This window comes from Dipteris shenzhenensis, chromosome 13 (assembly GCF_047967505.1).
Source record: "Dipteris shenzhenensis isolate YYH24624 ecotype China chromosome 13, Dip_SZ_1.0, whole genome shotgun sequence".
Lineage (NCBI taxonomy): Eukaryota > Viridiplantae > Streptophyta > Polypodiopsida > Gleicheniales > Dipteridaceae > Dipteris > Dipteris shenzhenensis.
In genome coordinates this window covers 51,355,431-51,423,027 of record NC_141608.1, presented here as the reverse complement: position 1 = coordinate 51,423,027, position 67,597 = coordinate 51,355,431, and the positions used below count along the sequence as shown (strand labels likewise).

Here is a 67,597-nt window from a genome sequence, read left to right as displayed (position 1 = left end):
CAATATATAGTGTGCCACTAGACTCTAGAAAGTCATAATGTCTATGGGATATCTCCCAATATAACACGTGGCATGTCTAGGACTCACTACTAGTATACTCATTTTTTACTCACTTTGGCTTCATATTCCAACAATAACAAGCACCAAATTACAAAAGAGAGAGAATTCTGAATTGCAAGTTACCATGATAAAAGATATACTCCCAAGCATGCAATGGGGTATATTTGAGGGGTTAATTTTCAAATCAATATGGTACACATGACAGGAATAAAAACTTGGCATAGCCCAATATAAGAGTAGATTTAATAGATAGGGATGGTCTTACAAAATGATTACATTGCACATTGGCAAATATCTTATTGCCAAGCATGAAAAGTAATTAGTCCGAGAAACTATGTGAGGATTGAAAACTTTTGGATTGCTACTAAAAAGCATGAATGGGGGAAAGGAGATTCGGCATTGACATTGAAGGTGACGGAAAGCATGGTCATCATATTGTTGCCAACATGCAAAATTAAATTGATTTTCTTCATGAATAAATCAATTGTAGAGCTATTGCAAAGCAATGAAGCATATCCAATTGGTTCAATTATTGTTAGAGGATGCCAGGAAACATGAATATGAGAAATTCACAGGCTATTATCTAAATACTGATGTGAGATTCTTCCTTTTTCTCTTTTCTATTTTTCTTTATTTACTTGCACAGTTAATGTTTTATGGAGATATGAGCATGTGAAAAATGAGATGTTAAATGCACTAAATGATGATCAATTTATTCTCTACGTGATAAAATATGCCACGACGAGAAAGCTTACTAAGTAAGAAGTAGTTACAGTTTGCGATCTTCTCGATAGCTGCTCTGGAACTGATGCACCCACTATTTAGAGATCACTGAGGCGTACCAATATTATTAGGGGCAGGGTGACAACACTTAATTTGTAAGTGAAAAGCATATTATAGTATTTTGCCTTGTGCTTGGTAACATTTGATAAGTTTTGGATGTTCATATATATTGAATTTGCAAATTTCTTTGACTATGGTGTGTGGCCTATTTCTTGCAGGTTTGTCATGAGCTAACTTCATGCAAACTACTCATCCATTTTCTACTGCATGTTTAGTTTGCAAAACATTAACGACGGTGTAAAGAATAGGCAACAATACCTATAGCTCCACACATTGTGACCATGAAGTGGAGCCAAAGAATGCCAACTATATGGTTGCAACAATCAAATTAGGAAATGGTACCAAGGTTCAAGCAAATGCAAAAGACCCTTGGATATCTCTATTTTTGGGGATAAACACTTCAGTTGAGGACTATTTCAACAAGAATGAAAGGGAGCTTCGGTGCTAAATAAGTTCTGTGCCTGTTGATGGTGGGGGATTCAGGTTGATGTCTGGGAATTTGTTGATGGCCTATACACCACTGGTGAATTTTGAAGATGATGGCATAGCACAGAATATTGGCATTGAAGAACACTCTAGCTCTAAGGCTTTTTCTTGGTTGGCAATGAAAATTTTGGGGTGGCACTTTATGTTGTTGGGGAAGCTATTGTTTATGCAATTCCCAAAAAAAAAAAACTAGTTTGTGAAAGAAACTATATATTGCCAAAGAAATAAAAGCTATTTTGCAAATCCCTATATTACAAGAAAAGTCATTTTGCCAACCCAACCCAACCCAAAAAGCTATTTTCCAATTCGATGCAAAAGCTCAACAAAAACTGTATGTCGAGAAAAATGAAAAAAACTTTGAAAATCTATATGCAATGAAAAAAACCATGGTTTAACTAATCCAAGAAATAATCTCTTAAAACTGTAATTTTTTAAATCAAATATATATTACAAATGTATACACAATGAAAGAAGTTATTCATACGCTATTCTTCAAGAGACCATGTGTTGCGAAAAGAAAAGAAACTTTGCAAATCTATTATTTGGCTAATCTATGAAACTGCAATTTGTAGAGCAATGTCTTGTGTTGTATGCGTTCAAGGACTCATAGTTTTGTGTTTTTTTATGCTGGGTTGATTCTTTGTGCTATGGCTTCTGATAGGGACAATCTTAATGGAAGCTTGGGATTTGCATGCATAATGTGATGATCGAAATATAATAAAATTGTTTGAATGAGAGAGAGAAGGGGGCAAAAAAAAATAGAAGCTTAGAGTCAAAGTGTTTCTCGTTGTGGCTACAAGCAAAACGATTGATGATGTGTTGCAAAAATAGCAGCTATGCCGTGTGGTTGACTATGAATATGCAACGAGGGTGGCTGCAGCAGACAAAAAATTCATAGCATGTTTACACAATAATAACGAGTAGGTTGTCTAGAAATTTGTATGTCTATCTTTAGAATTTATACGTGCATTGCATGGGGTTCAGTCTTTGCAAAGAGTACCTTGAGAAAATGGCTATTCTAGCACTGCATGGTGATCTTTGGGGCAATCAATTTGCTATTTTGTGGATTTTGAATTTCTTCAAGAGCCTATATACATATCATCTTTATTTAAACATGCAATGTGGGCAAAAATATACCTCCATAAATATCAAACACACATTGGTTTTCCACAAACCTGGCAAACAAGCAATGAGGATTTCTATTCAATTTTGGATAGAACCTTTCCGCCGTGCAATACATTACTAATTTACCACCAACAAATACCCAAGCAAAAGTAGTTGCTAACTTTGTGAAAGTCCTCCTTTATTGGATTGAGAAACTCATCATAGCTCTTTGTCAAAAAGGGCATGAGTGCAAGAACTGGGCAAAGACCAATACACCACTAATCTCTCCCTATGTTTGGATAATCTCTCCCTATGATATCCAAACACATCCTACTTTGGTCTAGTCTCTGCAAAATGCTAAATATTGCTAGTAGCCCCTGTCACGGGCTATCAGACTCATAAGGAAAGTAAACAAGGCTTGCTGGATGTAGTATATTATTGTTGGTTTGACTCATCAAAGTAATCTATTTTTGACAATAGTCTTTTGAGTCATATAGCCTCACATGCACCTGTAGTGAGTGCCCTATATTCTACTTCAGTCAAAGACAAAGAAATAGTTGGTTGTTTGTTTTGACAACCATGATATAGCACCTTGACTAAGGAAAAATGCATATCCCTGTGTCGATCTCCTGGTCTCATGATCTCCGGCATAGTCATTGTCACAGTATCCATGCAACCGTGGATGACTTCCTCTATATTCTATTCCAAACCGTCTTGTACCTCTTATGTATCTCAAGACTCTTTTGGCTGCATTCCAGCGAGACTGTTTTGGATTTGCCATAAACTATGCTAGTGAGCTTACTGCATAACAAATATCTGGCCGAGTGATAGTCAGATATCTAAGAGATCCGATGAGCTGCCTGTAGTACCTGTCATTGACTGTAGGCTTTTCTGAGTCTTTAGTAAGTTTCAAACTCTATTCCATGGGAGTGGCTGCAATCTTATAATCTGCCATATGAAACTTTTTTAGGAGACTCTCAACATACTTGAGCTAACTCATAAATGTGCTATTTGAATCTCTCCAGAACTCAATTCCAAGACAATAGTGCATAAGTCCAAGATCTTTCATGTCAAACTCTGCAGATAAGTCTTGCTTCAATTTTCTGATGAAGCTATTTCTCTTTTCTTGGTTCAACATAACGTCGTCTAGATAACCATTGAGAAATGCATTCTTGACATTGAGCTGGTACACATTCCATTTGCTGAGTGTCGCCAGTGATATCAAGAACCATATGGAATCCATCTTTGCTACTGGAGCATAAGTCTCATCATAATCCTGACCATATTGCTGTGCAAATCCTTTTGCGACTAGTCTGGCTTTGTATCTTTGAATACTTCCATCTGGATTGTACTTCACTTTGTATAGCCATTTGTTTGCTATGGCCTTCTTTCCTAGTGGAAGGTTGCATAATTCCCAAGTATTATTCTTATACAAAGCATTCATTTCTTCATTCATAGTAGTTTGTCATTCTAGCTTGTCTATTGTATCTTCAAAGTGCACTGGCTTTTCTGTAGTCATGATGGCAGTCATAAGAGCATAGTTGGTGGTTTCAACCTGAATTGCTTTGCCTTTCTGAGCATATGTCAATTTGGTTGGAGGTCTGCTTTACCTAGTAGACCGTCTAAGTGGCTATGGCTCTGCTTGGGGTGTTTCTGGCAATTCTTGCTCTTCTTCATCAACCTGTTCTGTAGATGACTATGAAATCGGTGCGTTTATCTCATGTGTGTTTGAGGTTTTCCATTCTGATTCCCCATCAAAGATTACATCTTTAGAGATAATGACCTTGCGGTTGATGGGATCATATAGTTTGTATGCTTTGCTTTCTTCACTATAGCCAACCATGATGCATTTGCGTGACTTTGCATCCAATTCCTGTGATGATCATCATGTATGTGGGCATATGCTATGCAACCAAATATGTGGAGATGCCCAATGTGTGGCTTGTGTCTAGTGAATGCTTCATAAGGTGTCATACCTTGTATCGGTTCGGTAGGAAGCTGATTAAGCAAGTAGTTTGCAGTGGCTATTGCTTCTGCCCAATACTGATTCGGAAGATGCTTTTCACTAAGCATTGCTCTAGCATTGTCTGCTAAAGTACCATTCTTCCTTTTAACTCTTGCATTCTGCTGAGGAGTATCTGCACATGTGAATTATCTTCGAATGCCCTAACTTTTGCAAAAGTTCATGAATGCTGAAGACATGTATTCGCCTCCTCTATCTAATCTCATGACTTTGATCTTTCTGCCTGTCTGGTTTTCTACCATGGCTTTGAATTCTTGAAATCTGGAAAAGACTTTAGATTTCTTTTTCAAAAAGTAGACCCAACAATATTTCTTGTAGTCGTCGACGATGAAAGTCAAGTAGTAAAGTGAACTGTTGATGCTACGGGTCTGGGCATAGCCCCATACATCCGTATCTATCAAATCAAGAATACGTCGTGCACAAGAGGTGCTTCTGCGTTGGTTCGCTTTTGTTTGCCAAAGCAGCATGCTTCGCAAACTTTTCCAAGAAACTATAGCTTAGGAATCTCGATTGCCATGTTCAGATTCCTAAGATCTAACAAGTACTTGAAATTGACATGACCATATCTCTTGTGCCATTTTGCAAATAGAGACATATGTTGTGGTTGAGCTGGCATGGCATGCTTTTCTAGTACTGTAGCTAGCATTCTGTACAATCATCCTTCCTTGACACCTTTTGCTACTAAGCTGACATCTTCTGTATTTATCTCTGATAGTGTATTCATCTCCATCGAAGATGAATTGGTAGTTGTGTTCCATCATTTGACCTATTGATAAAAGGTTCTTGCTAAGCTTCGGAACATAGAGCACATCTTTCACCAATCCTTTCGTAATAGTGAAATTGTTCATAGGGATAACACCTATCCCTTGAACTGGATTCGGTGTATTATCTGCTGTGTAGATGACATTTTTCTGACCTTCTAATGGTTTCATCTCTGTGAACCATTCCAGATGATTTGTCATGTGAGATGATGCACCACTGTCGATATACCAAGGATCCTATTTTGCTTGGTCGACTCGGTAGTTGAAATCCTCTTTTGGATTGAAATCAGTGTCTAGGTACACTGTATCAGTTTGTTGCATTTTCTCATTTGTAAGAAACATATTCCCATGTTCATTTGCAAAATGAATGTGACTAGAATGTCCACCACGATGATTTCCTCTACTGTGAAAATTGCCTCGATTGCTACTGGACCGACCACCTTGGTCGTACTACTTCTTGTGGCAATCTCTTTCATAGTGTCCAAACTTATGATAGTAGTTGCACTGAATGTTTGACATGTTGGTGGATGCATTCCCTCGTCCTTGAAATCTTCCTCAATTGGAATGATTTCCTCTTTGTTGATTCTGATGTTGCTGAGGATGATGCTGATGCTAACTGTGTTGATGATGACCTTATTGTTGTTGATGACCACTTTTTTGGAATGATCTACCTCTGCCTCTGCTTCTGTCTAAAGCTATGAATGCATGATCATTAGAATGACCTTTGTGTGCTTGAATGGCTTGCGTCCTGAGTTCTTCACCAAGTAAGACTCTGATTGAAGTTCTTCCAGTGTCGAAATTTGCAGTTGAATGGCAATACTCTGGACTAGATTCTTATATCGCTCTCCTAGTCCATTCAGGATGACTTGAACCATTTCTGCTGGATTCATGGTCTCTCCTGCTGTCTGCGAGTTGATTGTTGTAGTCTTTTATCCGGAGTACATAAGCATGACCGGTTTTGCTGCTGTTGCGGAAACTCTGGTTGATTTGGTTTCTCAGTGTGAGAATCCTGGAATTGTTCTTGGACTCGTAGAGAGCTGCGAACATAACTCATGCTTCTTTCGATGTCTTGATTGTGTTGAGCTGTCCTAGCATGACATCTTGCACATTTTGCTTGATCAGATGATATGCATACTTGCCTTTCTTATCCCATTCTGCCTGTGCTTGGGCAACGGTAGGATCTGCTATGGGTGCGAAAACTATTTGTGTAGCTATAGATCCCGTAGTAGATCCCGTTGCTGGTGCCATGACAATAGGTGGAGTAGAGATACTACTGGCTAGATCATCCAATGGTCTAGGTGTAGATCCATCGACATACTCCCATTTATCTTGACGTACAAGAATGGTCTCCATTCGGTATTTCCATGTGCCGTAATTGGAGTTGTCTAGCTTAGCAGATGCCTCTAGATTGAGGTTGCTAGTTGTAGACATGGTGCAGGAAATGTACTCAACCTGTCGTGAAAATCACTGTGTGAATCAACTGCAAAACACTAACTATAGCAAGTGAAATCTGAACTATCGATGAAGATAGAACTGCAATAGATAAAATCCGATCTGTATCACAAGACTTGTGGCAAATGATGCCAAGAATAGTAAGAGGCTTTACAAGATTGAAATGATGTGCACAATGCCGTGAAATAGCCTATTCCAATGATGGCATGTGTGTGTGAAATCAAATCATGTGCTATCTGCCCACTGAACAATCGGCAATGCCTCTGAACTCTCTAAAGTCTGCTCACTGAACTGATGAGCGTAAGGTTTTAGGTAATGTGATGATGTGAAACCGTATGTGAGCGTATGGTTTGACTCCGAGTAGGTACTAGTCGAGAATTTCGAGCATGGCTTAGATTGGCAACTTGGGGAGATTCAAAGCATCCCCTCTATGGCGATCCAATCTACTCTGATCTAGATCTATACCAACCATTGATCGATGAAAGAACATCAAATAATTTATTTTCTTTTGTTCTTTTTAAGTGCTGGGTCAGATGCGTGGATGTAGAGATTGATGTGCGTGTAGGAAGTGGATTTGTTCGGCAAAGCTCAAAAGTGAGTGATACTTGTGCCGCCAAAATGTACGCGTGATGTGACGAGCGCGTAGAGCACAAAAAATCAATCGATTTTCCTTCTTGGAGCACCCTCAAATTCTTCTTGGATCAAGAGATACAACTTGATCTAGGTGGAGGGACAAAAGGAGTGCAAATGTGCTCAATGATGATGTGGCAGTCAGGGGGTCACATGGAGTGACTGTGCCTATGAAGCCCTGTGTTGAGGTGGCAGGTCTGGTCACATGAAGTGCCTGTGGAGCACTGTGTGTGCCTGCAGAGGTCAATGCAGACTATGCTACTGATGTGGCACTGGCCGACCTAGCCATGATCAGACTGACTAACCCACGGTCAACTTGAGCAAAGGTCAGTTGATGATGTGGCTGTGTTGATGTGGTAGCTGGTGTGGCAGATGATATGGAGGCCACATGTCAAGGTGATGTGGCAGCTGTGCTGATGTGGCAGTCGGTGATGGCATGGCAGGACATGGCAGGCTGACATGGCACTGGGGATAGGTCATTGATGTGGCACTTAGGGTGATGTGGCAGATAAGGTCTGCCATGTGGCAGACTGTGAACCAAACCTTAGTGTGTGGTGAGCTTTGATAAGCTGCTCGATGGTAAGACACAAAGCTATAAAGAGCAAGAAACTCATCGAAAGGCAAAAGAGAACGTAGTGAGGAATCGCTCGATAGATTCTAGACAACACAAAACGTTGAGCATCATAGTGGCAACTTTAGGGTAGTACCTTATGCCATAGCCTTGTTTCTCTTCTAGTTGGACACATATAAATTTGCGTTGTTTTATTTGTTGGCATTGAGGATTTCCAAATTGAGATTCAAGAATAGAAACCCTGTTTTATTTGTTTGGCATTGAGGATTTCCAAAATGTATGATTCAAGATTCAAATAGGCTTTTAAGAGCATTACATTTTCAGGACAAAGTTACGTGTGAATTTAGAAGTCTCCATGAAAGAAATGTCATATGGAGAGGATTCTCATGAACGGTATCTACCAACCCCGTGACCCGTGACACTGTCAAACATGCTGTACTTGGTAGGATTGGGTTTGGGCGATGAGTTGGATATTACTCTTCGAGGCCTCCAGGTGGTTCGTGCCTGCCATAGTGTATACCTTGAAGCTTATACCTCTCTCCTCTCTTTTGGTCACGACACGTCAGCGATCTCCACTATGGTACATTACTGGTAGTCTTCGGATTTTGAAATAAATTGTTTTGAGCTCTTACACTCAGATTTTATCTAGATCGTTTTAAAATTTTAGAAAGCGTTATTGTAGTCTCTCACCCTGAATATAACGGAAAGGTGGGTGGAAGAAAGCGAGAGAGGGGGAGAGGGCATGGCAAGCAAAACCCGCGTTGATTCTGGGCAGTCTCTTACTGTAGAAAGAATTACATTAGTTCTCCGCCCCATTTGTTATGATATGCAAGACTACATTCGAAGAATAAGAGACCAGCATCAATTGTCAAGCTTCTACAATATGGTCAGACCCACACCATCATACAGTTTCAATTGGTGTGAAAATGCTCTACCTTCTTAAAACCTACACTCCTCGTTATTAGCATGTGTCAATCGTGAGCACTATTTGTCCCAAAGGCGTTATTTTTGGATGTGCTGGAAGGACAGAAAACACTACATAGGTTAATCCGGTTTTTTAATGTTGATATAATACGGTTGTTTTAAGTAAAGGATGAGATCATGGTCCATGGTCCCAAATAAGTCTCACTTAAGTTTGGAAAGCTCTATTATTTCAGCCTATCCAGTACCAAGTTAATACATTATAAATTCACTGTTTAAAGCCAAAAAATTTTGGCATTACACACTAATATGTGGGTCAGCTCTCGCCTCTCTGGAATGTCCTAGCTTACAAGTCTGCAGTTACTTTGCAACGATACAGAATATACAATCAAGAAAGGAATCTAGATATTTCCTGCCTTTTTAATGGATATAGATGCTTCTGCTATGTTGTGTGCTGACATGTCTTGCACCATTCACATCCTCGTGGTCAAGTGTAATCATCATGCACATCAAATTTTACAAAGTAAGCATTATTCCTGACAATAGCTTCTCCCTCTCCCCCTTGCCCTGCCCCACCCAAAAAAGGACCATCTATTAGAAGCTTTGAGAAAAAAAAAAATCAGCAATCTGTGAGTGGAAAAAGGTGCTAGCTGTCTTGCAGCCCACCTCTTAGGGTTTCAGCTCGCTGCCTAGAGTACCCGAGAAGAGGGCACTCACAGCTAGGGGCAAGGGAGATACAACCAATAGATACCTCGATCCATGAGAATATCGTAGTTACCTGTAGGCCAAGCGATGTAGAAACTCACACGTTCAGCAGTCTTCCTGGAGTCCTCTGTAACTCTCTCCCAAAAGGCACCCAGAGTATAGATGATATCATGCCAAATATTGATGAGGGTGGCCGTTGGCCGGGTTTGCTGCCCCCCATATCAGGAGCACGTTGGGCCATACCAAAGATGCCATGCTATCTCCGAAATGCTGTGCTTTAGTCGGGGAGGCCTCAAGGATGTCTTGACTAGTGACCTTCTTGCCGTCAATCAGATAGGCCAACGAAGTCACCTCAATGGAGAAGCATGCCTCCTTTGTTAGCCAAGCCACCATCCCCCAGGTGAATACTCCATGGATCCTCTGCACCTTGGCTAGGATCCTAAGAGAGCCCCACTAGTTCCTTTGGGCTTGATGGGAAGCTCCACATGCAGTGTGCTATTGTCTCTAGATCACGTGCCCATCAACAATGATCGGTCCCATCTCTCCACGTTTGCACCAACCATGGACCAATGGGTAGGACCCCCTGGGCCGATAGCCAAAAGAAATGGGAACTTGGGTGAAGGTTAGTCCAAAGCCATGACCAAAATTTCATAGTGACCTCCTTGGGGATTTGCTGCTCTACCCAATGGTACTCGTTGGATGGGCTCTTGGCTAAGGCCTCCAATTGTAGTTGTTTGCTGATCCGAGTGGTATAGGAAAAGAACTCTAATTCCGTGACTCCCCCACCTTGGATGGCCAAAACCACTTCTCGGGTCCCACTGAATCTATTAGAGGAGATGGCCTTTCCAAAACCTCAAGCACCAGTTAAAGAACTCATCCTTGTGGTGTCAGGGGTCAATGGCTGAGCTCTTTCCCCATCTCACAACCGCTTTGATCCTCTGCCACTCCAAGGAGGCCAAGGCACCACCTTTCCATCTTTGCTCCCCCCTATAGTGTTTATATTACAAGACTTTTCATTCCTTCGGGCATATTTGAATAGCACATAACCATCAGAGACCACAAGCTCCCATTGGGATCCATAATATATGTAATAGGCTCTTGGTTGGGTGTGAGAGTTCCAGAAAGGTTGATGGACTTTGGATATAATGTGCATATGCCCAGGGAACTCGTGGTACAATCTTCCAGCTCATCAATGTGAAGACTCGGCCACTAGATGAGGGAGGTATCATGTATGTTCATGCCTGTGCTTCATTTGTGGATATGACAAATCTTGGACAATAATATCCTTACAATAAGGCCTTTGTACTGCATCAAGAATTGTGTTTGGCAAAGTCCAAGTTCACAGTCGACATCAACTGCATTGATGTTCATAAAGGAAAGTGCTTGAGTTGATGATGCTTGGAGGCTATTGATCGGTCCCCTTTGAATCTATAGTAAGGGATTTTCAACTTCATGTGAGAAAAGTATCTGCATCAATTTAGGACGCAAAGAGATCTGGTGGTCCAATACCACAAAATTGGAGGCTGAGGTCATGAAGAAGGGGCACGAGTTTTTATATCTGTATGTGATTGCCTCAATTGTCTTTCTACTTAGTGCCCAACCTATGTGAGAAAAGTATCTGCATCAATTTACGAGGCGAAGAGATCTGGAGGTCCAATACCACAAAATTGGAGGATGAGGTCATGAAGAAGGGGCATGAGTTTTTATATCTGTATGTGAATGCCTCAATTGTCTTTCTACTTAGTGCCCAACACCTATTAACTACAAGTTATTGTCTCTAATGCAGAACGTGGAGAATTTCAAAGTGCAAGGTTCAATTCAAAATTTGAAGGACCTAACGTTTTACTTTTGTTAAAATAGTGACAAGTGCTCCTTCTACAATTTCCCAATTTTTGGTGTATGTGCTCAATGGTGGATTTTCCTTATTAGATAACGGAGCTGCTGTTGACTTATTGCTGAAAACCACCATATGTGACTGACGCGTGTCTGTATTTCAATTATATACAGGAGAAGCTATATGGGCGCCCTGTCATTGTGGCTGATAGGGAAATGGTTGAACAGCGTGCGGAGCAAATATTAGAAGAGGCTAAATCCTTGGATGTCGCCTTTCTTGTTGTTGGAGATCCCTTTGGGTAGGTTGTTATATCCTGCCACTGTGACACATTAATGTCTCTGCATTTTTCATGAATGATATATGCACCCACAATATACTCTGACAAAACATGTGTGCGTGCGTGTGTGATGCATGCACGCCCAGAGAGAGAGAGAGAGAGAGAGAGAGAGAGAGAGAGAGAGGTGGTTGTATATAATGTGCGTGTGGTTGTATATGATGTGCGTGGGTGTATATGAATAACACAAGCACACGTGCACACGCATGTGCGTGCACACAAACATAAATATAAACGAGCAAACAAATAAATAAGCAAATATATGCATGTATGTATATAGATACATACATACATACATGCACATGCACGTACACGTACATTTTACACATACACATAAAAATACGTATGCATTCATACGTCTATATCTATGTGTCTCTATGTATGTATGTGTGTGGTTGCGTATGTGTTCCCCCCCCCCCCCCCCCCCCCCTCTCTCTCTCTCTCTCTCTCTCATGGGTCATTTTTTGGCCCCCTGAGGACGTTAGTAGACTCTACTTCTACTTCTACTTCTACTTCTCTCTCTCTTTGGGCTGTTTACAGAGATGGGAAAGCACTTATTAGAGACTTCCAATCCAAACACAAAGACACTCAGTCTTAAACTGATGTAATGAAGGCCATTTTTATCATAGTACTAGAGTGCTATAATAACCTCGAGCTGAGATGCCATGTGCACTCCTCAACCCTCTGGTGTATTCAGATGTTGTAAGTCATCTTTTTTTGGTGTGTGCTTTGTCACATAGACCCGTGAGGTCTCCCGAGGACGTTAATATATCTTTAAAGCTTTCTTTTCTTTCGTTTCCACTCTCTTTCTAAGCAGGCACACGCATGCACACGCATGCACACGCACATATACATGTCTTCATGCCCTTATCTATACAAATGTGTGTGCATGCATAATGTATTCGTGCATATATATATAAACACTTGTAAGAGAGAGAGAGAGAGAGAGAGAGAGAGAGAGATTTGTGTGTTCATACGTATATATCTGTGTCTCTATGTATATATGTATATGTTGTGTGTGTGTGTGTTCTCCTCCCATCCCCCCCCCCTCCCCCTCCTCCTCTCTCTCTCTCTCTCTATATATATATATATATATATATGCAGGCGCACGCATGTACACGTACATATACATGTATTTATGCCCTTATCTATATAAATGTGTCTGCATGCATAATATATTTGTGCATATATACATACGTATATACACTCGTAAGAAAGAAAGAAAGAAAGAAAGTGTATTATTGTCCACTAAAGGCCAAAATGGGCCCATGGGACATCAAGAACTCTGCATACAAGATAGCACAAAATCAACGTGCCAAAAAGAAGAGGCATCATCGAATATCATCTAAGTGCTACGCAATACAATGCAAGTGAAAGTACATAATGTCAAATCTGAGCCTAAATACAAAGTAAACTAGATGCAAGGAAACCGCCCTTGGGTGCAAAATGGGGGGATGAGTACAATATGCCAATGCAAAGATACAAGTCCAGGTGTCACGGAGTCTGAGAACTAAAATAATACTGGAAATCCTGTCCATCGACTCTGCCTCCTGCTATGAGAGTACAAATCTGAGCAAAGGTGAGGTGAGCGGTTGGTGAAGCGAGATCTCCATGAGTAAGTCTCCTCCGAAAAGCTGCCATCATCCTGGATCGTCTGGAGATGAAGCGACGAGTACGTCCCCTATGTAACAAGATCCTGCGGCGTCTACAAACCATCTCATATGTACATCCACAGGGTGGAGGCATGTGTCCTGTGTGAGCTCTGACCTCCTCGTGCTCCTCCTGATCTCTGTCCTCTGGTATAGCGTGTGCCTGAGCTCTATCAGGCTGGGCTCTATCAGGCTGGGCTCTATCACGCTCCGGTCTGTGCTGATGGTCTCTGAGGTAGTCTCGTCGAAGCATAGTGGCCTCCCTGACATAAAGAGCTAGGCAATGCTGATCCTCGTAGTCCATCACTCGTGAGAGAGGTCCAAAGCCATCTGTGAAGAGACAGTGGAATCTACCTCTGAGCTCATAATATAGCGGGCATCTGCAAATGAAGTGCTCCTCTGACTCCACCTCTCCCATGGTGCAACAAGGGCAGATCCTGGTCTCTCGGCCTGGTCGCCGTCCATCCTCCATGTGTCGCATCCTACCAGCCTCTATCTCGAGCTGATGCGAAGAGACTCTAAGCTGGCCAAGGGCAATCCTCAGTGAGTGGGACATGTGGATACCTGTATAGCCTGGTGGAATGACAAATCCATCCTCTGAGATCCGAAGGAAGTGGTCACGATATGTGGCCATCTTCGTCGGAAGCTGCGTGGGATAAATCCAAGTGCGATACGTATGAAGCTGCAGCAAGTGTGCTCTCGTGACCTGGCTAAGCTCGTGGCGAGTCAACTCGAGATGAGGGGCATCTATGCTGTATCGGAAGGGAGGCAGTCTATCCATGTCTAGTCCAAGAGATGTGAGCCACCTAGTGAGTCTGAAGTACCAGCAGTATCGGGCCCCAGATCGTGCCAACTCCATAGAAGATGCAAGTGCTAACCATGGCAACCGAGCTTTGCCTGCTGCTGAGTCTCCAAACTCCCTAACCCTGTGCAAATACATGACCGACTGAAACGCTGCATCCAATGCAAGGGGAGTAGCTCCAAACTCTGCTAGCATGATCTCGTGCGGAACTGTAGCCTTGGCCCTAATGAGCCGAGAGAACATGATGATCTGTAACCTCTCTACTCGTCTCCAATCTGCAGCGCCGAGGTCTCCTGCCCAGAAAGGAGTTGCATACATTGCAGCTGGTCTCACCAATGTATCAAAAAGCAAGGATTTCGTATCGGGATGCTGAAAGTGGGACTGAAAACACTGACGCTCAAGATGAGCCAACGAAGCATACCCTTTACTAATCCTATCTCGTGCTGCATATGTCATGGTGAAAACCGGTCCCCTGAAAACTGCCCCCAAATAAGTGTACTCTCTAACAAGCTCAATGGGCTGTCCGTCATAAGTGAAGCAAAACTCATCCGTGTTGTAAATACGATCAGAGGTGTTGAAAACCATAACCTTGGTCTTGTCAAGGTTTACGGTCAACCCCCTGTCCTGACAAAACCTGTGGAGTGCCTCAATATGTGCCTGGAGACCCTGAGCAGTAGAGGAAATGAGAACCACATTGTCCGCATACAGGAGGATAGGAATGGAGGATCCTGAGAGAGTAGAGCCCACACCGCCTGTCATCTGTATAAACATCTCTAGCTCATCAATATATAATCCAAAGAGAGTAGGAGAGAGCGGGCAACCCTGCTTCACCCCAATCGTGCTGCATACCTCCTCTGAGAGCCCCTCACGTGTCCGAACCCGACCAGTGACCCTCTCATACAAAGCCATGATAGCCCACTGTATCTCTCCACTGAAGCCCATCTGGCGAATCCTCTGAAACAATCTGAATCGCGGAACTGTGTCAAATGCCTTCCTGAAGTCCACGAAGCAACAATAAAGCCGTTGCCTTCGTGACTTCGCCTCCTCTACCAGTGCCCTGAGTGTGAGGATGTGGTCAAGTGTCGAATGATCCCTGCGAAATCCAGCCTGCCCTCTGGCTCTGAGTCCTGTCGTCTCGGCATGGTCATTTATACAGCTTTCCAAAACTGATGCATAGATCTTGGCCATAACGTGGCCAATCATGATGGTCCTGTGATTCGACGGCTCCATAGGGTCCCCCGACTTGTGGATAGGTACTATGGTATTGCCTAACCAGGACTGTGGTAGGCCTGTACAAACAGACTCATTGAAGAGACGGGAAAGAACAAAATCTAAGGCATCAATCCCATGGATTACATACTCCGCTTGCAATCCATCATGATCCTTAGCTCTCCCGTTCTTCAATCGGTGGACTGCTGCACGGACACTCTCTGGTGTGAAGAGACTAGATGAAGCTGGCCTAGGGGAATGGGATAAATCGATGGCTGGCTGATCTGGAACATCGTATAGAGCTGAAGTGTATGCAGACCAGACACGTGGATCTGTGAGGGGGCTCTGAGACTTCGATTTTCTCCAGAATTCCTTGGAGTCACAGCTGAAAAGCAAGCTTCTCAGCTCCTCCTCGTTCCGGGCTAGAAATTGGCGTTTCTTGCGCCTAACCAACCACTTGTAGTCTCTCTTGGTTTCGGCAAGGAGGGGAGACTTCTCCTTGGTCTCAAGGTGAAGTTTCCTGCGGAGTTCCTTACACTCCTCGTCATACCAACCGTTGCAAGGAACAAGACCAACCGGTGGGGGACTAGACGAATGACATGTGGTAGGGAACGACATGTGAGCGGCAGAAACGAGTGAAGTATGTACAAGTTCCCACCGGTCCTGCATGGATGGTAGAGCATCTAATAGATGAGGACGGAGTAGGCGGCTGAGGTTCTGGCTATATACATCATTGAACTGGTGGTCGAAATGAACCTCGTAATAGAGAGAGAGAGAGAGAGAGAGAGAGAGAGAGAGAGGATGCCTGCGTGTGGATATGTATAGAGCTCTGTGTGTGTGTGTGTGCCATCATCCATGTGATGGTTGTAATAATTACATTTGTGACTGCTTTTTTTTGCATGGGACAGCCCCTATACATCAACAAGTTGAATAGTCTCAGAACCATTCTAGCATACATCTGTTGCTGGAAATTTATTTAAGAAGGTTAAATCCTCTTTATTTTTGTGTTGTTGAATGAGTGATAGCAGGACATAATAGTAGTCTGTAATGACAAGTTGGTATTCTGATTGGAGGGGCTTTGGATTGGAACTGACCAGTTTTGACGTCAATCTTTCCCAGCGCAACAACACACTCTGACCTAGTTGTTCGGGCTTGGAACATGGGAGTGAAAGTCCAAGTAATCCACAATGCTTCTGTTATGAATGCTGTTGGCGCTTGTGGATTACAATTATACCGTTTCGGGGAATCTATCTCAATTCCCTTTTTCACAGATAGTTGGAGACCTGATAGTTTCTATGACAGAATAAAATCTAATCGGGCACTTGGTATTCATACCTTATGCCTTCTTGGTATGTTAAATGTCTGTATCCCAAGAAGTTTGATTCCCAGTTTCCTTCATGCTTTTGAGCTGGCACTTTGTATGATTGAGATTAACTGCTTGTTTTGCCCCTGGTGATCTTTGCAGATATCAGAGTAAAGGAGCCATCATTTGAATCTCTGTGCAGGTGAGCATCATCAGGTCTAAGGTATTCAATTTTGCTAGCATGGTTTGCCTGATAGATGTATGACGGTTATTGCCATGCTTTAATGTGAAAGTTGTGTTAAGGAGATTCATATTTTTTCTTCTCATTTTAAACTTTTTGTCTTAAGATTTTAGGAGACCTGGAAAAATAGGTTGTGATTTGTCTCAAGCTGAGTTTGTCTAAACACAGCATCATTACAGTTGAAGTCTAGACATTTATAATTCTTCACACAATGCATTATGAGATTGACAGTGCAAAGCATGTTCGATGGGCTTGTATGCAGCTTAGGCCATATGGTCCAGGGTTTGCAGATGGGCTTGTAGTGAAGGCTAGAAGTGTGCAAGCCTACATGCTGTCCTCATGGCAACCCTTGTGATGGGCTAGATCCTCCCAGGTCTCCCCATATGACATGCATACTTCATGCCCACATGGCGTGCTCTCATTCCCCAATCCTATGAAGGCTTCGTGTCCTTGTGCTCTCCTCATTTGGGAGCTTATAGTGGATCAATGACAACAATGAACCATCTACTCCAACCATACTTTTATATAGTAGATAACCATCTACCCATCTTATGCTTTGCCCACTTTTTGTCCTTGCTCCAATTGCTTCACAAATCAAAAGTACTACTACTCCTTCGAAAGTGGCAATAGTTCGTTGGCATTAGTGTTGAAAACTATATGATGATCAATGGATGAAATTTTGAGTAGAGATGATCATGTTTACATTAAACCTTCAAGGACTCGAGGAACTCATTATGAAACTGAGTGAAACTCAGCTCATTAATCATAGGCATCTGACTCAATGTATCGGCTACCAAACTATACTGTTCTTTACAATATTGCAATTGAACTGAAAGCATGGATAATGGCAGAAAGTTCTACAAACCCCCCTCCATGGTATGGGCTGAAGTATCCCGGACATGGCTAGGATACCTGAATATCTAATGTCATGGTTGCACATGTTCATCCTATAGGGATATAGCAACCTATGACTGTACAGAGGACAACAGATCAAGTCACAAAAGGTACTAAGTTTAAAGCTTGCCGAAAAGCTTCAAACTTAGGTCGAGCTAGAGCCTTCGTAAAAAGATCTGCCAAGTTGTCGTCAGTGGGAACATAACTTCTTGTAAAGATAGGCAACCCTCGCCTCATTCCGCCCCTGATATTAGGATGCAAGCTGATCCCATGCTTGCTTTGCTATCTTGCAAGACCGGGTATAATGGATAATGACCCTTTGAAAGAGCAATAAAGGCATGTGCTTTGGCATCACGACCATGCCATTGAATTTGCTCCTGTGTAGGAGGCAAAGTACTTGTAGTAGAAGATGCAGCTGCTCCAGAAGTAGCATTAGACCCATCACTTGATGAGCCTGAAGCAGTACTTGTAGCACCAGAAGCTTCATTGCATATAGGTTTGACCTTAGAGCCTAAGACAATGTGCCACAAATTCTTGGGAACCAATACATATGCCCACATGGGGTAATTTGTGCCATCAAGCTTTGTCCTTGGCCCCAAGCATCCCAAACAAATCATCTTTGCTGCTAGTCATGGTGCTGAAATTCAAGGCAAATGCACCAACTGGCAAGGCAAATGAGAGGAAGGCAACCTCTCAAAATCAAGTGGCAAAATTCTGCTCAAGCTTCAAAGCTTGTCACTGCAAAAGGCTGCTGCTGTCTCAAAGTGTACTTGTTGCAAAAATTCCCCAAAATGCAACACGAGGCCTACCAAGGCAACACGGGGCCTTTCCAAAATGCAAAATGAAGCAGAAATTGGAAAGAACCAATGTGACAAAGGCTTACCCAATGGTGTAGCTCGAAAATATATTGGGGAAAAGGCTCTAGATATGAGCAGAGAGTGTCACCCTTGATAGAGAGATGAAAAAGACAGCAAATGGCAATTAGGGATGCCAAGAGAGGGCTGGAAATGAGATTTACAGCAAGAGTAAGTGTTCCCACAAGGAGGAGAGCACTTGGAGATGAGAGAAGAGTGATCCAATGGAGGGAAGCTCATAGCTCGAGGCGAAAGGTTACCAAATGAGAAGGAATGGGCTCAAGGAGAGGCCTCCGAATCACTGCAGCAAGCTCCAAAAGTCTTCAAACACCGGCACGCAGCATGAGACAGCAAGAAACAGCTCCGAATCGCTGGAAAAAGTTTCAGACAAGTTGGCGCAAACCTCGAGACAGGCCAAGACAGCTGCAAATGCTTCGAATGACGGCTGTAAAGCATTAAATGCTGGTGCATCAGGTCTGTACAGCTCCCTGACAGTTCCGTACAGTCATAAATGCGATGTACAGAATCCATACAACATTAATTGCAACACTGACAGGTCCGTACAGGTCTAGAAATGAGGGCGCTTATTTCCGTACAGCATTAAATGCTGTTATGACAGGCCCGTACAGTCCGTACGGCTGTACGGATCCACACGTGTGAGGAAAATACAGAAGAAAATGCTCCGAATGTGCCTCCCTTCGCTGTAGCTACTCCAAAATGCAGTCTTCTCGCGTCAAAATCAGGGTTTTCGTGACAAAAGTGCTTGGAGAGGCCACATATGCTCACGGGTGTGTAGAAAACCAGCAGACCAGCAAGAGTGAGGGCTCCAGAGGCTGCCAAACAGCTTGGAAAAGCTGTCAATGGCTGAGGGAATGGATTCCCAACCTGCTCTGATGCCACTGTAGGCTAGGGCATGCAATGGAAGCTCAAAAATGAAGAGGAGAAGATAAATTGCTGCAAAACTGGGAGTGGAGGCTCCAACATAATGAAACCCTAGGGCTAAGTGCCCTAACTGGACTAAGTGTCCGAATTGTCCTAAGTGGTATGTGTACTAACTGTATCAACTGACCTGACTGACTGTAACTAGGTCTACGAGGCACATACCAAGGAATGAGTGGCACTTATGGATAACCCATAGAATGGCCTACAGATCTATGAACACGGAGTTTGGGATCCAAGGCGTATATACGTTTAATTACTTGGATCATTAGATAAAATCTTGGTTTTTTAATGAGAGTGAGACTTTGAAGATCGACTATAAGTTTTACCTTATTGCTGTTGTCCATGATCGATGTATTTTTGTACTAAAGGGTGATAGGAAATTTGCACCACCTTTTTTTTTGTAACTGCGGTTGAAATCAATGCATTGATTAAAGATAAGAGGGACATATACTAACGATGCATTAGAATTTTATCTGTTTTTTTTAAATTGCAAGATGATGATTTCTGTTCTATTAATTTAGTGATGCTTCAGATAAGGTACCCTCCAAACGGCAAATCATACAATCAATTAGGAACGATTACACTGATGTCTTTCTACCTCAATTATTCTTTGGACCGGCTCCATAACGTACCATAGACCATGCGATTAAGTTACTCCTTGGTAGTTACTAGTCTTTTGGGAATCCTATTGTTCAGTCAGAAGGAAGAAGAAGAAATTGCAAGGCAACTTCAAGAATATCTCAAAGACGGTCATAATCGACCAAGTGAGTCACCATGTTTTTAGAGGATGAGTTTGGGCATGTTCCTCTCTCTCTCTCTCTCTCTCTCTCTCTCTCTCTCTCTCTCTATTTTAGATTGGAATTCAAGTGGGCTCATTTATCCTAAGTTTTTGAAGAGCATGTCTTGAAAATTTAATCGCTAGGAAACGAGTATTTAAAGACCTCTTCTGAAGGAACACATGTTGAGAATATTGTAATTTACATCATAGAGGAGGGGCATAGAGACAAGCCCTAACCCTTATCCCAAGAGATGAACACTCAACTTAATCCTAAGAGGTGAACATGTAGCTCCTCCTCATTATAGTAGGCAGCTTCTACCTCCGTCCCAGCTCCCATCCCTAGCAGTGCTCGTGTAGTTACTCGAGATAAATTCATACTCTGTGGTCCTTAAAAAGATACGTAACCTTAAGGATAATTCTTATGATACATCCTTTGATAGCCATTCTTGATTGGTTTCTCGAACGCCACCACTTTTGACACTCAGTAACGGTATCTTGTTTAGGAGCTCAAAAGACATGTTTTATTGGTGATTGTTAGAGCTAAGTTATGCTATAGGTTGAATATTCTAGTCAGCCTCCCATCCTAATGTAGACTAATGGGTTTTGTCTCGCATGTCTTCTCAGAGTAAAATGCAGTTCTAATTTTTGGACCTACTTGTGGGCTTATTTTTGGTCACTTGTACAGACTTTTGGACGTACCTGTCATTAGGGGAGAAATGGGGTCTCAAAAAGGCCTCCAATTAGTGTTTCCTGATTTCAAGGGGTTATAGAGAGGGATGCAGCAGTGCATAGCCTTGTCTACCACGGAAGCTGAATATATTGCAGCTACAGAGGCATGCAAGGAGGCCTTATGGTTATCTCGGCTAGTGGGAGACTTGGGCATTACAGGTGATATTCCATTGTTGCATTGTGACAGTCAGAGTGCTATTCAGTTGGCACACAATCCTGTCTTTCATGCAAAGACAAAGCACATTGATGTGAAGTATCACTTCATCAGGGAGGTAATAGATGATAAGCTGATTCAGCTTGTCAAGATTCACACAGATGATAATCCAGCAGATCTGTTGACAAAAGGCTTGCCTGCAGAGCGGTTTGCACATTGCCGACAATTGATGGGTATAGGTTGAGCCTCATTTATTTTTACTTGAGGGCATATTGCCTTTAAGTGGGAGGTTGTTGGGGTAAAGGCACTATGGCCACCCAAGTACAGTTAGTACACTTAGTACTTTATTTGTTAAGTACACTAAGTACACAGTACTTAGTGTTGTAACCTTATCCTTTCATATAAAAGGTTGACTGTGTGCTAGGGGAGGTACACACATATGTTTATCCCCACACTCTTGTGTTTATCCTGCTAGTGTGTGTCGGTGTGCTCCTACTCTCCCCTTCCACAGAGGCTCAGCAAACTTTTTGTTTTCGAATGCCAAAGGTGTTCCATCTTGGTGCTGCCACAATAGCATAGTCACTACCGGCTGTTTGAACCACAGAAGCTTAACTAGGATCAGCAGGTTTAACAAGTAACATGGGTGCAGCAGTCACCAAATGCTTCAGATTCTAGAAACTTGTCATTCCATTGCATAGGTGGACTACATCTTCCCCTTAAGAATTGTGTCATAGGGAAAGCAACCTTAGCATGCCTTTAGTAGACTTTCAAAAGAGCCTGCGAAGCCTAAAAATCCCTTCACTTGCAAAATGTGAGAGACCTTAAATGAATTTTGTTGAAGTACGTTGCACCATGTCAACGATCTATCACGTGACAGGTCATCAAATGTGAAAGAGGGTATTTATTTTTGACAATCAATTTATTCAACCATTTGTAATCCCCACACATGCGATAAGTCCCATTCTTCTTTTACTAAGAAGAACTAGGGCTCCCCAAGGCGACTTCCTTGGTTTTATATGTATATATCCATGACACTGCACCTCCAGTGAATGTATAAACATAACCGGTAGTAGACTTCCAGTTATCAAAATGACCAGCAAAATCTGAATCCACATAACCATGCACCTTTGCATCTCGCTTGCCAAAGCATATGCACAAATCCTGTGTGCCCTTCAGGTATCTCATGATACCTTTCACTGCATTCCAATGCTTCTTGCCTGGATTTGCCATATACCTGCTAACCACTCCCACTGCAAACGCAATATCAGGTCTGGTAGCAACCATGGCATACATGAGACTGCCACAAGCTGAAGCATACGGAATCTTGGCCATTTCAGCCCTATCAGCATCTGAGTGTGGGCTGTCCATTGCACTGAGTTTCACATACGGAGGCAATGGAGAACTAAGGGTCTTCCCCCCCTCCATATGAAACCTGTGCAATACTTTGCCAATATATTCGGTTTGAGACAAATACAACAAACGCTGTCCCCTGTCTCTCCGTATCCGCATTCCCAGCATGTGATTTGCATCACCAAGGTCCTTCATATCAAAGGCCTCATGCAATCTTTTCTTAAGGTCATCAAGCTCCTTACGAGCTCTACCAGCAATAAGCATGTCATCCACATATAAAATGAGAATGATTAAGCTGCCATTTGCAGCCCTTTTGGTATATAAGCAGTGATCGTCATCGCTTCTTTTGAAACCTTGGGACTTCATGAAGGTATCAAATTTCTTATACCATTCCCTTGGTGCCTGTTTCAGCCCGTAAAGGCTCTTTTTAAGCTTGCATACAAGTGACTCCTTGCCCTTGACTGCAAATCCTTCTGGCTGCTGCATGTAGATCTCCTCATGAAGATCACCGTGAAGAAAGGCTGTCTTCACATCCATTTGGCATAATTCCAAATTCTCACATGCAACCAAAGCAAGTACAATCCTGAGTGTGGTCATCTTAACCACTGGAGAAAAGATCTCATCAAAATCGACACCATACTCCTGCTTAAAGTCCTTGGCAACCAACCTGGCTTTATACCTTGGCTTAGCTCCAAGTGTGACTTTCAATCTATACACCCACTTGCATGGCAGTAATTTCATGCCCGTAGGCAACTGCACCAATTCCCAAGTACCATTTTTATGGAGACTGTCCATTTCAGACTTCATGGCTAGTTCCCATAGCCTTTTATCATGCATTTGCACGGCGTCCTTGTAACAGGAAGGTTCTCCACAATCTGTAAGCATAATAAAATCTGCTCCTGGAACAAATCTGTCTGGCGGTTTCATTTGTCGAGTGGACCTTCGGACCCATTGGTCTTGCTGTCCAACTTGCTGCTCACCTAAAACAGGTTGCTGTTCCAGTAGATCAGGCTGCAGAATTATGCCTGGGAGGTCTTCCAAAGGTGGCATGTCCCGTAGTACATCTTCCGCCACTGCGGGCTGTCCATTTGGACCTGCTACAGCATCATGCATTGGCTGATTATGCTGCTGTTGTGGCTGATTCGCAGCCTGCCTGAATTGTACAGGATGTCCCGAGTCATCAATGTCAACCTCTGAAGCATCAGAAGGCTTATCTGCTGCCTTAAACATACATGACTCATCAAATAAGACATCATTGCTGCGTATTAGCTTCTTATTCACAGGATCCCATAGGCGGTAACCCATCTCACCACTGTCACCATATCCAAGAAAAATGCATTTAAGAGACTTAGGATCAAGCTTGCTGCGATCTTCTCTGCGTATATGCACGTACACAGTGCAGCCAAAGACCCTCAAGTGCTTATAGGAAGGAGGTTTTCCTGTCCAAAGCTCCTCTGGCACTCTGCCATCTAGTCTTTTATTTGGTGACCTATTGATGAGGTGTACTGCTGTTTTTACAGCTTCAGCCCAAAATCCATGAGGTAAAGCAGCATGTGACATCATAGAGCGAGACTTTTCCTGTATGGTTCTATTCATACGCTCTGCAGTGCCATTTTGCGCTGGACTGTAAGGAGCAGTGAGTTCTCTTTTAATACCTCTAGCATCACAAAATGCATTGAATGCATTAGACATACTCTCCCCACCGTTATCTGACCGCAAAGCCTTCAGTGTTCTGCCTGTTTGGTTCTCAACCATAGCAAGCCATTTCTGGAACACTGGAAAAACATCACTCTTCAATCGAAGAGGATATACCCACACCTTCCTTGTGGAATCATCTATAAATGTGACAAAGTACCGTGCACCTCCAAGTGAAGGACTAGGCATCTCACACACGTCTGTATGTACAAGCTCAAGTTGAGCATCTTTATGTCCTAATCTCCTTTTATGAGGACACTGTAACTGTCTACCATATATGCAGTGCTCACAAAACTTCAAATCAGAAAATTTAAGAGACGGTAAGTAACCAAGGCGAGCCAATTGCTCCATTCCACTTATGCTCATATGTCCCATCCGGCTATGCCACATAGAAATATTCGGCAGCTCGGTGGCATGAATATCAGCATGATTACATACTTTAGCATGAAGAGTATACATTGTGTCAACCTTAGAGCCTCTGGCAACAACCAGGGCACCTTTGGTGACCTTCCAGAAACCATGACCAAAGCTGGTCACAAAACCTTCATCATCCAACATGCCAGTAGAAATCAGATTTTTCTTGACTTCGGGTACATGCCTAACATTGTGAAGCATAAGCTGAGTACCATCAGCAAATACAAGCCTGACATCTCCAACACCAACAATACTGCATGCATGATTATCCCCTAGAAAAACGACTCCATTACTGCCTGCTGCATATCTTACAAACAATTCTCTGTAAGGTGTAACATGGAATGAGGCACCTGAGTCAATGATCCAAGAGTGCATGTCTGCAAAATCTCCTGCATGGAGAGAATGAGCATCCAAAGTAGAGAGAAATAGAACCTCTCCCTCACTGTCATAACCGTGTGTAGAATGAAGCTCTTCAATCTTCACACTGCTCTTGCCATTGCTTACTGGTACAATTGCTTTTGCATCTGACGCATCAGTGTTTTTGGCTTTGTCTCTCTTATCATTTTTCAGTTTAAAGCACTGCTTTTTGGTATGTCCCTTTTTGCCACGGTAGTAGCACTCAACATCTTTGTTGGAGCGGGACTTGCTCCTCCCTTTTCCCCTTTCGTGAGATTTGCCTCTTTGCTGACTTCTCCCCCTTGCATTTAAGGCATTGTTAGGCTTTACTCATCTTGAGCTTTCAGCTTCTGCTCTTCTTGCAAAATCAGCCTTGTGATATCTGAAAAACTTATGAAAGTGTTTGCATTTGTTACAGCTGTGGTGAATGTATCCCAACTTTCAAGAAGAGAGATCAAGAGTGCCATACCCTTGGTTTCCTCATCCACCACATATTTTTGATTTGCAAGTTGAGTGACAATTGAATTAAACTCATTGAGATGTGCATCCATGGAGGTCCCTTCCTTCATCTTCAGATTGAAGAACTTGCGCAGCCAATATATCTTTGTGGCTACACTCTGCTGCTCATATGTGTCCTGTAGCTTTTTCCACACACCCCAGGCTGTTTTTTCGCCATCCACATTCCAAACAACACTCTCATGGAGTGACAATTCAATTATGGACTCTGCTGACAGATCAGCTAGTGCCCAAGCATCATCAGATGTGCCAGTGGGCTTCACACCTTTGTGTATAATAGGAGCATGAAACTGCCTGAGAATTAGCACATTCAGGACCATCTTTTTCCACATTGGGTAGTTAGCAGCACCCTGCAACTTTTTAATATTGAGAAGAGAAGATTCCGAGGATGAAGCCATTACAATCAGCAAGAAATATAACCCACACTTGGGTGCTTGACTCCCTGCAAACTAAGTGCACAGATGCACTTGTAGTTGTGCTTAAAAGTTAATTCCTGCAATGGAACACAGGACCTGCAACTTTCTCCCACTTAACAGTAAATACTGTCTGTTTCCTGCCTGCTGCAGATCCAGAAAAGCAATACTTAATGCATTAATTGATGCTCTGTAGTACAGTACAGCAGTACCTTTATTTGACACAATGTATGTCCCTGCTGTAACAGTGAAAACAGCACCACTTTAAACTTCAGTAAAGTGACTGTTTACAGTCCAAAAGTTGACTCCGGACAGTACCTGACTGTACTTTCTAGTACAGCAACAGAAATTGACTGTATAACTGTCCAAAACTGTCAGAATTAGACTTTCTCTTGCCTCTATAACTGTGTTACACAGTTTAGAACTTGAATGAGACAAAAGCCCCTTGACTGGAAGCCAATTTTTGAAGATTTTAGTGCATACACCGCTTTCCCAAAACTCCACTGATTACATAAAGCATCTAGGTGTTTCCCCCAACACTGAAATGCATAACAATGTCAAAAGCCCCAATTCATATGCATCTGCCACTGTCCCGTAAGTCATAAAATGCATCAAATCCTTGCACAAATCAACTCCAATCAGGAGGATATACGCAAACAAGTGCGTGTATAAGCCAATGCTTGGCTGTGGCTACAAAAGCCCCTTGATTCCGCAATTCAAAAAAAATGAGAATTTCTCTCACATAGGAGGCATAGATCTGCAGATCTATCTCACTGACAATACATCTGACCCACAATGCTCAAGTATGAGCTCAGAAATTGCGCTGGGACAGAAAAGAACTGAAGGCTGAAGGAACCAAAAAAAAAAAGAAGCGGATGAAGCGGGCTGCTTTACGATGTGTTGCGCGTCGTGAACGTCTCCGAGCTCTCCGGCGATGGCGATGGCGAGTACAAGCACCTGTGGCCACTTGTGGCGCTGATGGCGGAGTTGTTGGCGCCGCCTGGCTGGCTGCTGGTGGTGCCGCTGGTAGCCTTGGCGTTGGCGTTGTTGGTGGCCTTGGCCGCTGGCGTCGCTGGTAGCCTTGGCCGCTGGCGTCGCTGGTAGCCTTGGCGCTGGCGTCGCCGGTGGCCTTGGCGCTGGCGATGGACAGCCTCGACGGCTCTAGCGCTGCCTTGGCTGCTGGCGCTGCTGACTGCGCTGGCTGCTGGCTGCTGGCGCCGCTGCCTGGCGATGGCAGTGCTGTTGACAGCTGCTAAGACCCACGTTTGGGCGCACACAAGAAAGGCGGAAAAAAACAGCCAGGCAGCTGCAGAATAGGCAGAAGGGAGAGTGTGCAGCAGAATAGGCAGAAGGGAGAGTGTGCAGCTCCAAGCTCTGATACCAGTTGTGGAAGGGGAGAGTAGGAGCACACCGACACACACTAGCAGGATAAACACAAGAGTGTGGGGATAAAACATATGTGTGTACCTCCCCTAGCACACAGTCAACCTTTTATATGAAAGGATAAGGTTACAACACTAAGTACGGTGTACTTAACAAATAAAGTACTAAGTGTACTAACTGTACTTGGGTGGCCATAGTGCCTTTACCCCAACAGCCTCAAGTGAGGTGTCATACAAAGGAAATGGAACCCCAAGATGTAGTTTATGTCTTGAAAGTTTGGAGGCATTGTCTCTATGCCTCAAAATTTATTGCATGGATTGATCATCATTCTTGAAATAGAGTTTAACTTTGAGATGCATTAGCGAAAGGGAACATCTAATAGGGTTGCTGATGCCATGAATCAGATCTCAAATGTGAATAAAATTTCCTTCACGGAAATCTCATCCAATTTCTATCTTTTCCTTTGTGAGCTTTGCTAGGCTGATAGGTACTTCAGTACGGTTTGGCAAGAGGATCAGGCAAGAAGTTAACCTGAAGCAGGAACCCAACCAAGTGGAGCAAGGGGAGCCATAACCGAATAGTATTCCGTGGGGAAGGAATTGCTATTTAAACTAGGCAAAGTTTATTTACCAAAGAACGATGACATTCGGCGCCAAGTACCTTTATCATGATATCCCTAGTGCCGGACATTTAGGTATACAACTGACTTTTGTGTAGATTTGGTCAAGAGGTATTGTTTGCCAACATAGAGGATCTCTTGCAGCTCTACATATTCAGAACCTGGTTAACACCAACTAAGCTTATGGTGAAACTCAGCTTCTCCAGGGATCACTACTTAAGGATCTCATAAAGGAGTTCAATAAAACGCTAGGCTACACCTAGATGCATCTCCCACATGCATTGAAGTCTAGAATGGGTTAGTGCTGGGTATCTTTGCATAGGCTACGGGTTGAGACAGGACGAGAGCAGAGGGCATCCTGCGCGAGAGACAGATCTGCACTTTATTTGATATGCAGGAGACCCGAGACAGAGGATCACTATGCTTTGAGATGCACTGCATATTATACAACCGGAACTGAATTAAAGAACTGTCCACAGCTCTCCCTTCTCCAAAGCTCTCCCTCTCTCTGGACAAACACTAGGGCCCAGGACAAATTGTCGGGCTGGACCCCCCCGAAGGTCTTTATTACTTTCAGAAAAACTGTTACAAAAATTCAGCAGGAAGCTGTCTCGTAAGTCTCTCTCCCTTCTCATACGTGAAAAGAAATCCTTCTTTACAAGGGCTTCAAACCCCATTCAAATTGGCAACATGCCACTTGTCTACAATCTAGACTAACTCTTATTACAAGCCACTTAGGGCCATTCTGGAGTCTTCAAAGCTCTCGGTCACACGAACCGCTTCCTAGGTGCTTGTCAGGCTCCCACTTCGCTTAGGAAAAATAATCCTTCCAGTACCTGCAACAATTAATAAAAGCGCACCACCATGGTACCCATTAATTGTTAGCGCTTTGCATGCAAATAACACACTGTGGACTAATCCTAGTCACGGTGGGCGTCCCCACTGAACACATGTGCACATCTAAACAAATATATATATAAATAAATATATATATATATATTTTCTCTGGTTGACCGAGGTCAACACTCTTGATTATAATTAAAGAGCTTCGACCAAAGGTCAAGGCGCCTTAATTATAGCCAAGTCTCTCCAACCGGAGTTGGCACATCTTGGTTAACCGGGGTTAACCCTCTTGGCGCAGGCCAAGTCTTGTTGACCGAAGTCAACATTCTCTGACCGTAGTCAGGTTTACTTGACCGGAGTCAAGTATCTTTGACCGTAGTCAATCCTTTGACCATTAAAATGACTCTTCGACCGTAATTAACACATATAACATTCTTTAATTAAGATCAAATAAATGGTCAACTGTACTTTGACTTAGGATATTTACATTGTGGTGACATCCCCTCGGCTTCTATTCAGTTGACCTCAACTGAAAAGCTTCCTTGTAAACATCCAAAAGCTGTGGATGATCGGATAACATGTCTTCGTCCATCCACTTGGCATCTAATGCCGTATAATTCTTGAATTTTACAAGATACCTGTAAAATTCCTTACCCTGAGGGCCTTTACGTACAGTATGGTACACAATTTGCTCTGGCTGAAGGACTTCCTCCAGCTCATCCACTTCTGGTGGATCTTCTGATACTGGTTCTGTAGGCTCTGGTCCTTGAAATTTCTTTAGAAGACTCACATGGAATGCATTGTGAATCCTCCAATGCTCTGGCAATGCTAATCTGTATGCAACCTCATTTATTCTTTCTGTAACCCTGAAAGGGCCATAGTATCTGGGAGATAACTTTGCATACACTTTCTGTTTGCCTTTAAACTTGCGGAGCCTAGCTTTTTCAAACTTTAAAAGTACCCAGTCCCCTTCCTTGAGATCCAACTGTCTCCTATGTTTATCTGCAGCCCTTTTATGTTTCTCTTGAGACCTTTCAATTGCTGTCCGAACTTGGCTGTAAGCTGTCTGGAGGTCTCTTACAAACTGATCAGCTGCAAATATTTCATCTTTAGTCCTTAATATAGGTGGCAAAATCACCTTCCCATATATGACTTCAAAAGGGGCTTTCCCTGTAGAGCTATGTACTGTATTATTGTAAGCAAACTCTACTAAGGGTAGGTACTTTTCCCAGTCTGAACTTTGGTCACCCACGTAGCATTTTAGCATATCCAAAATGGTAGAATTTGCTACTTCACTTTGACCATCTGTCTGGGGATGGAAAGAAGAAGAAAAATTCAAATTCGTCCCCATGTTATCAAATAAAGCTCTCCAGAATAGACTGGTCATTCTGGGATCTCGATCACTAACAATGGACTTAGGCATACCATGATGTTTAAAGATCTGTGCCATAAACAACTTAGCCATATGATCTGCCTTTATGGTTTTGCGAACCGGAAGGAAATGAGCTTGCTTGCTGAATCTGTCTATGATAGTCCAAATCCCGTCATTTCCTGACTTTGATCTTGGCAAATCAAAAATAAAGTCCATTGTAATATTTTCCCATGGTGCCTGAGGCACGGGAAGAGGCATAAGTAGGCCAGGTGCCTTCTGTCTATCATACTTCATTTTCTGACACGTAAGGCATTCAGTAACAAACTGATGTATATCTTTCCGCATTTCTGGCCAAAAGAAATACCTCTCTAGTGCTAGAGTTGTTGCTGTAATTCCTCTATGTCCAGCATAGGGAGGTGCATGGCATTCCCCCAAAATCTTTTTCCTCATCTCCTGGGTGATGCATAGGCAATCATTTTTCATTAAATACCCATCTTTCAGGGAATAGTGACTGGTGGATTGCCCTTCTTGCATCTGCTGTAAAATTTCACCAAAATCAGAATCATGAACATATTGTTCCCTCATGCCTTCCAGGTCCTGATGATAAGCAATAGTTACATTATTGACCTGGGGTCTTCGGGACAAGGCATCTGCCACTCTGTTCCGAATTCCTGGAGTATGGACAATCTGAAAATGGTACATTGACAGCATGTTTGCCCATTTCATATGCTTCTCTGAAAGCTTGGTCTGAGTCAAAAAGTATTTCAGACTTTGGTGATCTGTTTTGACAGTAAAATCTGCACCCAAAAGATAGTGTTTCCATGTATGGATGGCATGAATTACAGCCAATAACTCTTTCTCATAGATTCCTAAATATCTTTCCGCATCCCGAAGTCGTCTGCTTTCATAGGCTACTACATGACCATTCTGATGCAATGCAGCCCCAACACATTCTCCACAAGCATCACAATCCACATCAAAAGACTGATACAGATCCGGAACTACCAGAATAGGCTCTGTAGTCAACTTTTCCTTGAGTGTATTGAATGCTTTCTTCTGTGATAATCCCCAGGTGAAAGCTGCATTTTTCTTAGTGAGGTCATGTAATGGAGCTGCGATATCAGCAAAATGTCTGATAAATCTTCTGTAGTAAGAACACAAGCCTAAAAAGCTTCGAACTTCATGCACAGTTTTCAGCTCTGGCCATTCTTGAATGGCACGGATCTTCGCTGGATCCATTTGTATCCCATTCTTGGATATTATATGCCCCAGATAATGGATTTCTTCCAAGAAGAACTCACTTTTCTTGCTGTTTGCATAGAGCTGATGATTTCTGAGCTCTTGAAACACTATAGCAAGATGTTCTCTGTGGTCTTCATCTGTCTTAGAAAAAACTAAGATATCATCAAAGAAAGTACCGGTAAAATGCCTGTACTTCCGGAAGATGCGATCCATCATTCTGTTAAATGTGGCTGGAGCATTTGTCAATCCAAAAGGCATCACTAAGTATTCATACAACCCGAATGTTGTGCGGAATGCTGTCTTATGCACATCCTGAGGCTGTATCCTCACTTGGTGGTAGCCACTCTTCAAGTCTATCCTGCTGAAAACTGAAGCTCCATTTAACTGATCCAAGACATCATCAATACGCGGAATAGGGAATCTATTCTTGATGGTCATTTTGTTCAGTGCGCGATAATCAACGCACATACGGAATGAACCATCTTTCTTCTGTACTAACAGTACAGGGGAACAAAAAGGAGACGAGCTGGGCTGAATCAAGCCTTTGGACAGCAAGTCCTGTACTTGAGCCATAATCTCCTCTCTCTGAGTCGCACTGACTCTGTAAGGGGGTCTGTTTGGTGGCTCACTACCAGGCATTAACTCTATTTGATGATCTTCTGGTCTCTCTGGGGGTAACTCCCCTGGCAAAACATCAGAAAAGCAATCTTTAAAGTTTACCAAAAACTGAAACTTATCTTTGTCTGCATCATTCATTTCAGCATGCATATCAGTCTCTTTTTCTTTTACAAAAACCATGTACGCAGAAATTGCAGACTTTATTGCTTTACTGCATGAAACATCAGATACAATGGGGATAGTGTCCCCTTTATTCCTGGCAATTACACGCTGATTTTTCCCCCTATGTACAAATTCCAGCACTCTTTCAGGAAGAGTCAACTTCACTGCCTTGCGGTGAAACCAAGGCATCCCCAAAACTACATCATAATGTTTCAGTGGAGAAATGAAGAAGTCTTCCTGATCCACATAACTCTGAATATGAAGACGGAGCTTCCCTATCAAGGGAGTAACTGGCACAGGATTCCCACAAAACATTTGATCGGCATCCAAAGCCCTGCCTAGCTCTTCCGTCTTTATTCCCAGCCTCAGGGCTAGATCCTCTGATATGAAATTATCAGTAGCCCCTGGATCAAATAAAATCAGCGCTTGCTGGTCTCTAACTTTGCCCCATGATAGCAGCAATTCTCGTTCTTCTGGGTTCAAAGCATGACCCAGTATATCAGGAATACCCCCCGCCATTGGCTTTTGCGGTCCTCGTGGCTTCTCTGCCTCTTTTCCCTTCGATGATGAAGGCTTTTCTGGGCACTGGGCAGCCACATGCCCCTCTTTACCGCACCTGAAGCATTTCCCATCTCTACGGAATTCCGCTATCTGTTCAGGGGTAAAAGTAGATTTGCCTTTATAGGTCTTTGAGAACTGAGTACCCCTCGGCTTCTGAGACTGAAACCCTTTCTTTTCAGCCTTAGGGGACTCTTTCTTTTCTGATTTTTGAAAATCAGATTTCTTTTTATCAGCACGTCCTGCATGTAAGGATGGCACTGTAGATGGATCTTGTAGCGGTACAAGACTCGCTACTGAGGCTGAATGCATAAGATCTTGAATATTCTTTGCCCCCAAAGCATTCACTACTGCCTGAATTCTTGGAGTGAGACCTGCTCTGTACTTCCTCATCTGGGTACCTTTGGAGATCTTTTTGAACGGTGCAACCTGCAAATAAGCATCCCAGAACTTTTGGTTGTACCCATCCACTGTATCTCCTGCATCCATGTGCAAGCTGTCCCAGTCTTGAAGAACATGGTCTCTGAACTGTTTAGGCATGAACTGCTGGTAGAAGGCTTTCTTGAAGCCCTTCCACTTTCTTGGGGCTGACCCATCTGTAGTCAGTGCACTCCACCATGCACTAGCCGTTGCTGTTAAGTGTAAGCTGACCATTCTTAATTTGGAGGATTCTGAAAATTTCTCTGTACCAAATGCAGCATCAAACTGTCTGATAAACTGCAATGCTTTGTCTGTATGACCATACTGTCCATTGTAGGTCATAAACTTGACAGATTTTCCTCCCTCTTTAAATTCCCTGGTCGCTTTGGAAGACTTTCTCTTCCCAGACTTCTCGTGTTTCCTTCTTTTCCTGGATGGTTTATCTGATAAGGAAGAAGAAGACACAGAAGTCGAACTCGAGGTAGACGGTGATGGACTAGGAGATCGGTGACGATGCCTCGATCTCTTTTTACTATGGGACCGTCTCCTATGAGATCTATGAGATCTCTCTCTCTCTCAGACTGTACACGGGAGTGTGCCTCTGGCATTGGCACGTCATATACTGGATTAGGCATAGCCTCTGCTGGAAACAAATGCTGAGCCCTGGGATCCCTTTTAAGATTTTCCAGCTCTTGTATACGAGTGCGTACCATTTGTTCAAATTCTTGTTGAGTTTGTGGCACATTCCTCTGTCTTGGATGCACATCCCTATCTTGAGAATCCCACTGGATAGGTGATTGATCCATATTCTGGGATCTGCAGATTTCTCACACAGTGCGGGTAACTGATGCACACTACCTTTGCTTTTCCAACAGAAAAGGTACCTCAACAAGAGGTGTTTTGCATTCACAATCTATGCCAGTACTGGCTGTCAGTTCAAGGCATGTACCCACACAGTTGCCAAAGCATCATCAACTATGTTGCCCTGTTCTGGCTGCTGCAGATGGCTTCAAAAGGCATCTGTTTTTCCCTCTTTTTACTGCTCAAAGGCATGCATTCTCCTTTTTCTGCAAATCTCTGTTTTCTCTGCTTTTCTCTGGTTTTCTGCTACTTTTCTGACAGTAAAAGCCTGACAGGCAGGAGAAAATTGATAGCCAAAACTGTCTCTGCAACTGTCTCTTTTTTTTTTTTTGGTGAAAACAGTAACCAGATGGAGTGACTGCTAGTTAGTCTAACCAGACTAACTGGTTCTGGTTACACCAACCAAACTGATCTGGTTAGGCCAGATTAACTGGACCAGAGTTGAACTAGCTAGATACTGGTTCAGCTAACCAGAGTTAACTGACTGCGATTAACTTAACCAGCGTTTAACTGTACCCGGGTTAACTTAACCACGGGTCTGCCAGGCTGGCTGCCACGTCAGCATCTTGCAAGACCTCTGCCACGTGTCCTGCACCACATGTCCTGCGCCACGTCAGCGCCACGTCAGCTCTGAGCTGGAGGCCACGTGTACTGCCACGTCAGCACCTTGCAAGACCTCTGCCACGTGTCCTATGCCACGTCAACAGGAGCCTAAGATTGAACCTTGGCTGAGAAATTATGCACAGGCGAATCGTTTAGAGCATCGCGCCTCAAAATCCATCGCGCGTCGAGGGCTTTTGCGTCTGCTAACATGGAGACATCTCGTCGCGTGAAGGGAAAAACCTGACTTATATCTGTCGCGCCTTGGTTGGCCTCTTCAAAAGCTCCATGGGCATCTGTTGGCAGGTCCTGCGTGGCTTTCAAGCCCCAAATTTTTACCTCATACAATTATCGTATCTCAGGCGGCGATTCCTTCAAACATACCAATGCCCCAAAATCTCAAACGTATGAGACGAGCAACGTATTAGCTATGGGCGATTTCTGATTTCTCGTTAGCTCTGCGTCAGAACCATCATTTCTTCGGTGGTCGACTGGAAGGTCCCTTGCTCTACAATTTGCGCCTGCAGCGCCTGCACGTCACGCTTACCCCGACACTTTACATGGGGGGCGATGAGTGTATGCTTTCTTTCACTCCTTGTCTCTTGGCTCGTCACAGTTTAAGAAAACTGTGAAGCCCTGCTCTGATACCAATACAACCGGAACTGAATTAAAGAACTGTCCACAGCTCTCCCTTCTCCAAAGCTCTCCCTCTCTCTGGACAAACACTAGGGCCCAGGACAAATTGTCGGGCTGGACCCCCCCGAAGGTCTTTATTACTTTCAGAAAAACTGTTACAAAAATTCAGCAGGAAGCTGTCTCGTAAGTCTCTCTCCCTTCTCATACGTGAAAAGAAATCCTTCTTTACAAGGGCTTCAAACCCCATTCAAATTGGCAACATGCCACTTGTCTACAATCTAGACTAACTCTTATTACAAGCCACTTAGGGCCATTCTGGAGTCTTCAAAGCTCTCGGTCACACGAACCGCTTCCTAGGTGCTTGTCAGGCTCCCACTTCGCTTAGGAAAAATAATCCTTCCAGTACCTGCAACAATTAATAAAAGCGCACCACCATGGTACCCATTAATTGTTAGCGCTTTGCATGCAAATAACACACTGTGGACTAATCCTAGTCACGGTGGGCGTCCCCACTGAACACATGTGCACATCTAAACAAATATATATATAAATAAATATATATATATATATTTTCTCTGGTTGACCGAGGTCAACACTCTTGATTATAATTAAAGAGCTTCGACCAAAGGTCAAGGCGCCTTAATTATAGCCAAGTCTCTCCAACCGGAGTTGGCACATCTTGGTTAACCGGGGTTAACCCTCTTGGCGCAGGCCAAGTCTTGTTGACCGAAGTCAACATTCTCTGACCGTAGTCAGGTTTACTTGACCGGAGTCAAGTATCTTTGACCGTAGTCAATCCTTTGACCATTAAAATGACTCTTCGACCGTAATTAACACATATAACATTCTTTAATTAAGATCAAATAAATGGTCAACTGTACTTTGACTTAGGATATTTACATTGTGGTGACATATTATGAGATCCTTGGACGACACTATTCTCTTTTCAGCACCGGCGGTTTCGCCCACTCAAAGAGTTCCTAGCACATCTAGATCAGTGGCGGGTGGCTATTTTCCTTCTTGAGGCCCAGAGGCACAAAGATCAGCGCATAGGAGCATAGAGAAGAGCACATGAGGGACTGCACGAGCCCAGTCAGAGCATGATCATGGTTTTTTTCTCCAGTGACCCGAGTCAGGGACAGGAGGGGGTCAAATGCGGGAGAGAGCCAGAGGACACAACTTGATAGATCCAACCTTGCGTGGATACTCATTTGAAGGTAATAGACATATCAATTCTCTTCGAGGTGGGAAGACACACCACTGGAGTGACGATAGCACTTGTCAACCAGAGGGCCACATCACGGAGACTATAGAGGAGGAGGGGTGGACCCAGACAATCTGAGCAACAGCAACGCTCTATCATTGACTTTCTCTCTCGACACCAGCCCTCGCTAGATCCTGAGCCACTATCAATCGTTATCTCTCCTTAGCCGTCCAATGGTGTTGGTCCCACAGAGAGCATAGGCATCAGCCTTGTGTAGGGGTGCCTATTTTAGTGGCCCCACCCTTAGGTTTCATTATATTTGCTCATAGACGGTTTGGTCTTTTATAGACATTGAGAAACTTCCTTCCTTTCTTTCTACACTAGTACACACTACGGAAAGAAGTTGGATTTGAAATTAGTACTGTGTGATTCTTGGGCACTCTCTCTTTGTTTATCTTCCGCTATGGAGAGCGTAGGCTATGGCAAGCAACCTCCATCTCTGTTTTCTAACATGCACACCTCAAAGATGGCTTATAATGTTTAACGATTCACATAGTCTAGAAGTCCTTTTGGTATCTTTACATAAACCCACTTGCCCTCTTGCAAAACTCGCAGTGACTTACCTCTATTAGAATAGTACCGCGTTTTGATCTTGAGCGCTCATGATAGTTTCTTTAGCATGTTGAAGCATGTCTTGCAAGAAATGGTAGCTGCTTTTATCTTAATTTTTAGCAAGTTAATGACAATAGGGGACCTTGGTTGATACTCATAGATAAGCATGAATCGTGTGGTTGATTGATTACTATAATAAACGAGCTCTATGAGTGGAAGGCTGTGAGAATGTGTGTGTGTGTGTGCGTGTGCAAGAGAGCTAGAGAGAGCAAAAGCACACACTATACTTGAAGAGATGGAAACAACATACAAGCCTTGGGTTTTGTCAAAGTGGCAAAACCCTATCCTAACTACTAACCACTAACTGCATCAGGGATTCTAAGTGTGGCTATGGGGAAAAACCTTTAATGAGGAAAAAGTGCCCCTAGCCCGCTTATTAGTCATACATTGGTCATTGCCATGAATTATGGTGATAATTCCAACACCCCCCTGCAGTGCCAATGTGATGATGTATAAGGAAAAGATCAATCACCAAAAGGAGATAAGTTCAAGGCATTGCGGAATGCCTCAAACTTCTCACATAGAAGTGCTTTGGTGAAGATGTCTGCAACATTGTCATGTGTGGAGACATAGATCATACTGATCTCCCCTGCATGCAACTTCTCTCTGACATAATAATAATGAAGCACTATGTTGTGTTTTTAGAGGATGAGTTTAGGAATGTTCCTGGATTCATCTAGGTATATGCTTCTGCCATATTAGTGGACATGCAAATTTCACCTTGTGAAGTTTTCGTCCAAGTTGGGGCCTAATGGTATTGCGATAATTCTATCTATCTTAAATGGTGCGTTGCCCTATCAGCTAGATTTAGATGCTCGTTTGGGAGAGACTAAAATGAAATCGTTTAGACTTCACAAGCCGTTGTAGCTTGAATGAAGAGATTTGGACTACTTTTTGATTAGCCTTCTCCTTTAGTGCTAGCCTTCGTCATGGCTGAGTTTGCCCTTCACCTCTGGAGTGCCGACTGAAACTCAATACGAAGACTTTGTATAAATGGATGCTCAAGTATGTGTGGGTGTGTCCATTGTTGGGCGTTGATGACATCAGTGGGGATGTCATAGTAGCTAGTCCTTGCTAGGCATGATGGAGTTTATGCTGAAAGAAAAGAACCGGCCTGTTCCAGAGAAACCCAGCTCACGGCCTAGGGGATCTCTGGTACTAGGGCTAACCCCAAGTGGGGGGACTATACAGTCAGCGAATCCCTCACGGAGTGAAGATGTAGAAACTTCCTGCAGGACAAGCCTTACAGAATCGAGCACGCCTCTCGATAGTCACTCTAGAGCGTGGAGTCCCACGCTTCCAAGTGGAGCGTAGAGTGTAGATGATATCCTGCCAGATGGCGACCATGGTAGCCGAGGGTGGAACTGGGTGCTCACCCATCACGAGACTGCAGTGAGCCACCAAATGTTCCACGTAGTGATATTGGCTACCACCTCCCAAATGCTCTCCTCCGGATGAGAAGGGGGAGCTAGGCTATCAAGGGGGACCACCTCATGGAGCGCTATCCTCTGAATGCTCTGACCGTGTATCTAGTAGGTTGGGGAGATCTGATCAATTTGGAACGCATGTCGTCCCTCAGTCAACCAGGCCACCATCCCCCAGGTGTAGTCTCTCTGAAGGCTCTGCATACGAGTCATGATCATGAGGGCTCCCATCCAGATTCTCATTGCTCTATGAGAGCTCCAAAGACAGTGCGGTATCGTCTCTAGGAAACCAACAGAGCAACAATGGCACTGCCCCTCCACTGGCATCTGCTCCAACCACGGTCCGATGGGCAAGCCTCTGTGGGCGGCCAACCAGAAGAAGTAGGATATCTTCCTCCACCGCAAACTGGACCATAACCGCGTCCAAAACCTGGAACGGACATCTTGGGGCACTCTGTGGGTCACCCAATGTCGCTCCCTCAAGGGGGTCCACCTCGAAGAGTCCATCTGAAGCCTCTGGCCAATCTGTGTGGTGTAGGAAAGGAAGGGCACCTCGTCCATCTGCTTGGTAAGGCCGCCCTTGGAGGGCCTGAACCACTCTCCCGGATCCCACTGGACCTCTCTCAAGGGTCTACCCTCCCACAGCCAGAGGCGCCATTTGGGGGCATGCTCTGAGACACTGGGAGGGTCAATGTGCCACTCCTTCCCCAAACGTCCGACCACTCTGATCATCTGCTAGTGAATCCCGTCAAGACTCCCATCCATCTCAGGGTCTCTCTTAGTGAGCGGATGAAGTAGGCCTCCAGGTCCTATACGGAAGAAGCCGGGGTGCGTGCTGCCTTGCTGCATCATCATCCTCAAGGGGACACCAGTTCGAGAAAACTGCCCCAACCAAATGCTGTCCCTCCAAACGCGAAGTCCCTCCCACCAGGGCTCAGGGATGGCTAGGTCAATCTCTCTCATCCGTTGCCTTGCCTCTCGTAGATGCGCTACGATGCCAAGCCTTGCCTCGCCTTTGCCTCCATGGGTAATCTGGTCCATCTGCTAAAAGACCCGATTGGACCACTGTTCCACTGTGCCCAACCAATGTGAGTCCGTTGTCCGAGCATACGCCCCTCTTGATCTCGGATCTCTGGGTGCCACATAAGGGGCTGATGCTCGAACTTCTCTCTACATCTGGGCGGAGCACGAATGAGACCCCCTTTTAGTCTTTGGTAGACCTTGTGAAGGCTCCTCCTCAAGGGGGAACCTTCCCTGTAAGGGGAGCCTCTGAGAAGATCCATCTGTGTGAAAGTTGCCACTGTCCTTCAGTACGTGGGGTGTTCTTGAGAAGCCCTCGCTGTAAGAGCAGCTTCCAAGGCTCTGCGTCTGGGGTGAGGCCGCGAATAACCAACTTGCCCAAGAGGGCTCTGCTCTTCATCTCCAGATCAATGATAAGTGCTTGCGGCATGATCACCGTCTGCCAAGTGACCCGGGCTCTAGTATTCTGCGTGCCGTCCGAACCTGCCCAAAGGAAGTTCCAAACCAACTGTTGGAGCTGCCCAATGCATCCTTTGTGAAAGCACCAGCAGGAGGCGATACACTAGGCCGTGGCAAGAAGAACCTGGTTTGCCACTAAGGCACGACGTGTGAGGGAGAGCTTGGCCGAGCTCCAGTAGAGAAGCTTGCGCCGAACACTCTCAAGGATCGGGGCGCTCTGCTGCTCTGCTGCAATGTCAATACCAACCTGGCATCCGAGGTATCTCGTTGTCTGGCCCCGCGGTATTCATATGAAGCCAAAGTCACTCCCCCACTCACAAATCTCCAGTGTCTCCTCATAGCCCGTGAAGAAACCTATGGACTTTGTCCAGTTGATCCGCGCACCCGAGGCCTCGCAGAAGATAGCCAGGGTTCCCCTAACTCTCTCCAAGCTCGCTGTGGTGCCCTTAACATACAAGGCCGTGTCATCTGCAAACTCAGAGTCAAGCAGTTTCTCCTCCTGTCTGATTGGGAGTCTCAACCCTGTGAGGCCCGCCACCTGTGATCTCAAGTAGTAGTCCAAAGCCTCTGCCACGAACAAGAAGAGGAAGGGAGCGAGTGGGCAGCCCTGGTGGACCGAGCGAGAGAGAGGAAAGGCTTCGCTCGTGTGTTCTCCAATAAGCATCTGGCTAGAGCTCCCCGCATGAAGCGTAGAAACTCCTCTAACCCATCTGTCTGAGAAACCCAATCTCCGCATAGTACCCTCTAGGAAGGACCACTCCACCCTGTCGTAGGCCTTCTCAAAATCCAAGAGAAGGATGGCCAGCGGCTATGCGGACCTGCTCCCTACTCCCAACATCCTGCTTCCAGCTCCAGCTCCAGCTCCAGCTCCAGCTCTAGCTCTCGCATTTCCGCTCCATCGTCAAGCTTCAGCTCTCGGACGTCCGCACAGCTCCGACGTGACCTGCTGTCCGTACAATCCGCACAGTCTGTGCAAATGTACGGATTCCGTACATCGCCTGCTCTTATTCGTACACCTACGTGTCCGCTCGTCCGTACAGTCCGCACAACGCCAGTTTTGTCGGTACAGTCCGTTCAGAATGTCCGCACCATTCCATACAGTTCTGTACTTGCAGGATTTTTTGCAGGCTGAAGGTACCCGGTGTCCGTCTTTTGCAGGCAGAGTTCATTTGCAGGCTAAGTTGTGCATCAACCATTGTTTGGCTTCGATTTTGTGAGCATACATTGTAGTAGGTCTGCAATTTTTGGTGACATTTGGGGCTTTTGCATTTGGGCTACGATTTTGCAGGTAGATTGTAGATTTGTAGACAATTTGGGGCTTTTCCTGAGTTTGCCCTATTTTTGGCTCAGTTTTGCTCTACAAATTGGAGTTTTTGGGTCTATTGCAGGCAGATTGCAACGATACTTTCAGATTTGCAGTGAAATTGGCAAGAAATTGCAGGCCATTTGATCACATTTGCAAATTACAGCTTAATTTGGGGCTTTTCCAGATTTGGACAGCAAGTCATATTTTTTTGTAGTTGCAAGCCTTGAGGCTATCTTTTGGGTCACTTTGTCAGTGCATTTTTTACTTGTCCTATTTGCAATGGCTGGCAACAATCATGATTTATTTGGCATTCTTCGTGAAGATGATAAGTTGGATGGCACCAACTATCCGATGTGGTCTTATCTCATGAAACATATTCTTGTTGCAAGACATTTTTGGAACATTGCTTCTGGGATTGGTCTAAGGCTGTAGTGACTACCCCTAATGCTGGTCCCTCTGCAGAGGGGACTTACGATGCTTTATTCTCTAGCACCCCTGTTGCTGCTCCTCTTACTCAGGAACAAACAAGATGGGATGCAAGAGATGCAAATGCACATTCCTGTATTGCTTTATCATGCAAGAGAATCATTATTCCACACATCCGGTCATGCAGGACAGCAAACGATGCTTGGGACAAATTGGCTTCTCTTTATCAGATTTGCAATGAGGCACGTGTTGCATATTTAAGAAGGCAACTGCAGGAAGTCAGCATGAATGAAGGTGACTCTATGGATGCATACTTGACAAAGGTCAAGGACCTCATGGAACAACTTGCCAATATTGATGAGGTGGTGCCAAATTCTTAGCTTGTCAGTACCACATTGAATGGGTTGCTAGATACATATCAAAGGTTTGCTACAACCCTTCGACTAGTGGCCATGGGTAATCCAAATCACTACTCCTTTGATCAGTTAGTCACTTGGCTTTTGCAGGAAAGCAAAGTCGTGCTAATAGGCAAGCTACTATTCCTGATCATGCATTTGCTTCACACCAGACAGGAAAAGGCAAGGCTTCCAAGTCTATGGGCAAGCCTAAATATGCGCCTAACAGTGGCAATTCCTCCAATGTATCTCAAAATATAGCAGATAAGTCAAAGAAGAAAAGATGCAACTATTGTCGCAAGCCAGGGCATGAAATTTCAGAATGCAGGAAGCGCATTGCTTCAGAGAAGAAGAAAGCAGGATTGACAGTAAATGCCTCACATGCAATTGAATCCCATGAGCCAGCAGATGCCTCACATGCACATGCTCTCCAGTATGATTGGGCATGGGCTGTCCATTGCTCCTTTGATCCCTCCAAAGTTGATGCATTCTTTATTGCTAATGATGCTTAGTCTTCGTATTTTGATAGTGGTGCTTCCAAGCACGTCACCTCTTGCAGACAGTTGTTTCATTCCTTAGCTAATGCACCTCGAGGGGGGACTGTAACATGTGCTAATAATGCTTCCTATGCTATAAAAGGAATTGGAGATGTGCAGCTCACATCCATTTCAAGCCATCCTGTCACTTTGACAAATGTCCTTTTTGTGCCTGGAATTGAAGTCAACTTGATTTCAATTTCAGCAATTGCCACTTCAGGTTTCAGAGTGATATTTGATGGATACAAATGCATAGTATATGATCTTCGTGATGACAATGCCATAGTTCTCACTGGCACTTTGCAAAAGGGGCTTTATCACCTTGATCATCACTCAGCTGCATTTTCTATTGAAGCATTTGCTATTTCAGATTCACAGCTTGCTAAAACTCATCTTTGGCACGAGAGAATGGGTCATCTCAATTATAAGTCAACTTGATTTCAATTTCAGCAATTGCCACTTCAGGTTTCAGAGTGATATTTGATGGATACAGATGCATAGTATATGATCTTCGTGATGACAATGCCATAGTTCTCACTAGCACTTTGCAAAAGGGGCTTTATCACCTTGATCATCACTCAGCTGCATTTTCTATTGAAGCATTTGCTATTTTAGATTCACAGCTTGCTAAAACTCATCTTTGGCATGAGAGAATGGGTCATCTCAATTATAGAGCTCTTGCCAAGTTACATTCACAGGGCATGGCAAATGATGTACCTCAAACTCACACAGTTTCCAAACATGTGTGTGAGGGTTGTCTTTTGGGTAATATACATCGGTTTCCTTTTCAAAAGGATTGCCCAAAATTCTCACAAAGGAAATTGCAGCTAGTGCACAGTGATGTCTATGGCCCAATGAGGACAAATGCCATTGGAGGGTACAAATATTTCATGACTCTAATTGATGACTTCACAAGATATTGCTAGGTATATGCCTTAAAAGCCAAATTTGAAGTGTTCTCATGCTTTGAGAGGTGGCTGAATATGGTTGAGAATGAATCAGGATGCAAGCTTGTCACCCTCAACACAGGTAGGGGGGGAGAGTATATGTCAAAGGAGTTTGATGCATTTTTGTCTTCACGGGGCATTGTTCACTCATGCACTACTCCTTACACTCCTTAGCATAATCTTGTTCCTGAAAGGAAGAACAGGTCCACTATGGAGATGGCCAGATGCATGCTTAAGGCCAAGTCGCCCAATAAATTTTGGCTTGATGCAGTGATGTGTGCCAACTATGTGCTGAATAGATCACCTACAAGGGTATTGAGGACTGTTACACCTTATGAAGCATGGAAAGGCATGGAGCCTTCACTTTCACACATGAGAGTCTTTGTCTCTTGCATATGTTCATGTACCATCTCAGCTGAGACATAAGCTTGATGATAAGGCCATCAAATGCATATTTATTGGTTACAGCCAGGAGAGCAGAGGGTATCGGTTGTACCAACCAAATACTGGGAAGATTATTGTCAGTAGAGATGTAATCTTTGCTGAACATTCAGCTTCTTCTCTTGTGGACTGCAAAGCTAAGCCAGAAGTTGACATGAATGATGCCTTTGACTCCTGGTTACCTCTTCTTCCCTCAGGGTTGGACTTTGACCAGCAACATGACTAGCAACATGAGCCTCTTGCAGGCCCTCCAACAAGCAATGATCAGCTAGCACCCCATGCTGATTTGCAGGTTCCTCTTCCAACACAAAATGATCCCACTATTCATGATGCAGTGATTGAAGAAAGAGCTGTCAATAGACAGCAAAGGCAAGTTCCCAGATGGCTTCTTGACACATTGAGGGACAGCAAACAAGATCAACCTCTTGTTGCTAGGACAAGATCAGGGAATAGATAAATGCATGGTCACTTTCTTGAGTTTGCACTCCTTGCTTCAGCTTGCAATGAAGAGCCTTTATGCCATAAAGATGCTTTTGATAGCAAAGAGTGGATGGATGCAATGAGAATTGAGCTACAATCTATTGCCAAAAATGACACATGGAATTAGTAGATTTACCTCCTGGCAAGCATGCCATTGGTACCCGGTGGGTGTACAAATTAAAAAGGAAATCTGATGGCAGCATAGATCGACACAAAGCCCATCTTGTTGCAAAAGGGTATGCCACAACAACAAGGCATTGACTTTGAGGAGACCTTTGCTCCCACTTCCAGGATAACTACTATTAGATGTGTCATTGCCATTGCAGCCCATCACCATTGGCAAGTGCACCAGCTTGACATCAAGATTGCCTTTCTTCATGGGGATCTGCAGGAAGAAGTTTATGTGACACAACCTCCTGGCTTTGAGGTTGTTGGCATTGAAAACAAGGTATGCCGGCTGAGAAAAGCCCTTTATGGTTTGAAACAGGCACCCAGGGCATGGTACGCTAAAATTCATGCACACTTACTGTCCCTTGGTTTTCATAATAGTCCCACAGAGCCACTCTTTTTGTCCGTGGGAGTGGATCTGATTTTTTAGTGATGTGGATGACATGCTGATCACAGGTCCTGATACTCAGCATATTGCAGCTTTCAAGGCTGATTTGCAGCAAGCTTTTGAAATGTTAGACATGGGACAGCTGCACTGTTATTTGGGCATTCAGTTTGCTCATGTTGAGGGGGGTATTATGATGTCACAGTCTAAGTATATTGGACAGCTCCTTGAGCGTTTTCAGTTTGAGGATTGCAAACCAATCTCTACTCCAGTGGACCCTGGCTTCAAATTTTCAGCTCATGATGGGAGCCCACCATGTGATATCACTCGTTACCAACAAGCTGTTGGATGTCTCATTTACTTATGCCACACTAGACCTGACTTACAATATGCAGTATCCTAGCTCAGCAGGTTCATGCACGTGCCCAGTTCATAGAATTGGCAGGCAGTGAAGAGAGTTTTCAGATATCTCAGAGCCACTCAGGATTTAGCCCTCTTCTATGGTGATCAGGGTTCACTTACCATGCATGCTTACACGGATGGTGACTGGGTAGGTTGTTCCGACACGAGAGTGTCACATATCGGCAATTGTTTTTTGCTTGGCAGTTCATGTATCTCTTGGCTCAGCAAGAAGCAACCAACAGAGAAGGCATAGAAGGCCATATTGCGTATATTGTATTCAATGCATTGCTACAGGAAAATGATATGTTGGACAAACTAGTAATCTTGAAAAATGGCTAGCGCAACCCGCCATGAGATTTTCATTTGCTAGGGCCATCCAAGGCTTCCAGGCTTGGTGATTTTCCCCCAGTAGGCTTCCAGGGTTTCTTTTGCTGATTTTCACATGTCAGAGTGCTAGAGAAATGGACCATGGAGATTCATTTTTATGATTGCTGCTGTTCCAGGGTTTCCCAAACATTCAGATCGGTTGATTGCTTTCCGGAAGCTTTCCTACTGCCTTAGAACCTTTAGATCCTATTGCTTTGTTGCAGCTAGCCTTTCTGATTGCCATTTTTAGCCAGGGTTGGTTGTTTTGTTGGCCTCTGTCATGCCAGGACTCCTTTGGAGATTCCGAATGCTGGTTTCAATGGTTCCGCTGCTGGGACATCGCTATCTTCTTCAAGAGGGTGAGCTCGTGGTTCTGTTTGGGTCAGGACAACAAATACTAGTTACTGTAATAAATTTGCAGCTTAGAGGATTTTTCAGCCATGGCACATAGCACTGATGGTGAGGAGAAATCGAGGTCTTTTGATTATACTGCATGGTCGGAGGAAGATGATGAACAACCCATTTTATTAGAGCATGCCACTGAGGGTCCTCGACATGAAGAGGAAGAAGTTGAAGAGCCAAATGTAGATGAATAGTTCAGGGCACAGTCACAGGGAACCGCTCAGACTTTTGCACAGCTGATGCAAGATCCACGCTTTGCAGAATTGGTGAATGCCCCTTTGAAGCCTGAGAAGAAGAAGATGCAGCAGCCTGGCGCAATGTCTCCTGCATCTGGTATGGGTGGAAATGCCTAGAGCTTCCCATTTCCCAGTTCGGGACATCATATTTTTCTTCCATCTTCTACGCCCATAAGTTATTTCGGAGGAGTTTTAGTATTTCAGGCGATGGTTGGATAACCTAAGCAAGGCATGGGGATGCTTGGAAATTTCCCTTTTGGATTTGAGGTTGGCATGCAAGGCTATCAGGGACCAATGTTTGGAGGTATGCTATGATGCTTAACATGATATATGGTAACATTGGAATGCAGCTAGGGATGCAGACAGCTATGCTTGGGAAATTTTTTGGGAATGCCGAGAATGAATGCAACGGGACCAGGTATGGTCAATTCTGCTGTGAGTAGTGGGCCAAGTGCCACTCATCTTGGTAATAATATGAAGCCTCCGTATTTACAGCCACGTGCCCATAGTTGGAATTGTATGCGTACAGTTGTCCGTACCGTATGGATTTTGTACGCATACGAAATACAATTCCGTACGTGTTTTTTTTTGGGGCAAAAAAATATACTTACCACAGTCCGCCCGTACGGCCAATTTGCAGCAGCAGGCGTCGTTCTCCACGCTCCAGCCTCCACCCTTGACCCTTGGCCCTTGAAAGTTGAGCCCAGTCGTACGGCCCGTACCATTTTCGTACAGCGTTGGCCCTTGAGCCCAGCCGTACAATCTCCGTACAAGCTACAGCCAAGCTGCCAGCCGTACAGCCAGTGTAGTACATACCAAGTCCTGCAGGCTGCCGTACAGCCAGCCCTCCAATCACCCGTGACCCAAGATCCAACGCAGGCTGCAGCATTCCAGAGTCTAGACTCCAGGAGGACCGAGGTGACCACCGACTCCCATTTATCTCTTCCAAGTTCCATGTTATCTGTTGAATTTTGGGTATTGAAGTTTCTTCTCATTTAGATTCTCATCTCTCTCTCTCTCGCTCGCAGATCGGAAGAAAGAAAGGAGAAGAATGGGAATTTGTGGAGACACTGAAGCCTTTGGGAAATGGGCAGTTTACTTGTAAATGCAAGTACTGCCCTCACAAATGGGATGGAGGACCTACCCACATAAGAGCACAATTTCTTGGGCTGACAGGACTTGGGGTGACCCTTGCTCCTCCCCCTGAAAATGTGGAAGACACTCGCAGAAGGTTGCAAGCAAAGGCAAAAATAATTAAATTTGCAGAAGAGCTTGATGCAGATGTGGCTGATTTGGGAGATGCCTGGGAGAGTGGTGCTGCAAGTGCAAGTGCATCTACACATGAACCAAAAAATAAGAAACAAAAGATGACCCAGGGAGCCTTGGCCAAGGCATGGGAGTCCCAGGCACGGAAGGATGCCCACATTGCTCTTCGGCTGTTAGCATTATACAAAACTTTTAGCAAGAAGGAATTAGTGAAACCTGCACAGACTCGGTTTGCTTTCCCAATTAAAGTGCGCCACGTTGACCGACAGTCCCGCTATGCAGAGCTCCACGTGGGCAAGCGATACCTCTGCCACATCAGCGGGGCACACGGGTTGAAAAAATTGACATTACCACCTCATGTTTATCGTGTTAGCAAACTTGTTGAATGAGAGAGTCTACAATGGATTGTGTCATATGGTTATGAGTGATGAGTACTGCAGGAAGAAAGTATCACGCATTGTGAAAGCACAATAGGTGTCTTCCATTGTATTGGGTGCCTCGTTCTGGCAGGAAGCAAGAGCCATAGTGAAGATATGTGTACCTATTTTGAAGATCCTCCGTTTGGCTGATAGGGAAGGGGCTACCATGGGGCTTGTATATGAGCTCACTGATCGAATGGTGGAGAAGATACAGACTATAGATGGCATAGACTCCTCCAAGTTGGCTGATGTTAGAGCCTTGTGTGTTAATAGGTGGGATATGATGCACTCTCCTTAACATGCAGCAACTTTTGTTCTCCATTCTATTTGGAGAGAGAGAAATCCAGATGGTGATAAGGAGGTGCATGATGGGTGGATGGATGTCATTGAGCGGTACACGAAGTATGATGTTGAGAGGCAGGGCATCTTATTTGATGAGTTTGATGTTTACAAGTCCATGTCAGGCACATTTGCTCGGGCAATTGTGAAGGATGATAAGAGGATGCACCAAGGGGTGAAGTGGTGGGAGACATTTGGGGCTCACACTCCAAATTTGCAGCAGTTGGCTATTCGAGTGCTCTTGCAGGGGACATGTGCTTCTCCTTGTGAGAGGAACTGGAGCACATTCTCTCTTATACATACCAAAAGAAGGAATAGGCTTCTTCCAAAGAATACAGAACAATTAGTATACATCCATACTAATTTGCGACTAATCTCCAAAATCAAGGAAAGGGGATTTGAGAAGATAGCAGTGACCTTGGAAATGATCAACAAGGAGAAGGATGATGAAAGGCTGCTTGCTTTGCAAGAGACTACAGAGGGAGAAGAAGAGATTCTAGCCGGACCAGCCTCTCTTGTTACAGGAAGGATGAATGTTGCTGCAGCTTCAAGCGGCTCCAGTATTTTGGAGTCCCATGCTGAGGCATATGAGATCGACAGTGATGAGGATGATGAGGAGGAGGAGGAGGAGGATGGCACTGATGCTGATGATGATGAGGATGAGGCACAGGATGAGGATGCACCTTGAGGCTTGAGCCTCATCAGTTGTGATGCATTTCAGTTTTGTTTCTTGGCTGTAGCCTGTGGCAGCTTGCAGGGCCCAGGCTGGCAGCCTTTTCAATTTGTTATATGATGTTTTCCAACTTGCCTTTGATCTAGTACCTGCAGCCTACAGGGCCCATGATTCTTTCACTTTTCTAGTATCTACTACCTACTACCTTTGATGATTGATCATAATGGTTTGGTGTCTATCACTATGTATCAGATGACAGAATCCAGTGCCTGGACTCTTCATGACTTTAAAATCAATAAAAGTTTGAAGTTTGAAGTTTGAAGTTTTGTAGTTCTCTCTCAAGTAAATGTGTACATTCTATATTTTTCTGATTTTTTTGGGGTAAAAATAGGGTCACTTATGATTCAGCCCCGGGGCTGAACCATACTCCAATCATACTTCCATACCCGTATGACGTATGCTTATGGTCACGTATGGAAAAAACTATGCACATGCCTATGATAATCTCACGCCCAAGGGGAAGCAGAAGGACTATAAAGAGGGTGTTTCAGCTATAAAATTTGACACTTTTAAGGGGAGTCAAAACAGGTTGAAAACTCTTACTTTTATTCAACAGTTTGATGCGGCTTAGGTGGGAATTTTACGGAGTTGTCCAAAATTAGAAAAGCCGCCACTTTCTTGAAGGGAAATGCTTTGCAATGGTGGACAAATCTTCTCTTGCAAGGGAGAGCACCCACCACATGGGTGGAGTTTAAGTAGGTCTTTTCAGCTGCATGGTTGATTCACTACATTTGAAGTTGACATCATGACTCCTTGGCATAAATTGGATGCAGACAATTGCTGCAATATGGAAGAATATAACAAGAAATTTTGGGAAGCCCTGTTGCCATTTAGTTCCTATCGTCATGTTCCATTGTTTGAGCAGGTAGAGAAATATTGTTGTGGATTGCCGAAGGAAATTCAAGACTTTTGCATGAAGTCCAAGGTTTCTAACATGTCTCAGTTGATAGAAATTGCCAATACAGGTTATGCTTTGCTAGAGGGCAGGACCAGTGCTCAGATGGTGTCCTGTAGACTATCCTGCACTGCCTATGGAGCTGTCTCTCTATTGTTAGTCTTGCTATCAGAAAAGCTGTACCGTTTTCATGCACGATAGTCAAAGTATGCTTACATACAAGCAAAGCTGTGTTCTTTTTTTTGTTGGCAGTCAAAGCATGGCGAGGCACATGCAAACCTTTTAGTGTCTCGTTTGTGTTTAGCATGGCAGATGTTTAAGAGTTGAACCATTCAGCCGGTTTTTTATCACTATTTGGAGTTATATTGCTGAGTGGGCAGTGAAAAATATGAAAGCTGAGCCACAAATCTGACTTGCATGTGCCTTGCCAAACTTGATGCCAATGTCATGGTATACGTGCAATGGCATGCATGAAATATTCTAATCTACAAAAAAGAAAAGAAATATTCTAATCTATAATCTAAAGGCTAGCTACTTCATCATTATTTGTGTTGATGTTGGCAGAGGGAAAAAGGAGTATGAGCCACCTAAGTACATGACAATCAATAAAGCTGTAGAACAATTACTTGAAGTTGAGGCTGCTCGAAAGGGTGATGGTATGCATCTTTCTTTCTTCACCGTTACATTAAAAAACTGCATCTACTCATTCAAGTACTTTTCTCCCCTTACACCCCATCCAAATCATTGTGCATCCTTTGCGAGCTGTGTGAGGCTTTGTGGTTCGTACTTGGTTTTGCTCTTTTTGCCCATCAGTCACGACTCACATTGCTGAATACAGTGAAAGTCACTTTGTCTGACAGCTTAATGTGTGGTTTTGCAGCTTATAATGACACCACTCTGTGTGTGGGTTTGGCTCGCTTAGGCAATCCCACACAGAAAATTGTGGCAGGTCCAATGAAAGGCCTCGTCACAATTGATTTTGGCCCCCCTCTTCACTGCCTTGTCATAACTGGCAATACTCATCCTATGGAAGATGAAATGCTCAGTTACTTCAATATCTCTAGCTCAATTAGTAGTTCCATTGATAGTTGATTGAGGGCAATCTATGGCTGAATTATGAGCACGATTAGCTACCATAACTCCGACATCAAAGACAACTTCATGATTGCTTGTGGTACGAGAGAAATTGTTGAAGGAAACCTGCATATGAGGAAGCGGTATTTGAGGCTAAATGCAAGTATGCGGAATGACTTAGAGGTGTTGCATCAAAGGCCACATGCTGAACTTTATATTAAGCTTCAAGCGAAAGATCAATCAAATGCAATTGGATGTTGTGCTTGGCTTACCACCTTCGAGGGCATTCCCATGGCTGTCTTGTAAGGAAGAAGTTGGATTTTCTATAATAGAATGTGATTGATTGAAAGGCGTGCCAAAGTCCCATTGCGTGTGCGTATTCTAAGATTTGCAAGGTTATGAATGAGATGCGTGCTTTGCAAAGAGGTCTTTGAACAATCGTGTGGGACCATATCAGCTATGCTTATTGATTCTACCTGCATCATCAATATGTGATACTTCCCCCCCCCCCCCTCCCTCTCTCCCTCTTCTCTCTCTCTCTCTCTCTCTCTCTCTCTCTCTCTCTGTGTGTCTCTTTGCATGCTTTGCAAAAAAATCTTTGAATGATCGTGTGGGACCGTATCAACTATGCTTATTGTTTCTACCTGCATAATCATTACATGATAATGAGAAATTGAGTGGAGGATTTGATTTCAACTAGAATCTCTCCCCTCCCCCCACCTCAGCCCCAAACCCCAACTATGTGTGCATGTGCGCTCTAGCAAACCACAAAGCAAGCCCTAGTGCTCAACTTGTTACTCAAAGTTCGTGTGGGAGTTTGAGGAAGGGGATTGACCTCAAAAAGATTGAGATTCATACAATTGCTTCACCTTATGGAGTGAACATAAGTGTGAACATTAGTGAAGTGCAAGCTTGTTGTCAAGCATTGCTAATCCTTGAACATTCTCTCATAGCCATGATTTTCACTAAAGCATATGTAAGAACGTGTCCTTGCCTTAAAGCATTGGTGCTATAAAACCAGGTTTATTCTTAAGAGTTTGTTGTACCTTGCAAGAACCAATATTTTTGTGACAAGCTTTTTAAAATGTGAAAATTGGGAGGGTGTTGACGAAGGGCTGTTTTGCATGTCAAAAAATGATAGCAAAGCAAGAGGTTTTACATATGATTTTATAAATATCAGTTCCAATTTCAAGTTAAAATTTTTAAACAAAAATAAACAATGAATTATTAAATCCTCTTCAAAAGATCATATCTAATAAGAAATTTTGTGGTGTAAATTTGTAGCATTGGGAAACTTGCAATGCAAAATATATAACATACTAAAAAAATGTCTTTAATGCAACCTTAATTTTGAATCATATGATGACTTCAATTTTTTAAATTTGAACTTTTGTTAAGATATTTATTGGAAAATAGAAAATTCAATGATTCGTTCTCTAGCAGTGTGCGCATGCGCATTGTGCGTGCAATGCAGATGTGCACGTTGGCATGTGGGAGTGGAGGTATGTAGGTAGAAATTACATGGACACATGAATGAGGTTTGCATGGTTCGTTCAAACCTTCGTCCCATGCTACTTCGGGTCTTCATCTCGGCTTCACACATAAGTTTACTTATGCAAGGTACGCCTTACTCCAGCATTTTTGGTAGGGAGCAACTTTTATGTAGATGATTCATTGCCTTTCTATTAGCAAACCCCAAAGATATGAGGGGCTTGGGTTTTCTCACTTTTAATCCCCCTATTGATAGTTAGATAATCTATCATCAAATTAAATGTCATTTCACAATTGAAAAAATGACATTCAAAAGTTTATAGAGATGGTTCACACAGGAGTAAAACAAATAAAACTCTAAGCACAAAATTCCCATGACATAGTTGAGAAAATAGAGTGTAAAGAGTTAAAATGTATCTTACACATATGACTTAAATTCAATGCCTTCAAACTATAATTTTTGGTCATTCATAGAAAATCTAAACCTCAATCAATATAAATAAACAATTGAAATTCAAATCAAGTAGCTTGTGAAAACCACTAATTAAGTATTGAAACCCATAGCAATCGAAAACGAATTAAGTAAAATGTATACACTGTAGATTCATTTAGTATTTAATAGGGTGTCCTCTCCCTCATGGGTGTGGACGCTGATTCTCTGCTCTATCCTTTGCTGTTGCTCTTCCTCACGCTCCTCCTCTATGCTCTCTTTAGGATGACAAAACCTACCAAGGGCTCAAGCTTCTGTTACTTGAAACTGAAAGAAGACTTGCAGAGAGGACGGAGACGAAAAGGAAGAGACATGCTAGGCGAGCCATTGTTTCAGTCAAAGTTCTGTAATTCACAGACGCGTGCAAAATGAGAGCTGACGCAGTGAAAGAATCTAAGACCGTGTTGCTACCGATCACCCCTCTCTCTCGATCTCTCGCTCCCTTTGCTATATGGGGCTCAGGATAGATATACGCGGGGTGACATCTATAAGATTTTGAAAATAATGATTGTAAACAATCTATACTACAATAAACTAATAATCTTTTTTCAAGTGTAAACTTTGACATTCATTCGTTGAATAATTTTGACGTAATAACATTAGTTTATAGTTTTGAGTTCCCAATCTACTTCTATACAATGGCAATTGTATTTTATATTTTGATATTTCTATAATTATCTATCTATAATTTATAATTTAAATAGTTTTAGTTCCCAATCCAATTCCATACCATGGCAATGTCTATGCTTCAACAAAACTTTATAGCTTAGCTTACAATTTAAAGAATTTCATGTATTGATATTTCTATAATTATCTATCTATAAAAGTCCCCAAGGTTTATGTTTTAGTATTTCTACAAGTTTACATAAGTTTTAAAAATAAATTTCTTTTCATCCATGGCTTAAATGGTATGGGTTTAAAAATATTTCCAACCTTTAATGTAAGACCCTATGGCTAGCCTATCAAGTTCTCTGTATAGTTAAATGTCTATAAAGCCAATGTTTCAAATACCTACAAGTGTCTATGCCAGGCTCTACATATAAAGTTTTTAAAAACAAATTCTTGTTTATTTAGTCAGTAGTCCATTTATTGTATGTTTTCTAGCCTTAGCAATGAATGGAATATACCTTGCATGTAACTCAAAACCTTGTTTGCTTGGAGCAATACACAATTTGATTTTCTTTTGGGATTTTGGCATATTTACTGTCTTCATTCTAAAGGGGCCCTTTGGAATGATCACAATGAAAATGCAAGAAGGATAGCAAGCTACAAGACTTATATTGGCAGATAGATGTTTTGTACAAAGATATATTTTGTATTGATTGCACTTATTCAAAATAGTGTTCCATACGAAATGATGAAAATAATATCTTGTACAAAACATTTTTTGTATGATTGTTTTTTTGGAGCTACAAATTTAGATGAAATATTTGTGGACATAAAATGTGGGGGGTATCACATCACTGCATTTAAACCCTTCACATAAATCATCTAAATTATGTACATTGTTCAAACCTAAAATAATCAAGCAAATGCATCTGAATCTATGAGAAAGGCCCTTGAGAACTCTAAGAACTCAGTAGATAGATTAATAATGACTAGGATAGTGATGTGTTTATCTTTGGTCCCCAAGTTCATGTCTTAGACTAGCTTGAATGCCATTCCATGAAATGTTCCTCAGCTCTGACTCATCATAGGTCATGAATTTCCATGAAATATTATGGGAACTGTCCTTTTTCCTTTTCCATGTTTTTGACATTGTAGTCTTCCTTCATATATGTAGCAACTCTGAATAGGTAGACAACAAGTTCTTGCAAGACAAAGGAATGTGTTACTGACATTCTTGCAAGGCATAGGAACTTGTTAGCTTACATAGGAACTTACATAAGATTTGTTAGCTGACATTCTTGCAAGACAAATGAATTTGTGCTGACATTCTTGCAAGGCATAGGAATTGGCCTCAATTTCTTTAGGTTGCTAGGATTTTTAGGTATCCAAACTTCAGTTTTATTTCCCAAATAGTTGTTATCTCTTCTCCCAAATTGTGCATCATTTTTGCATGCTTTTGCTAATAACTTGGTAGTTGGGGTCGATTTTGAAAAAGAAATTAGAGGGAACACTATGGGTATGGTACCATAACCATAAATTTATATACTAGTAATGTCTAAAGTTACCTCCTAATAAGGGTTAATGTTACCCTTATAGTGGAATTCATATGAAAATCTTGACCATGGGTCAACCTTACTATAATTCAAATTACATCAATAAGCATCTTTGATCCATGGAGTTTATGGCATGAGGACCATATGCAGCTAGTATGGGCATCTTTAGTCTATTGAGTTTATGGTATGAATACCACATGGAACTAGTATGGGCACATATATATGTGATGGGATTGTTGTGATGAAGTCCCATGATGGGCACCTGATGATGTAAATCTTTGATATGATCTAAACAAGTACATGGAATGAGAAGATTGTGACACACACACACACACACACACACGTACACGCACGCACACACACACTTGCCTCCCAAAGGGGTCCATCCTAATGGAGGGATATAGACCCACTTATGGAAACAATGGAGGCCATTCTAGATGAGGAGAAACATACATCCCACATTGGAACAACGGTAGATCCCAAGATGTCACCATGAGAGAACCAAGGATGACCTCATCAAGGAACCAGCACTTGTACCACAATAGAGTGGCACATAAATCTAAGCACCCCCTAACGGTATATACCCCGTCTTAATAGATGGGACCTCATGCCTACAAGAACCAATATAAAAAAGAAACGGATAAGGCATAGGAATATGAAAATTTCATGCAATAGATAGACAAAAAGAGGCCATTCCCTTTACCTTAATCTATTGGACTGGACTAAGCAAGGGCGGCATTAACCTTGGGGGAATAAGATGCAAAAAGCAAAGGAAGGGAGGACTAATATGGACATATCGCCCCAAAATTAAGGATACACTTACCCCCACCATCGACCCCTATACACTTACCTTACAGCGTTAGGGAAGGGTAGGAGGCTAACCATGGAACCTCGGGCTCGGTGGAATGGATAAGGAGTTCACGGGTATACGTACATCTAGGACGCGAGCTGAGATGGGACAAGTCCACTACCAAAGGGCAGCGACCTTGAATGGCCCATGACCTCGAGCCCCACCACGGCGGAAGGAGCCAAAAAGGTTTTCAATACGCCACCTTAGGACACTCTTTCTCCCCTCAATCGTTGGGGAGGCTTTCGAATTCTGGAGCCTTGGGTGCAAAGCCTTTGGATATACCCTGAGCACAATACTCGGACGAGAGTAAACAGCCCGGGAGAGCAAAGCAAAGCGTCTTGGAGGTGCCAACATTGGGCTTGACAGCGAGTCTCTGGCTCTGGCTGAATCTTGGGAGCGACGCCAACGGAGCGGCTACCTACCTTGTGTGAATATGGAGTCCGTACAGGTAAGTTGCTTAAGGCTGAGTCTCCATATCCCTCTCATATACCTTTTCCTTCGAGCACTCCAGACTGTGTGCCCACTCCTCCAAGATGCAGAAACCTCGACTGAGGGCGGAGGGGAGATGGGATCCCTGGTTGAGCGGAGCACGAAATAATGCGAGCCAACAGAAGGAGGAGAACCCTCAGAGCCTTGAGCCCACGACATCTCTCTATACCTCTTGTTTTTCTCTTTTCCCCCCCGCTCACTCTCTTGCGATACTAGATACGTCTCTTCTTAAGTCTCCTTCCTCGACATGTATTTCTCCCCCCTCGCCCTCGACATGTATTTTTCCCCCCTCGCTCACTCCCATAGGATACCAGATAGTGTCACCACCCTGTCGTTACGTTTGGAAAAGTTGGTGCAACTGAAATAAGGGACGCTACAGGTCGGTGCTTATGTGCTAAAGACCTGTAATGGAATGTGGAAAGATCCTATGGTCGACAAGCAAAGCTTCCTCCCCGTAATACAGAGCCCGCGCGTTCCAGATAAGCGTATGCATTACGAGCCTAGCTAAGGCCAGAGCTGAGGGCGGGCCCTGTGAAGCTACAAAAGAATGACCCATGCAACTGCTACAAATTACGTGGACATTACGAAAAGATATAGTTGGACCAGATAATTATGAACTTGATAGTCCATGCACTTGTTTATTTCCCTGTAGCATGCGTTAGCCCCAGCCCCTTATTGATGTCGTGGCTATCGCGGAATAGCTGGTCCATTCTTACCAACTAGATTTGGACATAGCTGGTTGTCTGGGACCAGGGTATGGGATGCGACCCAAAGCCCACTTACTTTGCCTCCGTTCGGGCCCTGGAACCTCTCAACCCCAATATTTGTGCATAAGGAGCAACCAAGCTCATTGACCTGCACAATGGGACGCAGAGGGAGAAGCCAAAGCACCTCCATGACCTGCTCATGCAGTAGAGATTGACCTGGATGAGGATTCTATGATGCCCCACCGCACATAGGCAATGCATGACACATCCTTTCACATTATTAAGCAAAGTTGGTGCAAAACAACTCGTGATAGATCATTTTTATTAAAGCAAGTTTAGTCTTGGATGCTTGAAAAGATAGTTGGACCTGTGTTTGAGTAAGCAGGACACTCGAGATAGCATTCAAAGTAGAAAATATTGCATATGTATCACTTAGCCTCTGATTTGTGCTAACTAAGCATTATGTAAGAGGTAGGAAGAGCTCGGGAGCTTCTTAAACAGTGTAAACAGTTATATAAGTAGGACTCCGATTCATGACGGGAGTACCTACAACTCTCTTTTTTAAGGGAGATATCATTAAGGTCGAGTATTGATCTTAAAAAGGATACCAATTTTTTATGGGACTAATACTATTGAGACTTCATGAGGCATATCTATTCTATGGCTCTAGTGTATATGTTGACAAAAGTATATTTGTTGTGATCACAGGGACTAACATTGGTAGATAGATATTTATAACATTATTTTTGATTGTAAGTCAGTTTAATGGCAGAATGGAGATATGGTGGCGTTAGGTTGCCACATCGATTATGACCTCTAAGGCCTCTGTGCAAAAGAAAGGAATATTTTATGAATGACCCTCAATAACTTCAAGCTCACAAAGGAAGGATCCTCAGTGCTTTTATGAGAATCATCACTGTCAGTGTCTTTGTTCCAAATAGTTGAGGTTGACAAGGATAACAACTGTGGCTTGGCTGTGAAGCCTGTAGTCCCACAATGCATTGTGTTCATGTCCTAACATGCTGTGCTTGTGGATGGATGCAGGTGAGTCCGGCCACTTACCTTGACTTTTTGGTAAAAAGGGAAAGACAGTGAGTTGATATATATGGGCAGATCTGACCATTTTAAAACGGTCCTCAGTCCGAGAGCACCTACTAATGAAGAACTCCTTGGAGTACCCCAATGGCAACTTGACACATTTTGATGCCCATTGGGAGGTCCCATGAAAGCAGGCTACCCTCTATGATCTGGTTTCTACACAAGAAGAACTATATTAATAGAGGATTTTGATTAATCCATACCTTGGACAGACAAAGAGATCTATGGAATAGACAATATCTGAATTCTGCTTTATATTTATGTTTGATATACATATATTTTCATAATTTTGACTTTACAATATTATTGGCTTTATTAACACACACTTTGTATAGGGTTTATACATAGCGACCCTCTTGTAGGTCCAACTAGTTTGACAGGTCTGACAGTTCGACAGTCCGATTGTCCAGCTTCCCCGACCATTGATGGACCCCACTTAGGCATTAGAGCACATAGGGATCTTATCTTGGCATGGCACATAGAAGGGGCATCTTGGCATTTATTAGGGGCAGCGCACTTGCTAAGCCTGAGGAGCAATTGAGGGCTTAACGGATTCTCTTGGCTCATGGATGGGGGGTCCTATCCTTTGGCAAAGGTTAGGGGTTTTTAAAACTTTAGGCTAATTATTTTTGCAATCGAACCCGGAGAAGAGGAGAGTTTTAATCAGTAGCCCTCCAGCGATTTGCGCCACCTGTCCGCTTTGACGCGCCAAAGATCAGCTGATTCTGCTTAGCCATCACTTGTCCCCGAGGCTTGTTAAGTAGATGTTGGAGAGATCTTGGAGGAGCTAAGAGGTACACTTTCTCTCTTCAAAGTGTTTTTGTTAACGGAGGTATCTCTCTCTTAACAATTTCGGCACTCCCCTGTAGTGGCGAGGACTAGTGCTCTGCTGCTAGCTTCTCAGCCTCTTGGAAGGAGTCTTTTCAAGTGCTACGACAACTTTTGAAGGAGCCTTTTGAAGTGCTGCGTTGCACAGTGTGGTATAGCCAGGTCTCTCCCTCGCTGAAGACCTGTGAATTCCAGGCAGGCTGACGATATCAAATGCAACACACAGCGGGAGCTGCACCTGTGGGCTACGAAAGAGTACGTGACAGTAGACATTTTCAGTACTGGGTTCGGATGACCATGGATACGACGGCACTATAATTGCTGATTCTTTTGGAGGTGGTGCATCAGCAGCGCTACGATTGAGTGCGAATCAGGGCTGCAGTTTCTCCTTCTGCCTCCCATTGCTAATTCCTTCCGTCACGATTTCCTTGCTCTCCAATCAATTACAACTTTGCTAAGCCAGGCGAATCCCAAAATTCTATCGAGTAGCAACAACAGACGCAACAGTGGAAGCGGCCCTCTCTCAGACTTTAAACTCATCTCGATTAGTACAGTAGAGGCAAGGCAGTGGTGGATTGGTGATATGACATTTTGAGCACTGCTGCGCCAAACCTTTTGTAAGCTATTGGTTCTGTTTATCGCTTCTCAGAAATCGCTTTATGAAGGGGCTGGGAGACCTTGGAGTGTAAACATCGACGATTGGAAACGAAGGATTAGAAGGCCAGCACAGACGATTTTTTTAATCCAAGTTGATCGCTCCATGGGATTTTCTTGTTGTCTCCAAGCTGACTGGGACAGAACGTGAAGTGCTAGAACCGTGCCAAAATGGCAATCGCTTTACGAACACACTCAGCGTCACGCTTCCTCCCTAGGAGAGCAGCTTCCCAAAAGATTCCCCGCTGCATCGCTTTTGATAGAAGTCATCGATATCCGTTGAAAATTGATTGAGAGCTGAGTTTTGCCTCTAAAGTGCAATTTGAGGCCGCACACGATAGATGTGACTACCTATCAACGGCCCTGCATTCGCTTGTCCTGGGAGTTACTAGCAAGCCAACAATAGCTCCATTGACAGAAAGGGGACACCTAAATACTGGGCTTTTGTAAGGGATGCTTGCAAGAGCATTCTGCTGGCATCCTTTTTGTGCAGGGGTGGTCGAAACGCTTGCAACAGCAGATAATTGAGGTGATTTCTTCATTGCGTGAGAGTAGTATAGGGCATTGCTACAGGGGGGGTGGCGATTTCCATTTCCGTTTTCATGATAGTCTGTTCGTCATGGTATTATGCAAAGTGGGGGACGTAATGTTGTGATTTTGGTTATCTTGAGGTCGCGTAGCAGTTGGGTCTGTGGAGTGCAATCTGCATGACATGATTTCTGCCATTACAAAAGGATTCAATAGAAATTACAAAATTGAATTGGAGCATGTTTATGTAAAGGACACTTTCAACTTTTGCAATGACGGTTAAAGAAATATGGCCTCATATGAAGGAACAATTTCAGTTTGTGAGCGAGGAACTTAATTGGAACATGTAATCTTTGTACACAATCCTAAACTACGAAATCAAGTTTGCCGTATTTGAAATGAGTTAGTATCTGCTTTTTGTTTCCACATGGTAAACTAGAATGATGGCTTCATTGCAATGTATTACCACATGCATTTTCTCCCACCAAATGAGCTTGTATGTACATTTTGTTTGTGGGTGGTGACCCACAATGGTGACTGCACTGCAATGTATTGCCACATGCATTTTCTTTGCCGATGTCGTGAATTAGGATCATAATATAGAATATGTTTGGAAAGACATGTGAAGGAAAGCCATGTCATCCTTGCTTGATGCAGACACATGAAAATATCGAAAGAATGTCATCGGCCTTTGGAAATTAACCTATTCTGACAATAGCTCGATTATTGTCAGCAAAGAGTCAGCAGATAAGGGTGTACCCGAGCAAAAAAGAAAGAATGTGTTGCCAACGAATGCTCCCCTATAATCATGCATGTTGGAAGTCCCTCATTGTTAAACAGAGTGGCGTCATTTCTAAGCTTCTCCCCACCACCTATCTTTAAGACTTCTTCGAATAGCAGGCTGCTTCAAAAAGACCCATGTTCGATGTAGAAATTGTGGAGGAAAAGTAGCCTAGGCTGGTTGAAGTGAAGGATGAAACACCATCATCCAATCCATATGTAGAGCCACTTGCTTCCCAGCATTGCATGAAGCAGACAGCTGGTTAGGAGACGTGAAGGAGGCACCATCAGTGAAAGTTCTTTAGATTCTTGAGATAGATCTCATTGTAAAGGACTGTGTTTTTAATGGAGGGGTGTTAAATAAGTATGAAACCCACATGCTTTGCAACGTGACATACCCGAAGTGCTTGAAAGTAGACCTTGTTGATAGGGTAGGCTTGGAATCATCATTTTGCACATCGATGAGCTCTACTATGGTGAGTTTGTGAAAGTGTTGAATGTTGGGGATTGCACTCGTCATAAACTTCTTGATGATTCGCATTGATCGGGCTTTTTTATACACATTGGAACTGGGGCTTCTCAAGTGTAGTGACTAGTGAGACGTTTGCTTTAAGGACTCAAGAAATGGCAGCAGTACCACAGACTACATTATCACATTTGACCCATCCACTAGAGTAGAACGAATTCCACCCTTCAGTGTTGCGCCCTAGACATATACAGAAGGATCTATTTCTGAATATAAAGAGAAGTGCAAGGATTTGATTAACAAAGGAGAAGGGAGCCAACTACCCCTAGCCACTTTGGCAGTGATAGTCATCAAACTAGGCGTTACATACAAATAGAGGGATGAAATTATTGTTGGGGATGGCGAGCTCCCGAAATATTTGATCACAGTGAATTTTGGGTATTGGTTACTAGCATTAATTTTCCCCCTCTCTTTTCTAAGACAAGGGTGATTAACATTCCCTGCCGTTCACATTTGTGTGGAAGCAACTCACATTCTAGAGCAATAGGCGCTTCGACTTTCTAAAATTTGTGGAGAAGTTCAAGATTTTCAGTGAGGCACATCTCATCTTGAATAAAGTCGGCTGCAAGAAAAACACACAGCCCATCATGCTAAATATGCTCGACATTCCATAATCATGCTAATAAAGGACCCCAGTGGTCTTACAATCACTCTCTCACAATTTTTCAAGACCCATATTCAACAAATTGGCTACGGGATCTAGGCTTCTCTTCTATAGCATATTAATTAGCTTTAATATGTAACTTTAATATCGTGCTCTCATACTTTTGTATCTCTAAACTTTTGGCCTCACTTTTGAGCGTGAATGACAATATAAGTTCCTATTATACACAAATATTTGGCACTCTTCCATCACTGCAAAATCAATTCGTCCCTTGTAGAGGCAGCGTGCTCTGTTTGCAAAGAGAAAAAGGTGTCACGAGATTGTGATAGGGTGCTTGCTTGGTTTGTGACAAAGCAACTTCCCTGATCAAAGTTCCAAAGGTGAGGGCCGTGAAAGTATTGCAGCAGAAGGAGCTTTTGTTGATGTCATCTTGAAAGATGCAATTGTGGACAAGGTCCTCCAACTCCCTCCACCATTTGCGGATCTTCTCCACAAGAACACACACCTGCTCAAATCATACTTGTTCAACAAGAAGTTGAAGGACAGTTTTTGATAAACATGTTCGGGTCGATCACCGCTTTCATTGCTCCTAGAGTGGAGGAAGAGTAGCCACTCTTCCTACCAATGTGAAGGGATTCCAAATTTCTTTGTACAACTCCTCTCTTTCTAATGCAACTTCAACTTATGGGTTTCTTATTCACATTTTATACCTTCTATTAAGCTTCTAATTTCTTGAATTCGTTGTTCTCTTACTTGAGCATGCTATTGTATGACAAAGTGTTTGCAATTACAAGTAGTTTCGACACATAAACATGCAAAGTGCTGGAAGCCTGAGAACTCTTAACGTGGATGAATTCATGGAGAATTTCTCGCATAACACACGCACTTTCTTTTGCGTATCCTTTTTATTAAACTTTCAAATAACACCATACGCATTTAGGAATTGCATATGTAGCAAAGTGAAAGAACCAAGAGCCTCAAAGAGTGCTAACATAAGAGACAAAAAGACCATGCTCTTCAAGGGCCCTAACTTGCAAGCATACACAAAGGCGTAACAATTTTAAGGAGTATTTATGTAACCTTCAAAACACTGACTCCCAGGTATCCCCGTTTGATTCCTTTGCGTTCTCCACTTTAGTTGACATATATGCATTTAAAATTGAAAAGTTTCATGAGAAGTTCCACACAACATATACAAATTATGAGAGCTCAAACTCAATTGAGAGGAATTTAACACTCCAAATTGTGATCCAACATCCAGGCTTAAGTATTTACCCATGCAAACATGAAGAGCATCTTGGAAAGAGGAGAAGATGGACAATAGACAGACAAGAATGCCTAAACCAAGTATTTGCACAAGGTAGAGAAACTACAATAGACATTATCATGAAGATGATGCAACGTTTCTATCCCTCTTACAATAAAACATTGTCTTCAGTGAAATGCAAGGTCACACAAATTAGAAAAATCGGAGATGAACTGCATGATCAAAATCCATCAGTAGAACAACCATCCATTGCAAGGAAGAATCACATATTTCAATATCTCTAAGAACTCAAAGATGGACAATTATTATTGATGATAATATTAGTCATGAGAAATATACAAGGTTGTTTGGAGGTTGCTCCAAATACATAAAGGCATACATGAAGGAAATAAAAGACATTCAAAACAAGGCATTTTAGGATATGTCATGATTGTAAGAATGCAATTAAACAAAACATGCTTCCGAAGTATGTCACGCCAACAATAATTGTGCTGAATGAAATTGTGTCCCTTGTGCATACGTTGAATAAAATTGAGGAGCGACTCATAGCTCCAAGGTTGGGTTTCACACATATTAGAGAGATGAGCTATAATGGGCATTTAGGGTTAACAAGAAGTATTGTGAATGTGTTGGTAGACACAAAAATAAAGTTCAATGAGTGCTCTTACGATTTGTTGATGATGACCATTCAATACTAATTGGAATAAAAAATAAGAGTACAAATGAACATATGCAAGCGGTATGGTTCAATTGTTGACCCGCCGTGAATGCAGTAATAAGGAAGTCATTATATGTTGCCTCTATGTTGCCAACAAAGTCGCTATAAATAATGACTTGTACAAACACACACTAAGTGGAAGATCATCTTAGATTCAATGTAATGATCACCACAGCACTTGTAGTGGTCCTGATGATGAGGAAGGGATGAGGAAGAAGACGTTCAAAAAAACACTTTGATACACAATTTGGTAAGTGCAAAAAAAGTAATTAACTTTGAAACACAAGCTATTTATGTGGCTACTTTGAGAATCAAAAGCCACTCGAGCTTTTCAAAGACATACATAGCAAAGAATTGAACTTCTCAACACTTTACTTTGGGTCTTTGAGAGTAGTTGTTTGGCAATAACAAGCTAACATACTTGGATATTGTCAAATGGGAAATAACACATAAATCTTTGGGGTTTTCCCACAACATTATGAACCTATTCTTCAAATACATCAAAGTCCTCATACATCAAGGAATGTAATCAATATGGGTGCATTTGAGGAAGGGTATGTTACAAAGCTTCTTTATACCAAGGATAATACAAACATAGAACAAATATTGCAATCAGGAATAGGGTACGGACAACAAAGGTGTGTAGACACAAACAAAATCAAGTGAAGACACAAGCCAATTAGTATTGCGCAACCCTAAATTGTGTGCCAATTGGGAAGGCACAACCCTACATTGTGTGCCAGATACTACATGCATAAGCTATAGAATATGTTGTCTCTAATCCTTAAGGATCAATAATTGATCAAAAATGTGGTGGACTACTTCTGTGTCATGGAGTTCCAAAGCAAGGGTAGCCAACATGAGCATGGGATTTTGTGGGTGGAAAATGCACCAAAATATGACTCTACTAGCATTGTGGGGGTTGTAAAATTCAAAGATGAGCACATTATGTGTGATAAGAACTTCTTAAATAACAACATGAGAGAAATACAAACACATAGGCACACGAAAACCTATAATAAGAAGCATCGTAAATTGTGTCGCTTCCAATACCCAAAGCCTCTGCTGCATGAATCAATGATACTCACCCCTCTATATGATACATAAAGAACAACATATAAACAAGTTCACAAAAAGATTCAACCAGAACTTGAGACCTTGGAGACTAAAAACAACATCTCCTTTTTCAAGTGGCACGCACAATTACAAATAGACCTACCACCATACGTACTCTCTTTGTAATCCCAATAACAAAACCAACACTATTTCTTAAACATGACCCTAAAGACATATTCACAAATGCGTTTAGCAAGAAAATTAGTTTCTTGTGGCAATTAAACATGGAAATTCAATTCATTATGGATTCCTACGCTGCTGCAGCCTCGTACTGTACATCATACATCATAAAAATGGACAACACAATCACACAAAACTTGCAACAAACGATGAGAACTTGCATGCAAGAGAACACGATGCAAGAGAGAATGCATAAAATGGGCAATGCATTCTTGCATGCACAACAAATGAGTGCACAATTAGCATAGTTATTGCTCTATCATTACCAAATTTACATAGAATTTTAATTCATAAACACGAATGAGAAACAAAAAAGGGCATTCATTCTAAAACATCGAGACAAGCTTCTTGCATTGCAAAATGACTCAATAGAGATTGCATGCGACACCATCATTGACAAATACATTAGAAGACAAAACATGGACGGCATATGCCTAGCTACATTTGCTTCAGAGTACATCCATAATAACAACACGTGCAAGAAATGGGCCAGAGCAAAGATCATTTCAACAAACATAGAGACCTAGACAACTCCTATTGCAAGAAATTGCTCCTATACTACCCCTTTAAGAAGGATGAGAACTAGGAGCTTATGACTCACAGGACATGGAAAAATGCCTACTATGCAAGACAAACAACAATAGAGCAAAACAAGGGGAAGTACACTACAATTACGAGCAATACGTCGAATTGGAGGACAATCTGAGGAGCCACAAACGGGAGCAAAAGATGACACAATTCCTTGCGATGATGATGAGATTCCCTATATGACATAAACCTGGACATGGAAAAGTGCCTACTATGCAAGACAAGCAACAATAGAGGAAAACAAGGTGAAGTATAGCTACAATTACAAGCACAACGTTGAATTGGAGGATAATCTAAGGAGCCCACAAATGGGAAGAGAAGATGACACAATTCCTTGTGATGATGATGAAATAAGGAATGATTCCCTATATGACATCAACTTGGACATGCATTCATTTGCAAGCAAGGAATGATTCCCTATATGACATCAACTTGGACATGCATTCATTTGCAAGCAATAGAAGGAATGAACAATTTTTTATAATGGTAAAAAACCAACCACTTCTAGACAACAAAGAATACTTCCATCGATTTCGTTCCCTCAACATAGAACAACAACAATTGTTCGTATTGAGCACATCTTGATTTGCATATTTGGCATATTCAATGCCCATATATGCATTGGCAATATTATCATATCTCTATCTTTGTGGCACAAAACCATACTAAGCCGGATGCAATCCTACACGAAGAGCCCCTTTCAATTGATTGACCAACATTTCTGTTATGAGCTTGTATATAATAGGAATCAAAGTGATGGGTCTCGAATCTGACATGGTTTCACACATTTGTTTTTTGGTACCAACTTTACTAGTCCCTCTTTCCATGAGGGTGGGAGGAGCTGAATCTCCCAACAATGGTTAACCATTTGAAGGATCATACCTTTGAGTTGACCTCAATATGGATGAAAGAATTCCATTGTAGGCCCATCCCCACTTGAAAATTTCCATGCACCCAAAGAACTCAAGGCATCATCAAGCTTGCTCTGAAGGAAAGGCATATCCATATTGAGAGAAAACCTTGAGGAACCACTATAGGCATGATAGTATTCAAAGAAAGATTCCTGGCTTCAATTTGTGAAGGAGTAGGTGGCAATGGTGCTACAAAACATTAGCTAAAATGGGTTAAGCATTCTGTTCAAATGTATCC

At 43.0% G+C, this 67,597-nt stretch overlaps 2 protein-coding genes across 4 annotated transcripts; both read left to right on the top strand.

The window, feature by feature from the left end:
• Positions 1-8,150: 8,150 nt before the first annotated feature.
• Positions 8,151-51,727, top strand: LOC147895548 (Tetrapyrrole (Corrin/Porphyrin) Methylase). 3 transcript variants are annotated; one of them, XM_087383784.1, is made up of 7 exons: positions 8,416-8,510; positions 11,343-11,453; positions 11,564-11,688; positions 16,504-16,733; positions 16,850-16,889; positions 50,863-50,954; positions 51,179-51,727. In XM_087383784.1, the coding sequence occupies exons 3-7, from the start codon at positions 11,606-11,608 to the stop codon at positions 51,388-51,390; spliced, it is 657 nt and encodes a 218-aa protein (XP_087239910.1). In that variant the 5' UTR covers positions 8,416-8,510; positions 11,343-11,453; positions 11,564-11,605; the 3' UTR covers positions 51,391-51,727. The 3 variants fall into 3 exon arrangements, with proteins under 3 accessions (XP_087239909.1, XP_087239908.1, XP_087239910.1); XM_087383783.1 differs by lacking the exon at positions 11,343-11,453 and having other exon boundaries at positions 8,151-8,510; positions 16,504-16,709; XM_087383782.1 differs by lacking the exon at positions 11,343-11,453 and having other exon boundaries at positions 8,151-8,510.
• Positions 48,528-49,358, top strand: LOC147895549 (uncharacterized). Its single transcript, XM_087384221.1, has one exon. The coding sequence runs from the start codon at positions 48,708-48,710 to the stop codon at positions 49,356-49,358; it is 651 nt and encodes a 216-aa protein (XP_087240347.1). The 5' UTR covers positions 48,528-48,707.
• Positions 51,728-67,597: the final 15,870 nt, after the last annotated feature.

What these genes read in the sequence shown, in the direction of transcription:
- LOC147895549 (XM_087384221.1), top strand. Translation starts at nt 48,708, where the DNA reads ATGGATGTCATTGAGCGGTACACGAAGTATGATGTTGAGAGGCAGGGC.
- LOC147895548 (XM_087383782.1), top strand. Translation starts at nt 8,361, where the DNA reads ATGCTGTACTTGGTAGGATTGGGTTTGGGCGATGAGTTGGATATTACT. An exon ending in GTTGTTGGAGATCCCTTTGG is followed by an intron (nt 11,689 to 16,503) that starts GTAGGTTGTTAT and finishes AATCTTTCCCAG; the next exon opens with CGCAACAACACACTCTGACC. An exon ending in TCATTTGAATCTCTGTGCAG is followed by an intron (nt 16,890 to 50,862) that starts GTGAGCATCATC and finishes TGATGTTGGCAG; the next exon opens with AGGGAAAAAGGAGTATGAGC.